Source organism: Neomonachus schauinslandi, chromosome 8 (genome assembly GCF_002201575.2).
Source record: "Neomonachus schauinslandi chromosome 8, ASM220157v2, whole genome shotgun sequence".
NCBI lineage: Eukaryota > Metazoa > Chordata > Mammalia > Carnivora > Phocidae > Neomonachus > Neomonachus schauinslandi.
The window spans coordinates 108,577,701-108,645,720 of record NC_058410.1 but is presented as its reverse complement, the minus strand read 5'-3'; the positions used below and the strand labels follow the sequence as shown (position 1 = coordinate 108,645,720).

The 68,020-nt window shown below is 46.6% G+C and overlaps 2 protein-coding genes across 2 annotated transcripts; both read left to right on the top strand.

Annotated features, from left to right (window-relative positions):
* The first annotated feature begins 12,767 nt into the window (after window positions 1-12,767).
* LOC110582122 (heterogeneous nuclear ribonucleoprotein A1-like) lies at window positions 12,768-13,727 on the top strand. Its single transcript, XM_021692073.1, has one exon. It carries the CDS (start codon window positions 12,768-12,770, stop codon window positions 13,725-13,727), a length of 960 nt encoding a protein of 319 aa, XP_021547748.1.
* Window positions 13,728-31,472: 17,745 nt separating this feature from the next.
* Window positions 31,473-38,061, top strand: NCR2 (natural cytotoxicity triggering receptor 2). The gene is made up of 5 exons (XM_021691921.1): window positions 31,473-31,563; window positions 31,712-32,053; window positions 36,893-37,022; window positions 37,140-37,250; window positions 37,878-38,061. Exons 1-5 carry the CDS (start codon window positions 31,473-31,475, stop codon window positions 38,059-38,061), a joined length of 858 nt encoding a protein of 285 aa, XP_021547596.1.
* Window positions 38,062-68,020: the final 29,959 nt, after the last annotated feature.

Here is a 68,020-nt window from a genome sequence, read left to right as displayed (position 1 = left end):
GTCTCCTACTCCTCCCCCATCTTGCTCCCCCCCCCCCCCCCCCGCTTTCTTTTAGTTAGTGTCATCAGTGCTTCAAATATATTTTTTTCTTTCTCTCTTCTTCTGGTATTTCTTTTACACACGTTGCAAATTTTGTATCTGTCCCACAGTTCTTGGACTTTTGGTTCTGGTTTTTTGTTTCAGTCTTTTTTCTCTTTGTTTTTCAGTTTTGGAAGTTTCTGTTGACATGTCCTCAAACTCAGAGATTCTTTTCTTAGCCATGTCCAGTCTACTAAGAAGTCCATCGAAGGTATTCTTCATTTCTGTTACAATATTTTTTATTTCTAGCAATTCTTTTTTATTGTTTCTTAGGATTTCCATTTCTCTGCCCACATTTCCCACCGTTCTTGCATGTTGTCTACTTTTTTCATTATAGCCCTTAGCATATTCATCACAGTTTTTAAAATTCCTGATCTGATAATTCCACCATTCCTGCCATATCTAAGTCTGGTTCTTGCTGATGCTTGCTCAGTCTCCTCAAACTGTGTGGTTTTGCCTTTTAGCATGCCTTGTAATCTTTTCTTGATAGCTGGACATGATGTACTGAGTAAAAGTAGTGTGGTAACCAGGCCTTTAGTAATGTGGTAAAGTGTGGGGAGAGCACAAGACTAATTAGAGGTCAGTCTTTTAGTGAGCTTGTGCCCCTGGGCTAAGAACTTTACATTTGATTCTCAGTTTTTGCTCCCCTTCTTAGGTGGGACAGGTTGGCTAAAGGGGGCTACAGTTGGATATTTCCCTTCTTGCACATAGGACGCTATATCACGCTGGAGTTGAGTATTTTCCTTCCCCCAGGTTAATTGGACTCTGATAAAACCCCAGCAGGTTAGGCTCTGATAAAATGGTTTCTCTTGAGAACAGAACTCAAGGAAGAACAGAATGCTCTGGCATTTTTCAAAATGATTCCTCTTCCCCTCCCCCTGCTAGGAGCACAAAGGGATTTTTCTCCAATATTCACTGCAAGAACCTGGTACAGATCCTGAAGGTAAAACTCACAAAAGTGTTGGGGCCTCCCTATTAGTGGACCCCCTCTGGAGATTTTATCTCTCAGATTTGTCCACACTGAGCCTCCAGCAATTCATCAATGACAGTTCAGGTTTTCCTACCCTGGTACTGGTCCCAAAAGAAGTTTCTGCTCTTGGGTTTTTGCTCTGGTAAGTTGTGGTTCTTTGTATCTGCCTGTACGTCTCTCCAATTAGGGGAGAGCATTTACTCTGGGACCTCACTTCTCTGACAGATCTACAAATAATTGTTGATTTTTCAGTTTGTTCAAAAATTTCACTTGTTGTTAGGATTCATGACAACTTCCAAGCTCCTTATATGCCTGATTGGATACCAGAAGTCTTATTATTTTTTTAAGTGCATTTAATTTTAAACAAGTCCCCATAATGCCTCAATGCTTCCAGAATCAGTTTCTAGCTCTTTGGTATGTCTTTCTTTCTCTGTAAAGTGACCCAACCCTTTTTCAACTTTATCACTTTTTCTTCTCTTTTACGAAAATAGCATATGATCCACAAAAGAGTGAAAGCCTGTAAAGATTTTGGAGAATGCTCCATTCATTCTGGCCTTGCAATCTCAGCATGCAAAGGTCAGCCATGCACGTTTGTCCCATTGTGTGATTCAACCCCACATGTGGAAATAGCAATAGAAGAGAATATAACATGGGAAGAGCAAAGGATATAGTAGTAATATGTGTATCTGGAAAGAGCCTCATGGATGTGTGTACACATGAATGTGCATATGTGTTTAGACCTTAACTATGTGTATGCAACTGTGCACAGTGTGTGTGTGCATGCATGAGTCAGTATGTGGTATACGTGTGAGGGTGTTTGTATATCCTTACTCTCAATGCCTTGAACATAACACTGCTTGAAGTCCACAGGGAGTGGGTTGAGTTTGCAGGGCTTTTCTGTAAAACTGAGGGAATGAAAACATGAGATCAGGATGTATGTGAGCTGCTAGAGAAGATGACTTTGGTCCTGAGTCAGGGTGGTAACCTCCGGGAGTCTGACTGACTAACAGGGAAAGCTGACAGAGGAGCTCTCAGTGATCATGAGCTCTCCTGGGGTCTGTGCCATGCTCTCTGGTCATTGGGAAGATGAACCCTTGAGAAGACCACCACTGTCTTCCAGGCTTGGCCTCCACTTTGGTGAGTTCCCACAGGGTCAGGGCATCCTCACAAGATTAAGTGTGAGTGTCCCAAGCCACATTTGAAGACTCATGGGCATTCCTTTTCCCAGGTACCTCCAGTCTTGAGAGGGGTGTGGGGACACCTTGGAGTCACATGGCTTCTGGGAGAGGCCACCCAGGTTCCCAAGAGCAGAGCAGTTTAGCTAAAGTTTTTTTTGAGAGAAAGACCACAAGTGGGGGATGGGGCAGAAGGAGAAGGAGAAGCAGATTCCCCCCCCCCCACCGAGCAGGGAACCTGATGTAGGACCCAATCCCAGGACCCCAGGATCATGACCTGAGCTGAAGGCAGACACTTAACCAGCTGAGCCACCCAGGCATCCCAGTTTAGCTAAAGTTGACCCCCTACTCCCTTCAAGATCAATTTACTTATTGAGAAGTGTTTCCGAGAAACATATTTAACAAATAGAGTGGCTTCCTACATAGTATTATGATTGTAGCTCTTCTGAAGATTTTTGCAAATACTTGGGTACTGCTTCTGTTGGGTATAACTTTAAGTAGTTCACAAGTAAATTTTGCTTCATTAGTTTTTACTGTTTTCCTACTTATACTAAGTGCTTATCCATATTTCAATATACCATATGCAAGTTATCAAACTGAACTCTTGTGAGGGTTCTAGCCTTTTTTTCTGGGTTAAATGGGTATTAAAAAGTTATTTTCTGTATGATATGTCTGTATTAAAAATAAATGAATGAAATGGGAGAAGAGTCATATATACTTCTACTGAATTTTGGTTTTCATGGCACTTAAATCACACATTCCTATTCCTCTAGAGCCCCACCATCTAGGTTTATAGTTCAACTCCGTCTTTCATGAGCCATCTGAATTAAGTTGCAAAACCTCTATAAGTCTTAGATTTTTCATCTCCAAAAATGTTTAACACCAATGACTTCTTCACAGGGTATTTCTAAGGATTATATGAATTAACCTTTTGAAGGGACTTAGAGCAGAGTCTGGTACATACTACTGGATAAATTCCAGATCCGGAAATACCACCTACCACTATATGTCAAGCACTGTTCTAGGGCTGGGGATACCAAAATAAACAAGATGAACGTAGTCCCTGTCCTCAGAGAGTTTATATTCTTTCGGAGGGATGTAGGCAAACAAATAGACCAAGTATCACATGGTGACAAGTGCTAAGGAGGAAAAAGAGAAGGATGGTGGATGTAGGGAAGGTGTACTGGTTTTATACTGTCATCAATTCAGATAAGCTGGAACTGTATTTCTCAGAAGTCATTTCCCTCAATGGCTCCAGGTTACGGCTTTCCATAAGAGCAACCCGCATGGGATTTGGAAGCAGAACTGAAGCCGCAGTCATGGTGCCCTGAAGGCTGATGTCAGTACCACTGCAGTGCAGGTGTCTTGTTGGACTCACCTGTTTGGTGTGGGGCAGCTCCTGGCTGTGATTCAACCTCCAGAGTCCTGGGCCAGAGGCCGAGGCTCCTCCTGCAGTCCGCCCTCGCCGCTGAAGTTGGAGGGCAATGAGATGCAGTGGCAGGTTCCGCTTTGCCCTCTGGGTCTCCATCTGTCCTCACTCTCCCTTCCTTCAAATCCAACTTTTCTTTCAGGCATCTGCCCCACTGACTTACAGTGACTGCAGGCCCAGGACCAGCTGCCAAGTCCACCTTACAGACTTGTTGCCCAGATCTCACCAATGTGTAAGGTCCGTACCCTATAATTCCCATAATCCCAAATGATTCAAGATGCTTCCACTTCCCCAAACACACCTTGACTGATCAGAGGGTGACGTCTGTCTGGGAGTGGGGAAATTTTATTTCATACAGCGGGGCAGAGAAGGCTTCACTGATAGGGAGACATTTAAGCAAAGGCATAAAAGCAGGGAAGGAACAATGCATCTACTGTTTTGGAAGAATAACATTAAAGTAGAGGGATAAAAAGTACATAAATCTGGAGGTGAGAGTGTGGTCAGTAAACAGCAAAGAGTTGAGGGTCCTCAGAAAAAAGTTGGAAAGGAAGAGTATTAAGGGAGGGGGTCAGGGAGAGGAACAGCCTGGATCTCAGGGGACCTTGTGGGCCATTTTATGAATTTGTCTTTCACTCTGAGAAGGGAAGCCATTGAAAGGTTTGGAGCTGATCTACAGTTTCAAAGGATTATTCCTATTGTATGGACAATGCACTGTAGGGGAGCAATGGTAAATGCAGAGAAATCAGCTGGGAAGTTATTGCAAAAATCTAGGTAAGAAATGATGGTGGCCTCGTAAAGTTGATGGCAAGTGACCATTTAAACTTGTTAAGGAGAAACAATAGGGTTCATTCATGGATTGGCCATTAAAGAATGAGAGAGGAGGGGCACCTGGGTGGCTCAGTCATTAAGCGTCTGCCTTCGGCTCAGGTCATGATCTCAGGATCCTGGGATCGAGCCCCGCATCGGGCTCCCTGCTCCGCGGGAAGTCTGCTTCTGCCTCTCTCACTCCCCCTGCCTGTGTTCCCTCTCTCGCTGTGTCTCTCTCTGTCAAATAAATAAATACAATCCTTAAAAAAAAAAAAAAAGAATGAGAGAGGAGTGTAGGGTAGCCCCAGTTATTGGCTTGATTTTTAACTATATTTTTTTTCTAGAAGGACACTAGTTAGAAAAGTTTTAGAAGAAAATTACATGAAACATGTACGTAAGCTGGTAATAAAATAGAACTTTGTTAACATGAACCGACAGTATAAAAAAATTATAAAATAAAATTACAACACAAAATAAAAAGACTAAGAAAAAAGGTCTACATGTGAACATATAATATTCAAAGGATTGTTACATGTAATATTTAAGAAGCCTTTGAAATCAACTAGAAAGATAGTTATATCCCTATATATAGAAGAGGGATCTAAGACATCAGTGAGAAATTCATGAGAGAAGAAATACAAATGGGCAAAAAGGAAATGTGAAATTGTTCAGCATACCTAGTAATCAAAAAATTGCAAATTAAAATGACAAGGGGATATATTTGTTCTACCATTAGATTGACAAAAATAAAAGGAATGATAGACACTGTGAGGACACTGACAGAAAGCCCACCCTCATTGGTTGTTGGGGTGGGGGCGGAGGTGGGGAACGTAACTGGCACCATCTTTCAGCAAACCCCAAACAGTAAGAAGGAAGAAATGAGAGAGGTGAAGGCAGGGAGGCAGAGCTGCACTGTACTCACAGAAGCCTATTTTCTTGTTTTCCCGGACGCTCAGGTAGACCCCATTTTTGCCCAGGGAATGGAGGCAGAAGCGATGTGCACTGGTCCAGATCTGTTCCAGACCTGGCTATAGACCCTCCCATGTGCCACACTTCCTTTGTGCCTGAAGCACAGGACGCTGAAGACTCAGGACAGCAGAGCCACGAGATGGAGAAAGCCTGGCTCCCTGAGCTGCCCCCGACCACCTGTTGGTTTCTGAGATGAGTAAGAAATCAACTTTTATTCTCTGCAAGTTTGGAACATATCTGTTAGAGTAGCTAAGATCATCCTAAGCAAGACAGGCAGAAGTCAATTAAATGCAGGAATGAGAGCAAGAGAGAGACGAACAATAAAATGCTTTTCTTGGAAGAAAAAAAAGAATAAGATATATAAATTTCCAGCAAGACTAACGAAGAGAAAAGTTAAGAAGTGCAAGTATAAAAGGAAGAAAGCACTCCAGCAACCCTCAGTTTGTTTTCTGAGATTAAGAGTCTCTTATGCTGGAGTGGTGGGGGGTGGGAGGGATGGGGTGGCTGGGTGATAGACATTGGGGAGGGTAGGTACTATGGTGAGCACTGTGAATTGTGTAAGACTGATGAAATCACAGACCTGTACCCCTGAAACAAATAGTACATTATATGTTAATTAAAAAAAAAGTATTATAAAAAAAAAAAAGGAAGAAAACAAATGAGAAATACCTGGAGACCCAAAAGAGATTTTTAAAATAAAAGTGTTATGAATAATCATCTGCCAATAAATTTGATAACTTAAAATGGATTTCCAGGGGTGCCTTGGTGGCTCAGTTAAACATCTGACTCTTGATTTCAACTCAGGTTGTGATCTCAGGGTTGTGAAATCAAGCCCCGCATTGGGCTCACATGCTGGGTGTGGAGTCTGCTTAAGATTCTCTCTCTCCCTCTGCCCCTCCCAACCTCTAAAAAAATGGATACATTTCTGGAAAAAACATAAAATTTTGCAATTGATCCTAAAATAATTAAAAGCTTGACTAGACCAGCAACAACCTAAAAATCAAACTCCAGGAGCCCTTGAGGGGCTCAGTTCATTAAGCATCTGACTTTGGCTCAGGTCATGATCGCAGGGTCCTGGGATTAAGCCCCACGCCCTGCTCTGCACTCAGTGGGGAGTCTGTTTGTCCCTCTCTCTCTGCCCCTCCCCCCCACTCATGCTCTCTCTCTCTCTCTCCCCCTCATAAATAAAATCTTAAAAAAAAAAAGTTCTAGACTGTGTTGTACACTTGAAACTAATATGACACTGTATGTTAACCATACTGGAATTTTTTTAAATTTAAAAATTTTAATAAATGGACCTTCTAGAAAGACAGAGAAAACAGAGGAGGAAATCATTCATGATCAAATTCAAGAAGTTTTCCAGTGAATTTCTAGATTGCAAGGGCCACTCACTGCAGGGAACAATGGTTGGAAGTAGACACACTCTGTGGCACTGGAGGGTGCGGGAACAAAGACACGCACTAGCAAAGTGGAAGCAATAGATCACTCATCACAGTTATCACAGTGGCTTCAGCCTCTTTAACCGTAGTGGAAGCCAGAAGGTAATACAGCAATGTCTTCAGAATTCTGAGGACAAATGATTTCCAACTCTGAATATTAGGTCAGTCAAACTATTAGTGTCAAGGTGAAGAAGGACTTTTTTTTAGGGTAGGGAGGGACAGAGGGAGAGGGAGAAAGAGGATCTTAAGCAAGCTCAATCTCACTACCCTGAGATCATGACCTGAGCAGAAATCAAGCATCCGATGCTTAACTGACTGAGCCAACCAGACGCCCCCCAAAAAGGACATTTTAGGTATATATGGTTCAAAATGTATTTTTCATTTCCTTCTTTCTCTGATCGTCGCTGAGGGTTGTGCTCCACCTGTACGAAGAAATAAACAAAGGTACTAGAAACAAACAATATGGCATGGGGGGAGACAAAGAGAAGCCCCTGGGTCCTGAGGGACAGAGACCCCAAATGACAGCTGTGTACCAGGTATGGAGGGTAGCGAATCTGCACGGGGGCAACAGAAGGCTCCAAGAGTGAGTTTTTAGAAGTAGGGACGCCTGGGTGGTTCAGTTGGTTAAGCGGCTGCCTTGGGCTCCAGTCATGATCCCACGGTCCTGGGATCGAGTCCCACATCGGGCTCCTTGCTCAGCGGGGAGCCTGCTTCTCCCTCTCTCTCCCTCTGCTTGTGCTCTCTGTCAAGTAAATAAAATCTTTAAAAAAAATTTTTAAAAAAGAAGAGAATCAGTAGAATACCTGATATGTCAGAATGTCTTGAGAGGAGATTACGACATGTGGCCAAGAATTTGGGGGTTGAATTATATCATAACATAAAAAATAAAAATTTTAAAAGATAATTATTTAAATTCCAGTTAAGACAAATTGTCACAGAGAAAAGGAAGTAAGAATGATTTACTGCATGGGAGGCAAGTGCAGGAAGAGCAAGCTAAACTCTTTCCTGAGATTGCCTGAAATTCACACTAAATGCTGGGACCTCTATCACCCCGGCAAGAGCTTTAGTAAAATAACCACCTCTACCCACAAGGGAATCTGGATACCACAGACTGGGCACATGACACCCCAGAATACAGACCATATTTTGCAATGATAATAAAATTAGGATTAGGTTAAAACTAACTGACAAAAATATAACTAAAAGTAGATATTTGAAAAATTAAAACCACATTTCAAAATAACTCGTGGTTGAAATTCACAGAGGCATAGACAGCTGGAGGGCTTCCTTGAAATGTGAGATTATTCTGTTTAAATTCAGGAGCTAGAGAAGCATCCTCATTTTCCTTTCCTCTAGCCATCTTTGTGCTGAAAAGCCAAGGTAATGCCTTAACACAAAAAAAAACAGAAGGCATAGGAGGGGGGCCTGGGTGGCTCAGTTGGTTGGGTGACCAACTCTTGGTTCCAGCTTGGATCATGGTCTCAGAGTCATCGGGCCCCAAGTCAGGCTCTGTGCTGGGCATAGAGCCTGCTTAAGATTCCCTCCCTCCCTGGCACCTGCGTGGCTCAGTCGGCTGGGTGGCTCAGGTCATGGTCCCAGAGTCCTGGGATTGAGCCCCACATCGGGCTCCCTGCTCAGCGGGGAGTCTGCTTCTCCCTCTGACCCTCCCCCCTCTTGTGCTCTCTCACTCTCTCTCTCTCTCAAATAAATGAATAAAATCTTAAAAAAAAAAAAGATTTCCTCCCTCCCTCTCCCTCTGCCCCTCCTACCCCCCTTCCCTGCTCACACGTGCATCTGCTCTCTCTTAAAAAAAAAAAGAAAAGAAAAACAGAAGGTATAGGGATCTGAAGCAGGTGATAAAACTCATTGTTCGCAGGTGATATGATTATCTATGTAGAAGTTCCAAAAATATATACAATAAATCATTAGAAATAATGAGAAATTATCAAGTCACCAAACATAAGATCAAAATACAAAACTCAATTATGTTTCTGTACACTAGCAACAATTACAAACATAAGTTGTGTTTATTTTTAACACAGAATTACAGCAACTATTTGAGCTAATCTTTATAGTCTGACTGCTTTCTGATTCATTCCAGATTTTTAACCACCACAGCCTCATTTTTCATTTCGTTTTTTACTTTTTACCTCAGTAAATGGAAGCAAATCTTCAATCTATGTTTTCAAAGAAAGGTACCTTAGGTTCTTTCATATGAAAACTCTTTGGGTTGTCTTTACAAAATTAGGACAATTTAATGAGGCAGAAAATTACTGGCTCAAAATATTTCCCTCTACTCTCAAAAAAGGATAATTTGTTGTCTTCTAGCATTTAGTGTAGTGGCAGAAAACTCTGAAACCAAGATTGCTATTAAGTCCTTTAGCATTAACCCTTTCTTCCTTCCAATGTTAATGCTTATAGATTTTTCTTAGTTATCACAGAAAAAAATGTTTCTGCTAGAAATGCCTAGAGGTATATGCTTCACATTACTACTATTCAGCAGTATTCAGTTTACTTTTATTTCTAGACACTTGGGAGAATCATATTTCTCAGGCCCCTTGGAACCAGACAAGGCAATATTACTTGTTTTACCCAAAGAAATGTAAATGAAATGTCACTGGGAGTGCTGAATTGCTTATCTTTCTGGCAGTTTTTCTCCTGCTGTAGAAGCACTTGTTAATTTGGAAGCGTTGAAAGATTGAAGCAGCCTGGAACACAGAGCTAACCTTGGGAGAATTGTGTCCTGAAAGTGTGCCTGGACCCTCGGGAGACATTGCACAAGAGAGAAATAATCTTTGGCTGTGGGAAGCTATTGAAGGTTAGGGGTTGTTTATTACTCCAGCATGAAGGAGCCTATCCTAAACATAAGCTACAGATCTCTTTTCATTGATTTCTTCCCCTTTGATCAACACACAGGGTTTGTTTGTTTCACTTCAAATTTCTTCTACATCTTAGATGATTTGCCCAATGGTAGGCTAATGTTAGTGTTCTGAGCACTTTTAAGATAATGCCAAGCGATGATGTTCTGTAGGTTAGGTGTATTAAATTCATTTTTTACTTACAATGTGTTTATTGTAACATAATCCCATCGTAGGTCAAGGAATATCTGTATTTTATATCATGATTACTTAACCATAGCAGCAACTATGATTCAAGAATATTGGCAGCTGGGCTTATACACTCTCCCCACCCCAAATAGGAATGTTAGAGGGATTCATTTTTAAAGGGAAATGACCAGTTTATGAGAAAAGTACTAGAGATACTGAGAGTGGGGTGTCCTTCAAAAAGAACAGAGGCTCTTGACTGATTAATGTAGATCAGTGGATCTCAACTGTAGGTGATTTTGCCCCTCCAGGAGAAATTTGCCAATGTTTAGAGAAGTGTTTGCTTGTCATAACTGAGGAGAAGGTGCTACCTATGTCTAGTGGGTAGAAGCCAGGGATGCTGCTAAACATCCTACAATGCATAGGACAGCCTCCTGAACAAAGAATTATCTGGCCCAAAATGTCAATTATGCCAAAGCTGAGAAACTCTATTCTAGAGTATAATCCAACATTCAGCAACCCACACACACACAGAATTCCCTATCACTTTTATGTTGCAGTCTTTCTTCTCTAACTTTTCATCTTTAAAAATTTGCAAATACCCAGAAAAATATAAATAATAAGAAGAAATATGTGTAATGATACATATAAGAAAGCCTCTAATATATAGCACAAAAATTTAAACATATACAAAAGAACATGAAGGAAATAGATAACACAGGGGCCTAAATTAAACAATTTAAAAGTCTTATACATCATATCTTTAAAAATAACAGAGAAGACATCCATGAAACTAGGACAGAATACTAGACAAAGAGGGTCCTCTGAGAACAAAAATAGTACCTTTTATGATTAAACATATAATAGAAATAAGAATAATTCAATAGAATAATTGGAAGATAACACTGACAAAATATTTGGGGAAGAATCAAAGGACAAAAAGAGATGAAAATTAACAGAGAAAATATGAGAAATATGAAGCACTAACCCAAGAAACCAAATAAATGAAGAGACATACTATATTCATGGATTGGAAGACTCAATACTGTTAAGGTGCCCATTCTCCTAATGATCTGTAAGTTCAACACAATGCCTGAAAAAGAATTTTCCTGTAGAAACTGATAAGCTGATTCTAAAATTTTATGAAAAAGCAAAGGACTTAGAATAACCAGGAAAAAATAGTGAAAAAAACTTGGAGGACTAGCACTACCTGATTCTAAGACTTACTATAAAGCAACAGTAATTAAAAGAGTATCATATTAGTTAAAGACAATTAAATAGATCTGTGGAACGGAATTGAGAGTCCAGAAGGAGATCTACCTTATATATTTAAGTCATTTTTATAAAGGCGCTAAAATAACTCAACGGAGAAGGGAAATCTTTTCAACAAATGGTCCTGAAACAACTGGATAGCCATATGGAAATAAATGAACCCCAATACACAAGAATAAACTAAATATTGATTATAGATCTGAACATAAAAGCTAAAGCTATAAAGCTTCTAGAAGAAAACATTTACAAATGCTATTATAACACTGGGGTGGTCAAAGATTCTTAGTCAGGACTCAGAAAGCATTAAACATTAAAGAAAGAAAGAAATTAGACTTTATCAAAATGAAAATTGTTTGTTTCTCCCAAAACACCATTAAGAAAATGAATAGGCCAGTCACAGACTAAGACAAAATATGCACAATCCAAAGACTGGGAAAAGATTTATATCCAGAATATTTGAAGGATTCCTAGAACCCAATACTAGAAAGAAAAATGATCCAATAAAAATAGGCAGATGAGGAAATGAGCACTTCCTAAGAGAAGATATGGTAGTGGCTGGTGAGCATAGGAGATATGCTGATCATCATTACTCATCAGGGAAATGCAAAGTCAAACTACAGTGAGATTTCTCTATGCATCTATTAGAATAGCCAAAATTAAAAAGACTGTCAATGCCAAATGTTGGCAAGGATATAAAGGAACCAGAAACTCTCATACAATGGTTGGTTGGAGGTGGGGTGGAGTGTAAAAATGGTACAATAACTTGGAAATTTGCCTGGCAGTTCCTCATAAAGTTAAACATATTCTTACCCTATAACCCAGCAATTCCATGTCCATGTATTTAATCCAAAGAAAGGAAAATGCATGTTATGGGCTGAATTGAGTCCCCCCTAATTCATATGTTTACATTCTAACCCCTTGTACTTCAGAGTGTGACTGTATTTGGAGTTAGGGTACTTAAAGAGACAGTTAAGTGAGGGCATCAGGGTGGACCATAACCTAATATGACTGGTATCCTTGTAAGAAGAGATGAGGACCCAGATAAGTGCAGATGAACAACCACATGAAGACACAGGGAGGAGAAGACAGCCATCTACAAACCAAGGAGAGAGTCCTCAAGAAACCAACCCTGTGCACACCTTGACCTCAGATGTCTAGCTTCCAGAACTGTGAGAAAATAAATTTCTGTTGTTGGGTGCCTGGGTGGCTCAGTTGGTTGGGCGACTGCCTTCGGCTCAGGTCATGATCCTGGAGTCACAGGATCCAGTCCCGCGTCGGGCTCCCTGCTCGGCAGGGAGTCTGCTTCTCCCTCTGACCCTCCTCCCTCTCATGCTCTCTGTCTCTCATTCTCTCTCTCTCAAATAAATGAATGGAATCTTTAAATAAATAAAAATAAACTTTAAAAAAAATTTTTTTAAATAAATAAATAAATAAATTTCTGTTGTTAAGGAACATTCTGGCAGCCCTGGCAAACTATTACAATGGATGTCCATAAAAAGACTTGTTCAAGAATGATCACAGCAGCTTTCTGCCTGTGGACGCCGCCGAGTAAGCAGCGTTAAAGTCTCCCCTCCCACCGCCGTCATGTCTAAGTCAGAGTCTCCCAAAGAGCCTGAACAGCTGCAGAAGCTCTTCATCGGAGGTTTGAGCTTTGAAACAACCGATGAGAGTCTGAGGAGCCATTTTGAGCAATGGGGAACGCTTACGGACTGTGTGGTAATGAGAGATCCAAACACCAAGCGCTCCAGAGGCTTTGGGTTTGTCACGTATGCCACTGTGGAGGAAGTGGATGCAGCCATGAACGCAAGGCCACACAAGGTGGATGGAACAGTTATGGAACCAAAGAGGGCTGTCTCAAAAGAAGATTCTCAAAGACCTGGTGCCCACTTAACTGTGAAAAAGATTTTTGTTGGTGGCATTAAAAAAGACACTGAAGAACATCACCTAAGAGATTATTTTGAACAGTATGGGAAAATTGAAGTGATCGAGATCATGACTGACTGGGGCAGTGGCAAAAAGAGAGGTTTTGCTTTTGTAACATTTGATGACCATGACTCTGTAGACAAGATTGTCATTCAAAAATACCATACTGTGAATGGCCACAACTGTGAAGTAAGGAAAGCCCAATCTAAGCAAGAGATGGCTAGTGCTTCATCCAGCCAAAGAGGTCGAAGTGGTTCTGGAAACTTTGGTGGTGGTCGTGGAGGTGGTTTTGGTGGGAATGACAACTTTGGTCGTGGAGGGAACTTCAGTGGTCGAGGTGGCTTTGGTGGCAGTCGTGGTGGTGGATATGGTGGCAGTGGGGATGGCTATAACGGATTTGGTAATGATGGAAGCAACTTTGGAGGTGGCGGAAGCTATAATGATTTTGGCAATTACAACAATCAATCCTCAAATTTTGGACCCATGAAAGGAGGAAATTTTGGAGGCAGAAGCTCTGGCCCCTATGGTGGTAGAGGCCAATACTTTGCCAAGCCACGAAATCAAGGTGGCTGTGGCAGTTCCAGCAGCAGCAGGAGCTGCGGCAGTGGCAGGAGGTTTTAATTACTGCCAGGAAACAAGGCTTAGCAGGAGAGGAGAGCCAGAGAAGTGACAGGGGAGCTACAGGTTACAACAGATTTGTGAACTCAGCCAAGCACAGTGGTGGCAGGGCTTTGCTGCTACAAAGAAGACATGTTTTAGATAATAGTCATGTGTATGGGCAAAAAAACTCGAGGACTGTATTTGTGACTAATTGTATAACAGGTTATTTTAGTTTCTGCTCTGTGGAAAGTGTAAAGCATTCCAACAAAGGGTTTTAATGTAGATTTTTTTTTTTTTGCACCCATGCTGCTGATTGCTAAATGTAATAGTCTGATCATGACGCTGAATAAATGTGTCTTTAAAAAAAAAAAGAATGATCACAGCAGCATGATTAATAACAGCCAAATAACACAAATGTCAACAGATAAATGGATGAAAAAGCCAGTATATTCATAAAGTGGACTATGACTTAGGAACAGAAAGGAATTAATGCATGCAGCAACATGCTTCTCCCTCTGCCTGCCACTCCCCTTGCTTATACTCTCTCTCTGTCAAATAAATAAAGTCTTTAAAAAAAAGAAGAAGAAGGGGGCACCTGGGTGGCTCAGTTGTTAAGCGTCTGCCTTCAGCTCAGGTCATGATCCCAGGGTCCTGGGATCGAGCCCCGCATCGGGCTCTCTGCTCAGCAGGGAGCCTGCTTCTCCCTCTCCCACTCTGCCTGCTTGTGTTCCCTCTCTCACTGTCTCTCTCTGTCAAATAAATAAATAAAATCTTTAAAAAAAAAAATAAAATAAATTAAAAAAAATAAAAAAAGAAGAAGAAGAAGAAGAAGGATAAACTCAGAAAGAGAAAGATATGAAATTCAGGAGAGAGCACATCGAACACCCAATGGAAGCCAAGGGAGTGTCCAAGAGATGGTGAGTAGAAATTGCAGGAGGCTTGTGGGTTGGGCTTATAGGGAAACCAGTGCAGTGGTAGGACAACCAGTATGTCCCGGGCATCTCAATGGAATGAATCCAATGCCTGACTTCATGTGTTTGAACTTCCCAGATGGAATTTACACTTCTGGTAGAGACTTTACAAATGAATTAATGGCAAATACATAAAAAATAAAACAAACAAAAATAAGGCAAGTTGGGGGATAATCAAAAATTATACTGAAAAGAAAACGTAATCATAATACATTCATTCCATGGCTAGGCTGAAAAACAAGTATTTACAGGGTCCCAAAATGTAAAATCTGCATATCCTTCTTATGGGCAGTTGTGATTTGACTATTGTGGTTTGGGGAGAGAGCGTGTGGGGGTGGGTAGGGAAGTGATTTGTGTGTGAAATGACCCAATTCTCATCCTCATTAATGGGAGATTAGTGGATAATATCAAAAACTAGAAAATGAACAAAGAGCAGTATAAGCTTTGTTTCTTCTCTTCCACAAATAAAGAGGTAAATATCAGAATACATAGATAAAAGATGTGGATTCCTTCAGGGGAATGGAAGCTGGGGGCTCAGAGTGGGAGAGCACGAGACTGCTTCGGACTTTCAAGTCTTGTACAATTATTTGCTTTTTTATTTTTATTATTTTTTTTTACTCAAGCATCATTGAAACACTTTTTTAAACTGACATATAGTGGACATATCATTATTTTCCTTTTTAAACAACAGCAATCACCACACATGTCAAAGTACTTAGAAAATTGTTTAGAGGGTGCCTGGGTGGCTCAGTCTTTGGGCGTCTGCCTTCGGCTCAGGTCATGATCCCAGGGTCCTGGGATCGAGCCCCGCGTCGGACTCCCTGCTCAGTGGGAAGCCTGCTTCTCCCCCTTCCACTCCCCCTGTTTGTGTTCCTGCTCTTGCTGTCTCTCTCTCTGTCAAATAAATAAATAAAATCTTTTAAAAAAATTGTTTAGAATTGCTGCTTCACAAGCCAGGTGTTTCTTTTGTTTGTTTTCCTTTTTTCTGCCTTTTTTTTTTGAATGTTTATAGCAGATTTATTCACAACAGCCAAAAAGGAGAAAGAACCCAAATGTCCATGAACAGTAGAATGGATGAATAAATTACATTTTCTGCCTTTTAATTCATCACCAAATTGCCCCTCCAGGAAGAGGCTATCAATTATGTCCTTCCAACAATTCATGAGAATCCCCTTTTCCCTACACCTCTCCAGCACAGAATATGATTACCATTGTTTTTAATCTTCTTTGAACTGATAGGCAAAGCGTGGGGTCTCACTTCATTTCTCATCTTTCTGATTATCAGCCATTTTGGACACATGTTCATACGTAGTATTTGTTCTTTATTCTGTAACAGTTAACTTGTTCCTATCCTTAGCCCTCTTTAAAATGGAAATGTTTGCCTGATTCTTATTTATTTAAAAGAAAAAGATGTTTAGGTCCTAAAGCTGTTAACCCTTTTATCTGGCATAGAGGATGGAAATATTATTCCTTCATTGTCATATACTTTTAAAACGTGTCACTTTTGAAAATATCAAATATTACATTTGTATATGGTATGAACGAAGGGTATTTCCCTTATCGGGGGGAAGAAGAACCAAAGCTGACTGCAGTGGGCATTGGTGATCGGAAGACCAGCTGAACTGTGAGCTGACAGAGAAACAGGAAATCCTGGAGTGGAGGGAGGGGCACACATTAGGGGGAGGATGCCTACCAGTTGAGTTTGGTCCACTGGGTAGGAGGGGGTGGCCTGGATGCACAGGGAGAGTCTCTCAGGTGGTGGGTCCCCGCTTTGTGGACATGGCGTTGGAGAAGGCAACATGGGGATCCTCAGCTCTGGGACGAGAGGCACTGCCATAGCGTAGATGGTGGAATCAGGTGTTGGGAGGCACCGCCATGGCATAGATGGTGGAGTTAGGTGTTGGGAGGTGTCTTCCAGAGGCACAGGAACAGCCTTGTCTTGGAGGCTCCAGATCTTAGTGGTCCTGATGGAGCAGGAGGAGGTGGGGGAACTCCAGGCTCAGTGGGGAGTGCCCAAGGGCTCTTAGGTCTTGGTGGGGCTGGGGGCAGCCATTGCTGCTACTCCCATGGTGCTGGTGGAGACCTGAGAAGTGGGGAAGGGAGCTCAGAAACACACTCACTGGCTGTTCCTCACCTCTTTCATCTGACCCACTTCCAGCCCCATCCCCTTTCCATTCCTGAAGTCTCTCCTTCTCGTCGGGTCCTCATCTTCTTCTCCCTGCGCACGCTTCCCCCTTCAGGACAGAATGAGACAAAGTCCTGGGGTGGGAGCTCTAGAGTGTGAGCTGAAGTCTCGGTGGTGGTGGGAGGGGGACCCTTAGAAGGGAATTCAGGCTGGGTAGGTGTGGTCTCTGATGGAGGGAATGAATACCTGTGCATGTCTGCATGTGTATCTGGTACCTCTGTGTGCACACCTGGGGGTCACTTAAGGAGGACGCCTGAGGCTGGCCTCAAAACTGGACAACCCAGCTGCTGTGGGTGGACATGACCCAGGGGCATGAGTTTGAATGTCCAAGAAAATGGTGGCTTATAACAACCAAATGCGTGTGCAGAGACGGGCGAGGTAAAAGAACATTTAAGTTGGTCTAACTTACAAAGGATACAATGCCCCCTGTGTGACTCCTGGCTACTTCTGTCCTGCGGTACCTCTTTCCCAGGAGAGACATATCCCCCGCTCCACTGGCCCCCAAGCCAGCCCAGGCCCCACTCACCTGGGCTCTGTAGGTCAGAAACAGGAGGAGGGCTGTCAAAGCCAAGATCTTGGTCACGAGGAATGCACACAACAGCATCACAAAAGTGCCGCCCAACAGACTATGGGAGAAGGGGGAAGAAGGAGGGGAGGATCCAGGCTGTGGAGAGCAGCCCCTGAACTCAGCATGGGGCTGGAGCCTGTTTATGGGCCAGCCCCACCCTGAACTCAGTGGGGTCAGCCACAGGGATCACCTGGAACAAAATCATGAGAACTCAGGAACCTTGGGTGGAGGGAGAGGTTGGAAAGGAGAAAAGAAATGATCAGAGTTGTCATTTCTCTGGGTGACACTATCAGGGTGTGCCACAGCTCCAATGGATAGGGAGCAGAAGAAAAAGCAGAGGGAGAGAGCTCCGAGATCTGTAATAGGCAAACCGGGGAGAGGTTTACCCAGAGGTGCCCCTGGAGAATGTCTGAACCCCACAGGAGCCCTGGACCAGGGGACAGAAGGCCTGGATCCTGGTCCTGCCACCACCCTGAAGTAGCTGAGTGACTCTGGACAGGACTCATTTCTCTTGCCTGTGAATCAGCACTAATAGAAGTTCTTGCATTCCTGGTATGTAGCTATTTCTGCTCCATCATGGGGGAAGTTTAGAGCCACTCCTTCACCCTTGCCAACCTAGCCCAGCTCTGAGCTGAGACCTTGGAGCCCCTTTTAGACCTCTATGTCCCCCTGATCTCCTGACTCAGAGTCCACACAAGTCATCAGCTTCCCAGCTCCCTCCCTTTAGGTGAGACCCCAGACCTACCAGTAATCAGAGTCACTGATGAAGGTTGAACTGGTTGTCACTAGAAAAGAAAGTGTGATTGATGACAACAGAGAAGGCCTAGAGTCCCCAGAGAAGAGGTCAGCCCCTAAAGCCTGAGAGGAGAGGGGGAGTGGCCAGAGCCAGCCCCCGGGGCCCCCCAGGCCAGGGCTGACTGGGGTCCAAGGACATGGAACTTCTCAGAGCTGGTGGAAAGAGAGAGGCAGGGGCTGAGAGAGGCCTGGACTGAGAGAGAAGCCTCATACCGGGTCCCCAAACTCCCAAGGGCAGGGAGAGTCAGGAGCATTCCTGTGCAGAGGGCACAGACCACTTGTCCCAAAGGCCTGGCCTCTTCACCATCAGAGTCTTGAGACCCTTCTAGTCTTGCCTCGGACCCAGGTCCTGAACAACCAGCATGTCCAGTCTGGGGGTGACCTAGGCCACAGGGCCCCACACAGATACCCTGTACCTCCATGGGGTGGCCAGTTCTGGGGATCGGTGGGTGAGGTTGGGTCTGAGCCATCATGTGGACTGGGGAGCTATACCCAGTGGGCCCCAGATTAGCTTATACCTGTTGGGAGAGGACACCCAAGGATGGAGGTGATGGCCCGAATATGGGAACTAGGGACCTAACTGCCCACAGTGGGATCGAGCACGGAAGTGGTAGGATTGGATGAGGAAGGCAGGGGAAGGAGGTGAGTGGCTTCATTTCCCCGGACACCCGAGGAAGGCCCTTGCCCTCCTCAAAGAACTCACTTGAAGTCACCACCAGGCTGATGTTCTTGAGAATATAGATGCTCTCCTTAGGACCTCTGTCTATTCCACACCAGTAGGTTCCTGAACTCTTCTTCGTGATTTCTGTTATGATGACAACGAAGAAGCCAGCAGAAGGGTTGTCCCAGATAAAATGTGGAGGGTTTTGAGCCATTACCTGGGGTCTGGTGCTGGTGACCAGCTTCAAACAATAACCTGGCTTGGTTTCCTTACACCAGATTTTATTCTCATACTCACCTGCCGGGGGCGTGGACGGGCATTTCACAGAGAGCACCTGCTGCTGAAGTGCCCACACCAGCTCACTCTCCTGGACTTGTGCCCAGGAGCCTAGAAAACAAGTTCTCAGGTCAGGCTAAGGAAGGAGACACAGCCACCCTCAAAGCATGACCCCAGACAGCCCTCCAGCCCTCCCTGTCCCACCCTCCCATAGTGCACTGCACCCCATACACTCACCTCCAACCTCCCTCCCTCCCTTGCCCTGTCCCCCTGGAGCCACCCTCCTCCTGAGGGCCCCTTACCCGAGGCGAACAGCAGCAGGACCAGCGGCAGGTGTAGGGCCTCCCAGGTCATACTGCCCTGTCCCCGTGCGAGGGTGCCTAGAGTGAGGGGTACAGGGTGGCTACAGAACGGAGAGACCCAGGAGCTAGGCCCGACTCTGCCCAGATGCCCCAGCACATCAAGGGCAAGATTGAGAAAAGAGAGGTCTTGACCGAGTAAGTGTGAGGCCTGCAGGGTGGGTTCTGTGGGCAGCGGGAAGGTGGGGGCCCCCTGGGGGAACCTCCAGCTGCTGGGGGCATCTCCAGCTTCAGCCTTGCTCAGCCGGTGGTCCAGGCACTGGGGCTGCTCTGGGTTCCCCAGCTCCACCCCACACCCCACCCAGCACTTACAGGGGAAAGCTAGGTGAAAATAAGAGACCACCCTATTTCTTTCAATCTTGGTTCCTTTCACGTCATCCTTTCAGAGGCCTGGCTTTTCCACCCATCTCCAAAAGCCAGGAGAGAATTGGCCCAAGGCAGGTAGGGACTCTTTGAGGCCCGAGCTGCCCTTAAGTACCTGTGGCCCCCAGGAAGAGCAGAGAGCCCCTGGTGTGGAGGGAGCACGGTTGAAATGACATAAGCACACTTACTCATAGACTCTCATAGCCCCCCAAGATGTACACTACGAGCCTGGACCCCATTGCTACCAATAGGAACCATAGTAAAACATCCCCAGGCCGTGCAATCCCAAGGCAAGCTCCCCGACTCTCCCTGCACCCCCTCACGCACCCCAATCATCAGCTCCAAGTATGGCTCAGTACTCAACACCCGAATGCCAAATCCCACATTATTTCACGTGTAGTGGTCTCTTTCGTGAGTAGGTTTATATGAAGATCACAAGGGCTCCACATGATTGTGGATACAAAGTAGATTTCCCTTCCGTACTGTCATGAACATTGACTATGGTAGTGTAGGCAAACATGAAACAAGGGCTAAAGCTACTAAGGATTTTATCTAAGTTGGACCTGGGTTGGCTGAGCCCTGCAGGTGCCTGAGCTGTCCCCCCCTGACGGTGATCCCATTGTGGGGAAGAGTGGAGATACTAGGGCCTCAGACCCGACCCTCCCCTGGACTCACGGCACCCTGCCTATTTCCCTTGGTGCAGGAGGTTTTTACTCGGGCACCTTGGACAAACTTCGTACAGGTTACCACCTGTGTCAGGGAATGTCTGAGTAGCCCGGGTTCAGATTGTGAGGGAAATCTGCGTTTTCCATTTTGAGAGGTTATACAGGAGGTATGAGAAGAGAGGGGATGGAATTTCAATTTTATGAAAACAAAGTAGGGGGAAAAGAGACTTCAGGAAAAAGAGCAAAATCAGATTTGCAACTTAGAGTTTACAAAGCCTGGTCACAGGAGTTTTTAACTCTGGAAGTCCCAAACTTGTCTGCACCTTTTAATCACCTCAGGCTTATGGAAAAAAATGTACAGGCCTAAGCCACCACCCAGACCAAAGAACCTAGCCCAGTGTAGTGAGGCTCCCCATGTGATCTCAGTGTGCAGACAAGTCTGGGAACCCCTGGTTTAACTTCACTTCCACAAAATCCTTGAGAAGCAGTGGTCACTACCCCCTTTCACCATAGGGAAACTGAGGCACAAGGAGTCTTGGTGATTCCTTTAAGGTTCCCTGGTGAATTGGTGGCATTGCAGAGCTCCTTCTGCAGCCGGTTTCGCCCTCCGGCAGGACAGGCACCCCAGCAGGAGGTGGGCTGTTGTCGCATGACTTGCATGACTCGGGTTCAGGGGACCTGTTCCTCGCCCCACAGCGGTGGGCAGGAGAGCGCTGCTGGAACGGACGGGCTGCCCTGCCCCCTGCTGGCTGGAGAGCGCCATTACCGGGTGAGACGTTCTCCTGGAGTCTTCCCTTTCCCAAGGTCACCTTCTCCCTTCCCACACTGCCCTCCCTGTGGTCCTCAGTCCTTCTAACCTGCTCTTTGCTGTGTGACAAGGAGGCCCTCCATTCGCAGCAGACAGGGAGCACTTGACGGGTGGAATCGCCATTTCTCTGCGCTTTGGGCTCCCCACCAGGGTCTGTGGGGTGAACACCCTCGGGCAGAGCCCGGGGTCCTAGATTCCCCAAGGGTACAGACGATGTGCAGCATCTGGGCCTTTAGACCGGTCAGAGCTCAGTGGCAGTGGCATCCCCGGGGATGGAAACTGCAGAGACAGGAACCCCAAATCAGTCTCTGGTCCCCAATCCTGAGAAGGGTCACCTCTTCAGAGGTTCGGCTCTCCCAGGAGGAGTCTGGGTCACAGGGCTCTGTGGGAACCGGGCTCTGGGAGATGGCCTGGAAGCGTGGGACTAGGGTTCACTATTAGGGAATGGCACCGTTGGTGGCCCTGGTAAAGGAAATAGCCCTGGGTGGCCCCTGTTACTTCTGAAATCCCACTCTGATGACCATCTAGAGAGGACCTGCCTTCTTCCTCCAAACCCAGGATTCGGGACAGGAGAAGAAACTGGGAGATCAGACCACAGCAGTCCCAGGAGGGGTAGGGAAGGGCAGTTCGACCTTCTCCTCCCTCTCAGTATGGCTGCAGGGATAGAGGGGACTCCATTTCCCTGACTGTAAAATAGGAATATTACACCTTTTTGTCCCATTGAGCCCATGAGGTCAATAGCTCTGGTAAACCTCTAATGGCCTTCCCTGCTTTTTCCCTGGGTCTTCCCACCTGGGGCTCTCTGGTCTGGGTCCCCTGCAGAGGTTTCCTGCAGCCTAGGAGAATGCTCAGGGCCAGGTGTCTCCGGCTTGAGTAGACCTGAGCTATTTCTTTCCCAACCCCTCTGACCACTCCTGGCCACACATACACACACACACACACAGGATCAGGCTGATCACTCCTCCACACTTTCAAAAGCTCTGCTTTAATTCCGTCTCCTCCAGGGGCTGGGTACAGGGCATGCAGCGTGCCCCGCAGGGGAAGACGCTGCATGCGGGGAGGTGGGGGAGGGTTCCCTGGTGGATGATTCTTGTCTTCTAAGTGGAAGGAGGAGGCAAGGATCCCAGAAACTGAAAAAGGCCTGGCGGGTTTGGTGACAAAGGAAACCATGTATTTGAAAGCTTTTTATAACTTTCCAGTTTGACACAAATTTGGGACCGACACGAAACTCTAGCACCATTAATTCAAAGGTCATGTTTATCAAAGTTTTACAATATTCTACAATAGAGGAAAATACAAGTTACCTTGAGGGATTTTTCTCAGTTATAGGATTTTTCTATTTTTTCCCATCTTGACCATGATAATGGTTCAAACACATGTGGGGAGGGGGCACCCGGAGCCATCATTTAAAGAAATGAACTTGGCCTTCCTTTGACTCTAACAAACACGCAAGTCCCTAATCAGTGAAACCATTAAGACAAGTCTGGTGCTGGCAGAATGAGGGACGGTGGTTCTGTTGTGTTTAGCTTCCTACCAGGTCAGGCTGTCCCCTCCTCTTTTCCTCCTTTTCTCCCTCAGGCTGCCATCTGCTCGGATGTGAGGTCCCCTTGGGTCCCCACTCAGGGGGCCAGTGCCCCATCTGCTGTCATCCACCTCACCCAGCCCCGAGACCCCGCCAGGCCGCTGCACAGGAAAACCCCGTCTGATGCGGGCGTGGTACCTTTTGTATATATGAATGCAGTATGCTAATGTAGTATGAATGCAGTATGCTAATATTTTGCTCAGGATACATGTGGCCATGAGGGATATTGGTTGGTCATTTTCCTGGCTTCTAATTCCTTTCTCTGCTTTTTGTACGGGTACATTCCGGGTAATTCCGGCCTTATAAAATGAGCTGGGATGTGTCGCCTATTTTATGAGTTTCAATTTGGTATTGTTTCTTTCTTAAATATTTGTGGCATTTGGTCTTGCTAAATACCCATTTCTCAGCCTCTCTTGAAGCTAGAGACCCGGATGCTCTCACTGGCAAATTCTACCAAATGTTTCTGTGTCTGAAATGATTACTGTTGTTATAATGGATGGTTATTTATTTTTAATGTTTAATTAAATATTGACTATCTTATGATTTTCCACGTAGTGCTTACTCTTACTATGACTTGATTATTGTTTACTTGCATATTAATTTCCTCTCTCCTTTCTGCCTTCCCCATCCTGCCAAACACCCTTCTCTGAACATAAGCTGCATGACTGCATGCTGTCTCAATCTATTCCCTATATCTGGAATGGTAGGATCTTAGCAAATATTTGTTGAAAGTACATGTGAATGAATGAACAAACTCTGAGAAAGGAGTCCTTGCTTGGCCAAACTTTGGTGAGGCTCCTGAACCTTCTCCTAGGCCCATCAATGCACTTCCTCATAAAGTCCAGTTTTAGCAAGAACCCTGATTTTTCCACTGTTCTATGCTCCTTCTAAAGCTCAGCATGAATTCTGTGTTCTCCAGGGCCCAGGGACAGTAGGTGCAGCCCACCTTGCAGGTGAAGACATGGATATCCTCAATATCAATATCTGATGGAGTTCCTCATCCTCCGCCATGGCCCAGTGATGTCTGGTCCCCCCAGCCTGTCCTCAGCAAAAAATCCTACTAGGTGGAGTGGGTTTAGCCAGAACCCCTCCGCCTTACTCCTGATGTTTCCTCTCAGTAATTTTCCATCCCCTAACCCCCACCTGCTTCCTGGCTATAAATCCCCACTGGCCCGTGCTGTATTCCTAATTGAGCCCAATTCTGTACTGATGTCTCCCTTTCCTGACTGCAGTAGTTCCTAAATAAAATCTCTTTTCACCGCTTTAGCTGCTGCCCGGCTTTGTTTTTTCTTTGACAACTCTCCTTTGGTTTGTATGGGGTTTCAGCAAATATCCTTGAGTTTTTCAAGTAGACAACTATACAACCAGCAAATCATGGTAATTTAGCCTATTATTTTAAGTTTATGTGTCCAATTTTATTTTCGCATGTAATTACATTTGCTGGTACTTCCAGAAACATGTTAAACAATACTTTTGACATTGAGCGTTTTTATCTTGATCTCAGCCTTTAACATGATTCTTCCTAGTGTGATGTTAGCTGATTAATTCACTAAACCATTTCTTTATTAGGAAAGCAATTTCCTGTTTATAGAACAGTAAAAAATTTGTCTAGGATGGATGTTGAATTTTACCAAATGCCTTTCTGCAATCGATCAATATCTTCATATAATTTTCTCCTTTGACTTACTGAAACAGAATCAAGCATTGACCTAACTTTGATAGCCAAACACATTGTATTCACATAATACAAGCTATTTAGTCATGAGTTTTATTATTCTTTCCGTATACTCCTGTCTTTAATTTGCTATACACTTTTTTTTTAATTTTGGCCTTTTTTTTTTTTTTTTGGTCAAGCTTTTACAAGAATTTAAGCTTTTTCTTTATCTTGTTATAACCTGCCAGGAAGCATTTCATCTTTTTGCCTCTTTTTACAGCTCAGATTTGATAAACATCATCTGTCTCTTGCAAGTATGTCGGGACTCACACCTAAATCAGCACCTAGGGTGATTTGTAGGCGGATTTTTTAACACCCATACAAGCTGATGATTTTAAATCTTGACCTAATTCTAACTCACATTTTCATTTAGAAAAAAAAAAGAAATTCATCTCTAGAAGGCAGAAGAGATGACCCCCAAAGATATAGTTACTTCCTAGTCCCCAGAACCTATGAGTATTTCCCTTCTCTATGGCAAAAGATGTGATTAAATCAAGGGTCTTGAGAAATGGCCTTTATACTGGATTCTCTTTTGGGTCCTGAATGCAATCACCTGCCTCCTTATAGGAGAGAGAGGCCAAGGCGATTAGACAGAGTCTTGCACAGAGCAAGTAACATGACTAGGAGACAGAGATGGGAATGATGGGGCCACCGGCTGACAGCCAGCAGCAGCTGAAAGAAACAAGGAAGGATCCTTCCCTAGAACCTCTGGAGGGAGAGTAGCCCTAACACCTTGATGTCAGACTTCATGTCTCCGTTTCCGTTAAGTAACCCAGTTTGTGGTCATTTGCTACGTTAGCCCTAGGAAACTAATAGGTCATCCAATCAGGATTTTTACTTTTTGTGATTATAGAATTACATTCAATCATTTGTATGTTTTCTAATACGTTTCATATTTGGTGTTTTTTAAGTTTTTTTTTTAAGATTTATTTTTAAGCAAACTCTACAACCCAATGTGGGGCTCGAACTCACAACCCCAAGATCAAGAGTCATATGCTCCACTGACTGAGCCAGCCATGAGCCCCTATACATTTCATATTTGTGATTTCAACTAATTTGTCATTCCCAAGGGAACATAAAAGTATTTCCTTTTAGGGGTGCCTGGGTGGCTCAGTCAGTTAAGCATCTGCCTTCAGCTTGGGTCATGATCTCGGGGTCCTGGGATCGAGCTCCACCCCCCCCAGTCAGGCTCCCTGCTCAGCGGGGAGTCTGCTTCTCCCTCTGCCTCTGCAGCTCCCCCTACTTGTTCTCTCTTTCTCTCTCAAATAAATAAATAAAATCTTAAAAAAAAAAAAGAAGTATTTCCTTTTAAAAATCTTTTCCCAACAGCACATTTATTCATTTCATCATATTTAAATTTTTTCACATTTCTGGATGGACAGTCTTATTTTTCACTGTATGTTTATGTTCTATGTTTTATATGTATACATACTTAAATATAAATATGTTCTTGCAAAATATTTCACGTGATATTCATGTTTTAAATTTATATTTAATTACACTGATGTAAATTTATTATTTATGTTACAATTCAATATATATAAATCATAAATGAATAATCAAATGATTAGAAATAATGGATTATTAATTTAGCCAGAAAAAAGATCTACATACAAAAATTAATTGCACATATATTCACAAAAAACAAACAATTACAAAATACGATTTTACAATGACATCATTTTTGGTCACCTTTATCACCAAGACGCAATAATTATTTAAACCTCTCTTTCTTTGGATTTATCTCAGTGCTTACCACCACCATTTGTTGGCCCTTTTAAAAAAATTAACTAGCAGTGAACTGAAGCCAATATTCAAATCATTTTAGTCCAAGAGGGATGTGGTTACTATCATGTGTAACATGGTCTGGTTGTCCCTACACAATAAGGAGACATAAGCAGGGGGAGCGGGAGAGGGAGAGGCAGACTCCCCGCTGAGCAGGGAATGCAACGCGGGGCTCGATCCCAGGACCCTGGGATCATGACCTGAGCCGAAGGCAGACACCCAACCAGTTGAGCCACCCAGGTGCCCCAGAAACCAATTTCTTGTCTTCTAAAATTTGGTGTTGCAGCAGGAAGCTCTGAAGCCAATGAGACTCATTTTTCATTCCTTTGGAAGTAACTGTCTCTTCCTTCCAGCTCTGGAGCTTGCAGTATTTTTCTTACAGAAGTGTGTGATAGGCATCACTATTGCTGACCAGTATTTGGTTCCCCTTTACCTCTGCATAAATGGAAGGCTCCTGTTTCTCAGCTCCTTGGCGACCTGCCGGGCTAGTGCAATGTGTGGGAGTGATGTGTCTCACTTCCCACAGAGCCATTGAGGAGCAAGAGCTCCACTTTCCAGCACTCACTTCCCTGTGGTGACGGCCAGAGAAGCACGTGTTGATGTGCACATCCATGAAGTCAATGTCCCTCAGATGCTGAACCCGCCTACAGCAGACTCCCGCCCTGGACAGTCGTCTGGGCACAGGGGCTTCACAGGAGCAAGAAAAGACATTATTTGTGTGAACACACTGAACTGTGGTTACTACTGTAGCAGAACCTGGCCCATGATCTAAGATAGTTTGTACCTTTTTCAGTGACTATTAATGGAAAATCACATTTGTCATCAGGCGCTTAAATTCTTTTTCCCACTCAGCCTACATTTGTTGCTTGTGTTCTCATGCTTCTGGCCTTTCCTTCAGAGACACCATCACACACTGGCTGCTTCTCTGTTCTTTGTCATCTTCCATCTCTCAAGTCAGCAAGCTTTTCCTGTCGAGGGCCACATAGTAAATATCCTGTGCTCATGGGCCAGAGAATCTCTGTCACTGTTCCTCAGCTGCCTGCGGAGCATGACAGATTCTCCAGGTAACACATAAATGAAGGAGCATGTCTGCATTTACTTTACTTACAAATTCAGGTGGTGAGTTCAATTTCGTTCAAGGGCTCTAGTTTGCCAACCCTTGCCCTAAAAGGAGAGAGCAAACAAAGAAAGAGTTAGATGTGGGGTTGAGAAAGAGAGCACTTTCAACACTGGATATGGCCAAGGGCATTCCCAAGGGCATTCCCAAGGAGAAGGCCAAGGGATATGTCAGGGAGGCAACTTTGCTGAAGGCCTAGGGGGAAGCTAGTCCAGACTGGGGCCAGAGGACATTAGACCACCTGGGGATGGACCAGAGGAACAAAGCCAACTGATGAACTGATATATTCAAATATACTAAGGTGAAATTTACATTTGGGAATAGAGTTTAGGGATGAATTGATGATGGTGGCTAGAATATAAACTTTAAAATTAAGGCAATTAGTAACTTCATGGAAAATAAAAAGCTGTACCACAGAGGAAATGTGATCATTATGAACTATATGACTGGGTTATGAAAAAGACATATACATGGTCAGGAAGAATAAAATCTAAAAATTAATTTTATCAGTAACTCTATTTGACTATTTGGAGAATAAAGGTGGAGGAAGGGACAAGCAGGGGCACGATGGGAGAGAGAGAAAACGTCATCTTCCATAGGGCACATTTCATGGATAATACATACCCCTGTCTAGTAGAGAAATATCAGTATAATAGTAAATATAAAAACTACTTAAAAGAAACTCCCTGGAGGGTGTCCCTGGGTGGCTCAGTCAGTTGAGCATCCTACTCTTGGTTTCTGCTCAGGTCATGATCTCACGGGGAGTGGGATCAAGCCCTGCAGCCAGCTTTGCTCTCAGCGGGGAGTCTGCTTGAGACTCTCTCCCTCTGCCTCTCCCCCTGCTCGTGCACATACTCACCTCTCTCTCTCAAATAAATAAATCAATCTTTAAAAAAAACAGTGACTCCCTAGCAAGAAAGGGAGCTGGGGTGTAGAGTATTGGGGCATAGAACTACTGCATTTTTATTAATATGAGTTTATAACCTACAATTTTTGGAGCTACAAGTTTTGAAGACACGTATATGCATGATTTTGATGAAATTTTAAAACGAAATAATACTGCAACAGCCACTGTACCCTTTTTCAATTCCTAGATCTAGAACTGCTGAGTCAAAGGTGATTTCTTTTTTAAAGTAGATTTGGGTTAATCTGACTACACTGTCTTTCAGAAAGGTGGTATCAATATGTTTACCCAGCAGAATATGCAACTGTCTTTTCCCTAAAAGTCCCCCAACCCTGGTTATCATCATTTCTCTTAACTCTTGTCAATCTGATGAGAAGAGTGGTTTTCCATTTATTTTAATAATATCCCCTTTGGATTTGTTTCCCTTAACATTGTTCATTTGTATTTCTTCTGTAGAAAAGTACTTGTTCATAACTTCACTCCCTTTTCCTATTGAAATATTCATTTTCTCTTATTATTTAAAAGAGTTGTTTTTCATATGAAATCAAATAACCCTTTATCTGCCAAATAGGAAGGAAACCTTAATTCACAGCTGTGATTTGCTATTAAATGTTGTTTGTCATATCTTTTTATCATGTCCAAGTATTAATCTGTATGTAGAATGACTGAGCATTTTTCCCTATATAATTTCTGGCACCAGGGACATGATTAGAAAGTTCTGCTCTAAATGACATAACTTGTATTTTTATTTCCTTTTAGAAGTTTGCTGTACTGCTATTCCATGTCTACATATATAATTAAAAGTCAAGACATGATATTGTGGATGTTGATTCTTGATGACAGATATTCACTGAAGAGATACCATGTAATGGGCATTTCTGTAAATGTTTGCAAGGGTTTACTTATTTATTCCCAGAATAATCATATTAGTGATCCATCATTATATATTAAAGGAGGAAACTCAGACTTTTTTTTTTTTAAAGATTTTATTTATTTATTTGACAGAGAGATAGAGAGCACAAATAGGCAGAGGGAGAAGCAGGCTCTCCGCTGAGCAGGGAGCCCAGCGCAGGGCTTGGTTCCAGGACCCTGGAATCATGACCTGAGCCGAAGGCAGACACTTAACCAACTGCGCCACCCAGGTGCCCCAGAAAACTCAGACTTTTAGAGGTATAGGAGTTTGCTCAAAAACTTCCTGTCCCCTGGGCACCACAGACCCAGGCTGATAGGCAGAGAACAAGTCAGAGCCAACCCCAAGCTGGGGGGACATAGAGATAGTGGACTGTGGGCAAAGAGTGATCTTGGGGAGCTGCAGGGAGGAGGCATCCCTTCCCGGTGGTCAGCAGCAACCAGACAAAGGGGAAATCGCTGAGGGAAATAGTTGCTGCACACCCTCATGCAAGGGACACACACCTACACCAGCCAGGGCCAGAAGCCCCCCCCCCCCCTCAGAAGGGTGCCCCCCACCCCCGCATTTTGTCTGTAATTAGGTTCGGAGAGGAAACACGGAGCCCAGCCCAAGGCCAGGAAACGAACTGCCTGCCGGGAGCTCGCCTCTGCAAGTGCGTGTGGTTTGGTTTCCTGCCCTGTCTGTGGGCCAGGCTTCAGCGAAAGACCCCGTCAGAAGTCAGGAAGCTGGTCTGGTTACATCTGCATGGCACCATGTGACTTTGAGCAGGTCACGGACAGATCTGAGCCTCAGTTCCCCCGTGTGGAGAGAGCACACACAAACACGCTGAGTAACCTAACTCGTGCAAGTGGGTAGTGGGTGTTGGCCCAAACTTTCCTTCTGGCTCCCCAACTCCATCCTGTTTTTCCCCAGGAGTCTCTAGGCAAGAGAGCCCACGGCCCTCCTGTGTCCCTTCTCTTCTTGTCTGTCCCTTTGCCCTTATCCTCAGTCTCTGCTCGCTCCCACTGCAAGGAGCAGGGCTCTGCACGCAGGTGGAGTGGGGAGCAGGAGTCAGGGGGCGGCAACCAATACCCTCAATTAGTTCAAAGCCCCTCTTCAGTCATGAGCTCTGTGCAGGGCTCCCTGCAGCAGCTGCTAGACTGGCAGAGCCCCTGGTGGCCGAATGTGGAGTTACATGTTAGCACAGGGCACGGTGTCCTGACCTCTCTCTCTCTCTCTCTCTCTTTTGTTTTATAGAAAATCTCTTTGTAAATTGCATCATTTTTTAAAGTGCTAACATTCACTAAAGAAAGAGATGCCGGAGTCCTGTGTCTGTTTGTGCAGCAATTACACAACTAGCGCTCTTGTACCCACAGGGGGCAGGAGTTGAAGATTTAGAGGTGATTGGGGGTCCAGGCTCCTGTGCTCTATCCCCCGCCCCTCATTGACCCATCCCTGCCACCAGCCCGGCTCTCTCTGCTCCCAGCCTCATTCTCCCCTCCTTTGCCAGGGTCCCTCCCTGCACTTTCTTACTGGTATTGAAACTCCACCTGCTCTCCTCTCCCCTCCAGCACCCATAAAACCTCCCAGGGTGGAAACACATCACTCACTCACCAGGCAGGACTGGGCATGAGGTTTCTGACCACTCCCAGGGCCAGTGGGATTTAGGGTTCTTGCTCAGACCTCTGAGTGCCCCTGAGCTCGTCACCCACCTTCAGCGTGGCTTTCCCTGGAGAGGGGGGCAAAGCCAGGGTCCTGCAAAGAAGAGGCAGTGCACAGAGAGAAGCGGATGGGCAGCCCTTTACTTGACCACAGCTTCCTCCTGGCCATCCCAGCTCCTCCCCCAAGGGCAGGCCCTGATGGGGAAGGGGCATCTGGGCACAGAGGAGAGGAGCAGCCTCTGTGGAGACCCAGGAGCTGCGCGCCAAGCAGGGCTGTTGCCTCCACGTCCAGCTTCGCACCTGCCCCTGGAGGTCCCTGCTTCCCTCTGCGTGCAGTCAGCCTTCCCCGGGTCTCCCACTCCCCAGGCTGGCCTTGGCCTTTCTCGTTTTGTCTATCTCAGAAGGACTGGAAGAGCTAAGCAGAGTGAGACGAGCTCCTGGTTCTCTCTCCCCAGTGTCCCCCATGTCTCCTGCCACCAGCCCACAGGGAAAGGGCTGGAGGGTCTGGAGAGGCTTGCTCCTGCTTCTGCTGTTGCTGCCACTGCTGATCCCAGGTGAGGGGGAAGGGAAGAGCACGGGGAAGAGAGGAGAGGGTGCTATGAGGACATCTGGGACAGTGGGATGTGGCGCTAGTGCTCTGTGCGCGGGGACAGCTGGTGGAGCTGATGCTGGTGTGACCCTGACCTGCAGCCTGCTCTCCAGGCTCGTGGGCACTACCGGAGGCTCAGCATCTTCACCGAGTGGCAGGGCAGACGCTCTCTGTGACGTGCCAGTACCCCCCCAAGGGCTGGCCCTACGAGAGGAAGGGTTGGTGTAAGGAGCTGTCGGCGTTCAAGTGCACCAGACTAGTCACCAGCTCCAGTCCCGGCAGACTGGTTCAGGCCTCTCGATTCTCAATCTGGGACAACCCTAGCGCTGGCATCTTCACTGTCACCATGACTGGTCTGAAGGAGGAAGACTCAGGACACTACTGGTGTAGAATCTACCACGCTTCCAGCAACTCTGTCTCTAAGTCCATAAGATTCTATCTGGCAGTGTCTCCAGGTAAGCCCCTTCCTGGGGGGTCCCCTTGCTCCCTCCTGGTGCCTCCTTGTTTCCTAGTCCCCCCATCCAGTTCTCCTGGGAAAGCTGTTGGGAACAAGTGCACACACACACACACACACTTCATTCGCTGTCCATCTTGATGATTTACAAGCCTCCTAAAAGATGCTCAAACAGATCATTTGAGCATGCTGACCAGCCTGAGCTCCTATGACCTGGCCACAGGGGAGCCCAAGACTGCTTGGCATTTTTAGAGAAGGCGCTTGTACCTGGCACATAGTAGGTGCTCAGTAAATGTCTGGCCACTGGCCACAAACCGCCCCCACCATGTTGGTAGTATGTTGGGCTGTCCATTCCTCCTGGCCCAGATCAGCAGTCAGCAAACAGGTCTGAAAACCAAGGATGGTTTTTAGATGGTTGGGATACAAGTAAAAGAAAAATAAGATTTTGTGACACATGAGAATTCTAGGAAATTCAAATTTCAGTGTCCAGAAATAAAGGTTTTTTTGGGAACACAGCCATGCCCATTTGTTTATCTATGATCTGAGGCCATTTTCATGCTACAGGAGTGAAGTTGAATAGTTCCAACAGAGACCATATGGTCCACAAGGCTAAAAGTTCAGTTATAAAAACGGACCACGTTGTTCATTGCATGTATGCATGTAGGTGATGGATGTAGTTGCTGAACATTCTAGCGGTAACGTTGTTGTGCCTCAGTCATAACTGAGCAAAAACTTAGAAGTGAAATAGCAATTTCCCATATTAAATGTCACCCACACTTTGAACAAACATTGAAGGATTTTAATGTGACAAAAGAGCATTATTTTTGCTTGTTAACTTACCTAATCTGAATGATACTAGGACACCATAACTCTTCAGAGAAAACACATTCAAAATTGTTTAAATGCTTGGTTTTAATACACTTATAATAGAAAGCCGGTCTCACAGAGTTATGTTGACAGAAATCCAGGAATTTTAAATCAATTTCCACAAACTTAATATTTTTATTTTTAATTTTTACAAAAGGGAGCAAGTGATGTTATATTTTCAAAATGCATCCTCAATCCTTCATCAGTAGCTAATTCCAAAATTTATCTTACAAAGTTATGTTTATATTTAAAATGTCTTTTGATGAAAAAATGGATTCTGGATCTATGAACTTCCTATCACATGTCTTCTTTGAGCAGAAAATAACATTGAAAACATTGTATCAAATTATTAAGGTTTTTCCATGAGTACTTTTGCAGATATGCAATATCAAAATCATCTCCTGTTCTGTTGATAACTGTTACCAAATTAAGAACATGCTGTAAGAACTCATAGAAACTTCTTCTAAGCCTCCAACTTTTGTTTTTGCCCTGAGATTTTGTTTGCCACTGAAAAATATGTTGTGTTCTTCCCTTGCTAGAATAACCTCAAAGCCCTAAAATAAACAAGGCTGACTGTGTGATTCACATCGATTTCAATCTTGCCAAAACATTAGAAGCCTTTTCATAGATCAAACATTCTCAAGAGAACTCTCCCCCTCGGTAATCACTGTGACCTTGGCATGCAATAACAACCATGCAGGGTTTCCACATTATCACATCATAAAGAGAACGATTTCAAATTCAACTCATTCATCTTTATGTAATTCACAATTTTTACCACTTTGGGAAGCACACGGTGCAGGTCAGCTGGTACTTTTTCATAGCAAGTCTCCTTAATCTGAATGACCGCCCCAGAATGTCCTCCTGCCCAAGCAGCTACAACCATCAGAACATAGTCCTACGTGAAACCCCTGAGCCCCAAACCCCTGGTCAATAATACAACCCTTCAGAGCTCTCTTTAGCTCAGGGTTAGGTGTGTTTCTGACAATGAAACAAAACGAGACAGAGGAAAACCTCTCATCCTGTTCAAAATTGCACATAAAATAAAAAGAATAGCTACATTTGCAGTATGTGTGCATTTTTCAAGTTGCCACGAAAAATACTTTGCTAGCTTGACTTGTTCCAGGAGCTGATCTTCCTTCTCGATTGCCAATTCCTGATGATGTGGAGCTAATGTGTCAATAGAAAGGGATGTTTAAGCTCCCTTCCTTGCCACGGACTAGCAAAACACAGAGGAGCAAATACCTCTCGTACAGTCTTGTGATAAGGTTTGATAACTGTAGATAGATACTCTGTCTTCGCAACACAAAGCTGCTACTTTACAAGAAGCCCACAGCACACTAGAGTTTGTATGTGAAATACTGACTGCTTTTAAGAACTTTGTAATTCAATCCTCTTTTTTTAAAAAAAAAGTTTATTTTGAATTTGTGGTTTTATGTTTTCCATGTAAAGTCACTTGTTTTCATGATGTATTTGTTCATTAGCTAGTATATCTCAGCAGCTAACTCGCTGGGTTTTAGTACTTCATTCATTGTAACTACAAAACTCATACTATAGATGAGTGTCATCATTTCCCAGGGCTGTCAGCACAAATCCCCACAAAGGTAGTGGCTTAAAACCGCACAGATTTATGATTTTACAGTTCTACAGATCAGAAGTCTGGAAGGGGTCTGCAGGCTCTGCTCCTTCCTGAAGGCTGTTAGATAGAATCCACTTCTTGCTCATTCAGGTCTTGGGCAGAATTTTGTTCCTTGTAGCTATAGGACCGAGGTCCTGTTTTCTTGCAGACTATGGACTTTTCAGCTTTCACAGCTTCTAGAGGCTGCCACATCCCTTGGCTTGTGGCCCCCTTCCTCCGTCCTCAAAGCCAGAGGCCCTTTCCCACCTGCATTTCTCTCTTACTACAACTGGGAAACACTCTGCTTTTTTTTTTTTAAAAACTTCATCCATTTATATGACAGAGAGAGAGAGCATATGCAGGGGGAGCAGCAGAGGGAGAGAGAGAAGCAGGGTCTCCACCGAGCGGGAAGTCAGACTCGGGGCTCGATCCCAGGACCCTGGGATCACGACCCGAGCCGAAGGCAGACACTTGACCAACTGAGCCACCAACTGAGCCACTGAGGCGCTGCCACTCTCTGTTTTTAAATACTAATCTTTAGATGGGGCCCACCCGGAATATCTCTCCACCTCAAGATCTTTAACTTTAATGGCATCTGAGAAGTCCCTTTGGCCATGTAGGGTGACATTCACAGGTTCCTGGGATTAGGTAGGACATGGACATTGTTCTGCCTACCACAGTGAAGGATTACATTTTCAAATAAAACCAATGCAAACCCTTTGGAATAACTTCAGAAGGGAAAGTACCTTTAGAATTAATTCCACTATCACCGTTTGGTTTATTATTACTGAGACATTCAGAAAACAGATGGCTTTTCTAGATAAAAAGCTCAGTGACTTTGTCTTGCTGTTAAGTAGTCCTTGAATGAGCTAATCACTATTCTGTCTTACCTAATCATGTTAAACTCTAAATTTTTTTAAAAGGATAGATTGAAAATCTCAATGATTATAAGAATAACAAATTATAAAAATAATTTTTTCAGGTGTTTATACACTTTTGGGTTAGAGTCGACCAACTAATGTTCAAGTGTCATGGTCCTGCTTCTGCTGTCATGTAACTTGCCCCATATGGAGCCCTCCATGACAGGGTGTCAACACCCAAACTGGTCTATATCCTGTTCAACTGGACCAGTTTACCAATCACATGCTTGGACCCTGAGGCAATGTCAAACTGATGTAAAAATTTCAAGATCCTTACTCCCGATTTTTATATTTACCTTGTGCAGGCAGGTCATAAACAATTTGTGGACCAGGACCAGCCCATAGATCACACACTGTAGCTCAGGACTAGAATTTTCCCTGAGGGTCCTGAGGACCTCCTCCAGTTTGGACGTAGGGGTTGCTCCTGGTCATCACTCCAGGCAGCCTCAGAGAGAGTGCCCTTGTGGGATAGGATCATGTCCACATGTCCGTTGGCCTGGGACTCTCTCCAGGGAAGTCTCCAGCCATGAGGTTTCCCAGCATCAAGTACTCTCTCTTCCATGCCTCCTCGGCCCCTGCCTCTCTCTTTTCCCCAGCTTGGGGGAGACTGCTCCCCTCTTGGGCCCTGGGTGGGTGTGCAGACCTAGCTGAGGACACTGAGAGACCACAGTTCCTGTCACAAGGTTGGGGCTGACACCATCTATTTCCCTTCTGGGCCTCACCCACCCCCGATACTCATTGTCCTCTCTGTCTCCTTCATAGCCCCATCACCTTTCCAGAGGTGACCTTCCACCAGCCTCCATCAAGAGCTCTTAGCGTTGGTAGGTCTGGGGTCTTTCTGGGAAGGCAAGGCAGTGGGGATGGGGGGCAAGTAGCTCACAAAGTTTCAGAATTAAGAGGGGGCCCCAGAAAAGGTATTTATACAGGCCATTGAGGCAGTGGGGCCTGCAGAGGGGCTTAAGGTTCTGTTGCCAAACCAGGAAGGACAGGGGTGGGAAAGCAGCCTTAAAGTTCCCCATAAGGGGCCCCCTTCCCCTAATAGCCCCAGAAGTGTGCGAAAAGGAACGGATGCCAGAGATGAGAGCTGCTTAAGGACAGTGACTCTGTCTACACTCAGGGAGGCTGAGAGCTAGAGATTGCCCTTCCAGACGCGTACAAATGCTTGGAGGGAAGCCCAGGCATCCTGACTCCTCTTCCAGGGCCCTTCCCCGATCCAGGAATAACCCCACAGGCACTGGATAGAGCCTGAGCTGCAACTCTATCTAGTGTTGAGCCACAGGACTTCACAGCCCAGTTCCACCGCCATGAATTGGTTTTTTCCAGGGTTGATGGGCTGTTCCCAGTCCAGCCCAGGCCCCTGTCCCATCTTTCCCACCAGCCAGAACAGACACGCTGTCCCAACAGCTAACGAGGGCTCTTTCTCTCTCGCTGACAGCTCGTGCCTCCACACAGGCCGTCCGGGCTTCAGGTGAGCTGGTCTCATCACCGACCCAGAGCTCTGTGCCCCCCACTGGAAGAGCCAGGGAGGCCCCTGGGGCTTCCTCTGCCCTCACCGCCCCTTCACAGTGAGTTCAGGGTGGGACCCTCTGGGACCCTCTGCCAGACGGCCCTGGCTCAGGGGCCCGCAGGTGAGAGCTGCCCCCCAAGACGCTCCTCTCCCCTTCTTGTCCCCTGTCCTCCAGGCAACAAAACTCCACCCTCCAGTCTCACCCTGCAGCCCCCAGCGCTCTGGTCCCCATGCTCTGTGCACTGCTTGTGGCCAAGAGCCTGGTGCTATCCGCTCTGCTTGTCCGGTGAGTGGGTTTGCTTGGGCTTGGGGGGAAATGGAGCAGGGAACGGCTTCCGTCCCTCGACCCAGGGTCAGACAGGGAATCAGCCGGCAAACACAGAGGCAGGAAAAATTATACCCAACAGGGCTGTCCAGAGGAATCCCTCACAGACTCCATCCATCGTGCGTGCTCACTAGCGGCTCCCCTGTGTCTCTCTCGAACTCGAGTGCCTTGTCCACATTTCTCGGTCTGTTTTTCCCTCGCCTCTTCTCCTTCTCCTCTTTTCCTTCCCCTGCCCCTCTCCCACTCTGATTCATCCCTCCTCCTGTACCACTGGCCTGTATACAACCTCCCACCGCCCGCCCTTCCTGGAAGGTCTACCCACAGCCACCAACCCAGGGCACCTCACAGGGCACAGCCCCTTCCCAAGTGGTGAGGGACAGAGGCTGTGCACTGGACGGAGAACCGTGCCCTGGGGAGCGGGGAACGCAGGAGGGGGAAGGTAGGTGGGGCTAGGGGAAAGGCAAGACAAAGAGTCCCTGGTGGCAGGCTTGCTGAAGGAGGGACGGGCTGTGGGGACAGAGCAACAAGGTCCTAGAGTGGATGTGACTCACTTTCTGTATTTCTACCCCCCTCCCCACCCCGTCTCAGAGCCTTAAGGAGTCCTCGCGTGCAACATAGAGGGAGGTGTCTGATGTGCCCAGCTCGGCCCAGACCCCAGGACTCGGGGTCCAAGAAGAATGGCCATTCTCCCCCAGGCCCCCAGGGAGCTCCTGACTGGCCTCTGAACCCTTCGCTCACTGCAAAGAAAAGGCAGAAGTCCCCCAGAACTTGATCCAAGACCCTTGACTACACCCCTCACTCCAGGGCTGAGGATTTCCCAGCCCGGCCTCCTCCCAAGATCCAGGCCTGCTAGTGGCTCACAGGCAGTTGGCATCTGGGCCAGCACCATCCAGGGATGGGAGCCAAAGGCCAGTGCAGCAGCTGTCCACCAAACCCGAGCCAGCACTGTGGGCGACTCCGACTCCTCTCCCCACTGCCTCCTCCCGTAGCCCTCCTCCTCATGCCCCTGCTCCCGTCCTCCTGCTCCCCTCTCCGTCTTCCCTCTCCCCCTCCTCCTCTCCTTCCCCTCCTCCTTATACCCCTTCTTCCCTCCCCCTGCCCCTCCTGTCTGCAGCCCTACAGCTCAGTCAAGATCCCAGGTCACTAACATTTCCCTCCCCATCTCCATTTGCTCAGCCACACTCTGCCAAGACCCTCTGTTCTGCTTCTCTCTGTTGTTTCCACCTCTCCCTCCTCTTCCTCCCACTTTGCAAATCCCCACCACCGGGCACTTGTACTCGGCCAGTCTGTCAATCACCTAACTGGTGTCCTGCCTTTGGTCCCTACCTCCTGGACAGTTCCTCCTTATCCATTCCTTCTCAACAACACCCCTGTGCATTTTTACTGCATGGGGGTGGAGTCCAGTGTCATGACTGGGGCCTCATGCTCTGCCAAGTTCGGCCACCCTTGTCATCATGTCACTGTGCACCCCCCGTGCTGCCCTCACTGCCACCAAGATGGCTGCAGGCTCTAGAGAGGAGTGACCTTCCTTTTTCCTGCACGAGCTGAGCAGGAGGCTCCACAACGGAAACCAGCCTGGTCTGACCCCAGGCTCTGCCCCTCGTAGGGCTATTGTCTCTCTGGCACTTACCCTCTCAATGTCAGACTTTCCAGACTGAGCCTCTTTCTTTTCCCTCCTGTTCTTCATCTATTTTTCTTTATTCCTCTTTCTGGGAAAGTTCCTCAAGGTTACGTTCCAGCTCTTCTATTCGAAGATTTACTATTTATGCTACCACATCTTAACATTTCTAAATGGTCCATTTGTTCTCTGAATGTTCCTCTACAGCGTGCATGTTTTCTTTGGGGATGCCATTTTTTTCTCAGGCAATATTAAAGTTTTCACTTTTGAGGGGTTTTTTTTTTTTTTAAGCCTTGTGTATCTGCCGTTTCCTCCAAATACCTTTTTGTATCTTCTGTTTTCTCCTTTCCTTGACCTCTGTCTTTCCTCAGAACTTTCTGGAAACCCCTGCTGCTTCTTGGCAGCCCATCAGGAGTTAAAAGCTTGGATGCTCCGTGTGTATTACAGAGCTTTATGGACTCTACATTGATTTAGCAAGGGCATTGTTATGGACTGTTATGTACCCCCTCTCCATTTATATGTTGAAATCCTAAACACCCCCCAGATGATGGTATTTGTAGGGGGGCCTTGAAGGTGGCTAGCTCATGAGGGAGGAGCCCTCATGAATGGAATTGGTGCCCTTATAAAAGAGGCCCCACAGCATTCTCTGGCTCTTTCTACTGTGTGAGGACACAGCAAGTAGACAGCCCTGTATGAAGCAGGAAGGTCTCGCCAGACATGGAATCCACCGCCAACTTGGTCTTGGAATTCCCAGCCTCTGAAACTGTGAGAAATAAATGTTTTGTAAGCCACCGAGTCGATGGTATTTTTGTTACGGCAGCCCAAGTGGACTAAGACAAGCCTGGCTGCATTTTTTTTCTCTTTGACAGCTCAGTTTCTCCAAAAAGGCTCCTGGGGGTGGAAGCCTGGTTCTAGGCACCAACTGTAGCAAAGCAAAGGGGCCTCTCTGCCCAGCATCTGTTTTCACTCATTCGGGCACCAAGGGAATACACTTTCCCTCTCCGCGGTGCCTGGTGCCCTGAGCAGGCGTCTCTGTGACTCAGCCCTCGTTAGAGACTAACCTGAAGGTTGTCAGCGGGGCTTAAAGAGTGGAAGGAGAAAGGATGTGGGCAGTTGACCCACTCGCTCTGTCTCGGGGGAGGCAGAGAAGCTACTAGTCCTACTGCTTCTCAACCCCAGGCCCCCACTTGTAGTCTGCAACCTGAACTACCCACGCCTCCAATTTCTAGGGCTTTCTGGGCTCCTCAGGTAAAAATGACTCACTTCTTATTTCTCCTACCCCCACCTTTCTCTGGTTCACTAAAGTCATCTAATTGTTACCCAGCTTTAAGACGTCCATGGAGCTCCCATTCTTGAAGAGGGACTTATATAATTTTTACCCATTTACCACCACTTCCCTCACACAGCTTCCACACCTCCTTAGCAGAAGCAGAGGGGACCAAGATTTTCCATCAAACCACCCCTCCCCACTCCCAACACCATGGGCAGGACTGAGCAAGACCCCAGATCTCCATTTGCTCCTGTAAAGACTCCTGGCCCCTTCTCCACCCCGCCCCCCTACAGCCAGTGCTGGAACCCCTAGACTTGTGGTTTCATTCCTTTCTCCCTATTCATCCCAATCCCAAGAGACCAGGGCTCCTTGGTCCTCCCTCATCACCCAGGATCGCACTGCAATAAGACCTTGTGAATTCATCAAGTGAGTCCCATTTCCCACTCTTCCCCAAATCCATCAATCTTTTCTCTCTGCCCTCTGAAACATGAGCACTCGTGGTCTCAACTTCTCTGTAGGTCACCTTCCTATGTTCATTAAAATCTGCTTCTCTTCTGAGAACACTGCTCTCTCTGTAGTTGGGGGCATTTCACTTTCCTTCACCACGAGGCCTGAAGTGGGAGGGGGTGTCTTCTTCACTCCTCATTGCCACTTCCTTTCTTCTTACCCTCCCTAAAGCAGCTCCACGATTTGATTTCCTGCCATCAGACTATACCATAGACCTCATTATTATCACATCTCCTATACAATCTGGAGTCTCCCTCTTTCTTCTCATTGGCCTTAACCCCTGGCTCACGGTCACTCCCATGGCTCTTGTCATCATCCTTGGTGAGCTGGGGCCCACTTGGACTCATAGATGATCTTTCCAAATCCCTGGCCTCCCAGTTCCTGACCTCCTCTCCCACAATGATCACATCCCTTTCCCTGCCTTGGCCACCCATTCAGATGGTCAGCAGGAATAGCAGCTCCCCTCCTTGGTCTCAACTTGGAGCACCCACCTTCCAGCCACCACCTGTCTCTCTAACTCAAGCCTACTGACCTGAACACAGTGCCTTTTCAACACCACTGGGATCCCTGATCCACTAGTCCTGCCATTTTGTTCCCCTCCCTCAACTCAATTATGCTTTCCTTTCCCTTGGATTCCATGGCCCATCCTTACAATCACTCTTTGGCACACAGTTTCAGTTCCTTTTCCCCCTCTGCTTTCATTGAACTCCCCTGGCACAACTCCAGCCCTGGTTGTACCCAGCTTTCCATTGCTCCATCCTGCATCTTGTCCTAAAGCTGAACATGTCTAAGAACCTATCGTGCGAAGTGTCTCCCTGTACACAAGTGGTCTCCATTCTAGACCTCTAGTTCACACCGCCCTCTGGGCCCTCAAACTCCAGTGTCCTCTCTTCACCCTCAGCTGGTGCCCTTGCATCTGAACTCACTGAGAACAACAAGGCCTATTTGGTCCCACTGCACCCATCAATCACCCCCCTTGTGTACCCCAAGTGCACTCTCTTCTCCCTTTTCCCATCACAGGCCAAACTCTCCACATAGGACCCATCCCATCTTCTCTTGTCCTATATAAGAGAATTGCTCCAGAAGTTTGCCCCCCTCTCATGTGTCATGACAACCAGAATATAAATGGGCTATGATGTATTAAAAACTCTCTCTTGACCCCACAGCACCTCCACCTACTGCTCCACATTTTATTGCCCTTTATGACAAAACCCATAAAAGGAGTTTTTCTCAGCCCCCAATATCTTTCTTTTTGTTGTCTTTTGAACCCACTCCAATCAGGCCTTTGTTTGTACCACTCCCTGAAACATCTTCCCCCAGTCTCCAGTGACTAACTCCAGAGGTCAGTCCTCAAAACTCATCATATTGGAAAGATGAGCAGCATTGGATATGACTCACCACTCCTCCCTTCTTGAAATGCTTTTTTTCCCTTGGCTTACAACAATAACAACAAAATCTTGTCATGTTCCTCCCAACCCATTTGATGCTGTGTAATAAGTTACCTGAAAAGTTAGTAGCATAAAACAACAAATGACATATTTATTATCTCAAAGATAGGTCTGGAGGGGGGAGTCAGAAATTTGGGAACATCTTAACTGGTGTTCATGATTCAGAATCTCTCATGCATTGCAGTCAGGATGTCAGCAAGAAATGGGTCATCAGAAAGCTTGACAACCAGACCACTTCCAAGATGGTTTACCCACATGGTTGCCAGGACGAGGTCTCAGTTTCTCACTATGTGGACTTTACTTCATGATGTGGGAGCTAACTTCCCCAGAGTGACTGATCCAAGAGAGACTGAGGAGGAAGTCACAGTGCCTTTCATAACCTAGTCTCCAAAGTCACACACACTTCATCAGAAGCTGGTCGCTGGAGCCAGCCCATACTCAAAGGGAGAGGGATGGGGCTCCATCTCTTGAAGGAAGAGATATGGAACCCCCGCAGTACCTCCTCTGGCCACAAATTATTGAGGTTTCTCCCACATTCAAAATACACTCATCCAAAATACACTCACGGGTGAAGGGAGTCAAAAGGTAAAAATGAAAGATAAAGAAATGGAGAGAAGAAAGATACACACAATCCCCTCCAAAAGCCTCCGCAAATCTCACTTGAATATGGCATCGGCAAATTGGTCCAGAAGTTTGTCGCTTAAAGGTCCAAAAGATTGTTGCTTAAATCAGGCCCAGGTATGGATGAGGCTCCTTCGGTGCAGTTCCTTACATACAGCTCCTCGTGTGCAGTTAGTTCTCATATGAAGACCTGTGGGCGGAAGAGATGAGTTATCTGCCAGATACAAACCCAACACACAATGGTGATACAGGCCTGGGATAGCACGAGAGATATCCCTGGGAAGCCAACAGAGCACTGATCCATGGAAAAACTGGAGCTCTGCTGGACAGATGTTGGAAATTCCTTGATTCGGACTCTGTCCTGCTTCTACCTGGGGATGATTCATCGTGGCTCTTGGCCCCTCACGCTGGGCTCCTAGGTCTGCACTCTGAGGCATCCTTCACTTTCCATGAAAGGCAGCCTGTATGTACATCTTCACAGTGTTCTCAACCTGATTCCTTCCAGTAGACTTGGGAGGATACAAAGGCCTTTTTTAAATTTTATACTCTGTTCCTTTCAGTCCAAGCTGTCTTGTGAATATCGCTCTCTAAAAAATGTGTGGGTCTCCTGTGAATCTTATTGAAATCCATTAAGCCATACTCACAAATCTCTTCAAGATAAGGTCTCTTCCCTATGTTGGGCTTCTGCTGAGAAGCTGAGGGGTCATATCTTTTAGCATCATAGAAGCTCTTGAGTTTCATTGAAGGAATCCATGAGGCACACACCCTCAAGCTCCTTAGGGGGCTTTTGTCTAAAGCATTACCTTTATCTTTCTCAGGTCCTAACAAGGGATTCCACAGCCACCCTTGGTTTCATCTTTAGACCATATTTTCCTGAAAACATCCTGGGTTTCACTTCAGCATCATTCACTGTGTGGAGATCCTGAGAATTTTCAAAGCCATCAGGATCCAGCTCCTTTGAGTTGAATAGTCCTGCCTATAGTTTACTTCCCTGCACTCACAGTTTCCAATAAGCCACAAGAGGAAACCAGGCAGCATCCTCAACACTTCATCCGGAGACCTTAGCTATACCACCCAGTTCATTACGTATTTTTTCTACTTTCCACATTACTGCAAGTGGCAATATTGCTAAACCTTCTGCAAGTACACAGCAAGGATTCCTTCTCCTTCTCCCCTACTGGCTCAGTGAATTTGGAGAATGTTCTTCAGGTCTCTATGCCCAAGTTCCTCAGCAGTAAAGGGAGAACTGATAATAGCCAAGCTATTTGGATTACTAAGTAGGATGATATATATTGGATTACTAAGTAGCATAAGATATATGGAGGACACAATGAACAAATGCTGAGCTTTAAGAGGGAATGAAGTGTAGTAGGAAGAGGACTCACCTGTTCCACAGCAGGGGCAACTCAGAGCTAATCTCAGCTGAAGGCACAGAGAGCCTACAGGGAGTTGGCTCCTCTTCTTGGAGGACAGCAAAGGGGAACACAGGAGAGAATCAGGGTGAAGAAACTGACCAACCTAGGCCCAAAACACATGCATATTCACTGACAACTCTCTTCAGGCCAGCAGTGGCCAGGGGTAGCCTTCTTCCTTGCTGGGAGGCTGTGGTGACCAAACCAGTGTAATGGGATGGGAAAGGGGTTGCCTCTGCATCTGGGTGCTGTTCTGACACAGTGCCTGACCTCTCCCTCCTGGATTCCTGCTCTGATTGCAGGTGGAACATGCAGTGGAAAACCCTGATGGAACTCAGGAGCCCAGATGCCAGTAAAGCCACCTGCCACTTTCAGTAGGTCATTGACCTTCTCCAGACTGGTTTCCTCGCCTGTAGGGAGATAAATATTACCACCACACTATTGGGAGGACTTAGATAAACAATGCAAATGGACAAGCCTTGCAAATTATAAAATTATGTGATTATATATTGTTTCCTAAGTTTTCTTCAAATTCTTTTTTGTTTGTTTTATTTTGTGTCTTAAAGTTTTATTTATTTAAGTAATCTCTACACCCAACATGGGGCTCGAACTCACGATCCTGAGACCAAGAATCACATGCTCCTCCACCTGAGCCAGCCTAAGTTTTCTTCAAATTCTAAAACTGTCCTGCATTCCCACATTTGATCTCCAGGGAACCAACTTCTTCACTTTGCTCTATTTTCTCCATCATCTCCCTTTTTATGCTCAGTTCTCCCATTGGCCCCTGGATGCCCAGAAACCCCCGTCGGTGCTGTTCTAAGCAGGGAAGGGCACTGCACATAAGCCCAGTGAGCAGAGAGGCACAGGGTGAGCAAGGCTTGGAAATAAGACCCCAATTAATTGTCTCAGCTCAGCCCTGTGTAAGCTTAGGCAGGTCATTGCCCCTCTCTGAACTTCTGTTTTTCTCTAGAAAACAAAGGGGATGAAGACAAATTCTAAAGCCCCTTCCACAGGATTCTAAGCCGATGGGAATGAGATGAACTTTCTTGCACCTGGCTGGGTTGCTAGGGACAGAGCACCATGAGATACAAACAGACAGAAGGAGCCAGCAGCCCTTGAACTCAGGGTCTATAGGTGGAGGTCCCCTCTAGAAGATTCCAGTGCGGACAGAGGGAAGAAGCAATGGTGTGGGAACAAAGTTGGATGGGAGGTGGCTGGGGAGGGGATGGGAGAAGCGGGACGCTGGTGGGCACCGGAGAGTGGCAGAAGGAGCCCAGCAAGGATGAGTGTGATATTGCAATTTATAATACATGTTTTTTGTGGTCTTCATCCACGGTTCCTGCTCACAGCTGCTAAAATCCTTGGAATCTCCTGAGCGATCAAAGCCTCTTTTAAAAAAAAAAAAAAGTAGGCTCCACACCCAGCATGGAGCCCAACATGGGGCCTGAACTCAGGACCCCAAGAAGACCTGAGCTGAGATCAAGAGTCGGACACTTAACCGACTGAGCCACCCGGGTGCCCCAATCAAAGCCTCTTTTGCTCCTGAGATGGAAGCATCTTTTTTCATATTTGGTCTCTATCTCCAGTTCCCAAAATGGCTTCAGAGCCATAAAGGTGACATGGGTGACTTGTTTATTCATAACAAGCCCCTTGCCACCACCTCTGAGTTTATGTTAATGTGCTGACGTTTGGAAACCCCCTAAGGATGGGGGCTCGTTGCCAGGGGAACCACTGTGGTTAGAGGGTTGGAACTTCTAATCCCATCCCCTGATTTCCCAGGAGGGGAGAGGGGCTGAAAGTTTAATCAATCACCAATGACCAGTGATTTAATCAATGGTGCTTATGTAAGGGAGCCTCCAAAAAATCCAAGGAAGGACGGGGCTTGCAGCGCATCCACACTGGGGAACCAGAATGCTTCCACGTACCCCTGTACCAGGCCCCAAGCAACCCTGGGACGGAAGCTCCTGCACTCTGAAACTCGCCTTATGCATTGCTTCCTCTGACTGTTGCCTCATACCCTTTAATATCCTTTGTAATAAACCAGTAATCTAGTGAGTCAACAAGTTTTCTGAGTTCTGTGAGCCACTCTACAAATGAGTGGAGCCCGAGGAAGGGGTCGTGGGAACCCCCGATTTGTAGCCGGTTAGAAGCACAGGTGAGAACCTGGGACTTGTGGCTGGGGTCTGTAGTGGGAGCAGTCTTTTGGGACCTAGCCCTCAACCTGCGGGATCTGGTGCTGACCCCAGGTCAATAGTGTCAGAACGAAGTTCCATTTGTGGAACACCCAGTCAGTGTCCGTGAAGAATTGCATTAATTGCTTGGTGGTATGGAAAAAACACGCATCTTAATGAGGAGCTTTGCTATGGAATCACATTAGTCTTTGGAGTAGCCAAAACCTCATGGGCTCCCTAGCGAGGACACAAGGTCCCAGGAAGGGGCTGAAGCCCCTGTCCCATCTCCACTCACCCCTAAGAGTCTGGCAGCATGCTGGTACCCAGGGACAATTCAGGCTCCCAGGCTTGGGATCTTTTCCTCAGAAATCCGCCTCCTTTTTTTTGTAGTCCTCAGCCTCCCTTCTGGGCTCCTTCGAGAACCAGGCTCCACACCAGGCCCAAGGAGAGGCATTCTGGGGAAAGCGGCGGTCTCGCTTGCACACACCAGAATTTCTGCTCATATGGACTGGGTAGTACAGTCTATTAAATGGTTTTTAATTGCATTGGTTATGATAATGTTAATTTGCTATGTAGCAAGAAGCTCTTTTTTTTTTCAGAGCTGCATACTGAATTATTTAAGAGTGAAATGTCAGGATATCTGCAATTTATTTTAAAATACTTCCTCATTAAGAATACAGTGAGTTAAAAATAAAGAAGTGGAGTGGAGTACCTGGACTCCGAGCTCCAGTGACCGTGTCTGCCGCAGGCACATCCTGCTCCTCTCTGGAAATTAGACAAATGCCTCCTCCCCGCACCCCGCCCCCCACCAGACACCATTCCCATGGAGAGATTACAATAAAGCACTCTCTGAGGCCCACTGATGAGAAAAATGCAACCCTTTCCAAGCGCTGACTTACCCCCACTGGGCCCCCCCCCTCAGCGGCCCCGATGACTGATACACCCAAGGGTTCCACCTGGGTGTCATCAGATGCAAATGAAGCCACCATCGAATCCACAGTCTCAGCAACGCGCTCAGGTCTCTATGAGGCCCTGGACTTGACACCGGTCGGCGGATCTCTGCAAGGGCTGCGTCTAGAATCTCACAAATATCACACCAGGTTTCTTGGGGTTTTGTTCTCTTTCCTTTGTAAATTATGTATAAACATCAACATTTTCCTGATTCTAAAACCTCTGAAATTCACTAAAGGAAAATCTGTTAGATTCTTTCATCTACTTATTTTTTCAAGTGACATGTCACAAGCCTCAGGAGGTTGGGCCACAGAGGGAACTAAGTTACGGGCATGGGGTGGAGGGGTGCAGTACTGAGGTTGCTTCTGCCCACCTGAGCCAGCCCCTTCCTCTCCCACCAGCCCCTCTGAGGACCCCAGCCTGGCACACTCTCCTCCCTCTGCTCTCAGCTCTCCTCTCCCCACCTTTGCCCGAGACCCTCCCTGCACCTCCCATCTTCCTTCACCTCCAGCAGCCACAAAACCTCCCAGGGTGGACACACATCCCTGGCCCACCACTTAGACCTGGATGCAAGGCCTATGGGGCCAAATGGGACTTAGGACTGTGGTCAGGACCCAAATGACCCTCTGACTCTGTCATCTGTCTTTAGCCCATCCTTCTGGGGAAGAAGGGTAAAACCAACACCCAGGAAATGACAGTTTGCAGAGAGACAGTGTGCAGAGAGAGAGAAGAAAGAGTGGGACAGTGCTTAGTTGACCACAGTTTCCTCCAGGGACTTTTCGGCTCCTCCCCTGCCCACCCAGCGCTCCTGCCCCTCCCAAATGGGGAGGTGAAAGCTGGGACTAGGGGAGCCTAGAGCATCTCAGTTTCCTGTGACTGCTGTGGGCGGTGGGGGGAGAGGGGCGGGGAAGGTGATGCCTCTCAGGACCCAGAGACCATCCATGTCCCTTAGGGGAGAGGTTCTCCTGGCTCCTCTTCGCTCCTTCCCTATTCCAATAGAGCCCATTACCCCGTGCTTCCCACTTCCCCAAAGGAGGCCTTTGCCCTTGACAGGAGATGAGGGGTTGGGGAAAAGGGCAGGATAGAATGTTGGGGATGGGAGAGGTGGGGCAAGGAGAAGTAGCTCTGCAACCAGAGGGCCAACCAGGAGGCATGTTCCGGCTGTGGGCACACAGCTGGTTGCTCCCTTCCCCCCCGCCCTGCAGGGCCCCTGACCTGAGGCCTTGTATTCCAGGCTGCTGGGGAGAGAGACTGGACCCTGAAGCAAAGTGGCGGGTGCCAGCCCCAAGAAGAAGCACAAAGGAGGGAGTCTCAGCAAATCTCTGTGATATTCCAGTCACTGGCACAAGGCAAGACTCAGCCCAGGACAACAGGTCTGGCTTCACCCTCACCCTAGCTGGGCTCCAACAGGCAAGCTCAGGCCTGCTGATGGGAAACACAGTGCTCCCTGCAACTGTTGGTATTTTCACAGACGAAACCTTCCCTGAGGAAATGGGTCTTCACAGGCTTCAGTCTTCTGCTCACCCACCCTTTCCCCAGAGGACTGCACCCCCCTCCCCACAACAGCTGCCCCCCCCACCCCGCTGCCACAGAAGCCAGGAAGAAAAACACTGACAGATTTCTTACTTAAAAAAACCATTTTTGTTGTTAAAACAGAAACAACAGATCCAAAATGGAGTCACTGTGCTAAGCCCCATCAGCAAACCAAGACTTAATACCTAACCCAACTGCAGCTTCCGCCCCTCCTGGGAACCAGTCAATATGGAGTTACTTGGTCAGGGCTGGTGAACACTACTTGATAGAACCCTGCCTTCCACTAGTAAAAGGTGACCTTGCCTGAAACACTCCTTGCTAAACACTTCTTATTTCTGCCCCTTTCTGCCTATAAAAGCATTTTGTACATTTTGTACAGCTCCTTGGAACACCTTTCCAGCTACTAGATGGGATGCTGCCCGATTCATGAATCACTGAATAAAGCCAATATCTTTAAATACACTCAGTTGAATTTCATTTTTTTAACAATATGTATGATAAAGAATACCACAAACAATATTTTTTAAGTGACAAGATAGAGAAAATAATACGTTATACAAAGATTAATATCCGGGATGTATACAGAACATAAAATTAATAAGAAAAGGACAATGCTCAATGGAAGAAACAGAAAAGGTAGAAACTACAATCCAAAGAAACACCCAGAGAAAATTCATATGTACAAGACAGGATTCATTTTATCAGTAAATGGGAAAATGCAAATTAAAACAATGGGGGGAGGATCATTTTTCACCCATTAAGTTAATAAAAATTTCAAAGATTGGTCATTTCCAGTGGTGATAAGGTTGTGAGAAAATTGATAGGAATATAAATGAGTGCATTCCTTTAGGAAATCAATTTGTCCGGATTTATCAAAATATTAAATGTCCTTCCCTTTCTTGCAAGCAAGTTAATCATTTCTAGGGTTTGTGTGAGAGAAGAGAATCATGCGCGCACAAAGCCGTATATAAAAGGTTGTTTGTCACAATGTTTTATGTAACAGTGAAACTTCAAAATAAATTAAACTAGCCATTAATAAGAAAGGAAGAAAATAAATGATGTCTCATCTCTCGTACTGTGTGGCAGGTTACAAAGAATGAAGCAGATCAGAATGCATGGATCAGATTGCCAAGCCGTGTTTAGGCCCCCCAGAAATCAAGCTACTGAGTGACACATCATAGTACCTCATTATTATAAGTTAAAAAGATACAAGATAAAGCCATATCCATAGATACTGGGTGTGTGTGTGTGTGTGTGTGTGTGTGTGTGTGTGTGTGTGTGTATAAAAACAGGAAAAAATGTGGGTAAGGATCACATGCTCACAGGAGCCAAGTCTGGGTAGGGGATGTGTGACAGGGATGTGAAGGGGGACTTTCACATTTTACTGAGTATCCTGTATTTGAATATTTTTACAATAAAGTGTACTTGGATAAGATAAGATGGAAATTTGTTCATGACTGTTGAAGCAAATGGACAATGAGGAAGTCAGAGGTCACAGCAGATTTGTGCCACCAGCCTTTGCCCCCAGGAGGGCAGTGGAGGGATGTGTGCATCCTGTTGACCATGTCCCGCGGTGACAGGATAGTCTCAATGTCCTCTCTGGAGGCTCATCTTCCACGTGGTGCATGCTCTTGTGAGTTGCCTAACCCTTTAATTGCACATTTGTTCTGTCCCCTCCACCATCCAGTGAGCTCAATACCACCGGCTGAAGCCCTACTCCATGTCCCACCCCTGACTTCTCACTAACTCTACAAACAGCAAGCATTCTTTGTGTACTTTATATTCACACAAAGACCCAGACACAAATGCTCATAATGCCCTTATTCGTAATTGCCAAAAATCGGAAACAACCCAAAGGTCCTTCCACTAGCAAACTGTAGTACTTTCTTTTTTTTTTTAAGATTTTATTTATTTATTTGAGAGAGAGAGAGTGTGTGAGCAGTGGGGAGGGGCTGAGGGAGAGGGAGAGAAAGAGGAAGAGAAGCAGACTCTGTGCTGAACATGGATCCTGACACATGGCCCAGTCCCATGACCCTGAGATCATGACCTGAGCCAAAATCAAGAGAGAGAGATCCAGAGAGATCTTTGGATCATGAGATTGAGCCCTGCAGCGAGCTCCACACTCAGCAGTCGATCCTTAACCGACTGAACTGCCCAGGCACCCCTGTAGTATTTTCATGCAATGGAATACTAACCAACAGTACAAAGGAACAAACTACCAATTAACGGACAAAAAAAAATTGATAAATCCCCAGTGCACCTTGAAAAAGGCCAGGTTCAAAAAGCTAATTATGCCTCTATTTAAAAAAAAAGGCAACATAGTGCATGATTCCATATATCTGACATCCTGGAACAGACAAAACTATTGGGACAGAAATCACTGATTGAGGGAATTTGGGTGGGTGGGGAGATAAGCCTGTCTATATCTGGGTTGTGTTGATGGTTCCATGACTATGATTTGTCAGACTCCTAGAACTGTACACTATGTATGTAAACCATACCCCCAACATAAATAATAAAACAGAGGCATTTGTCTCATGCCAAAGAGCCTGCTCACTGCAGCCTCTTCTGCCCGATCCATGCACATGGAGCACATCTAAGCGGGGCTTTTCTTTCCTTCCATTCCCATCTTTATTCCTTTTCTTCCCCCTCTTCTTCCTCTCTTTTTTCTCTACTACCTGAAAGCTCCCACCAAATGTAACCCTACATGCACCCCTGTACAGACACCCATTGGAGTGATGTGGTTCTTGATGAAGAAGGGTAAGTGCCCTCTCTCAACAGAAGTTTGTCCCTATGTCTTCCTTCTGCAGATGGAGAAAGTGAGGCCTGCAAGAGGAAAGGGAGCTCCCCTATTGCATCCATGCCCTGTGCTCCCAACCTTCCTACCATGTGGCCTTCAGAGACCATTCCAGGGGGCACTGAGAGGGGCTGTCATGGTGAACAGCTTACCTTAACTGTTCTAGAGTCTTCCAACTGCAGTTCGACCAGGAGGTAACAAAACAGAAAGAGATTATGGGAAAAACATGTCCTTTCCAACAACCTCTCCACTATGCCCTTGTCCCAACCTTCTTATCAGAAGAGGTCTACGTGTCCGGGAAGAGAGACTGGTTTTTCAGACTGACCCCAAGCTTTGCCATGATGTAAACACAACCTTAACCAGCTTCATCTGTCAGCCTCTTGAGCAACATCTCAGCGAGAAAGTGTCTCTCAGGACTTCAGGAATTCAGAAATTCCACTTCTGGAAGGTATCCCACAGATACACATATGTGAAATGACATATCACAGCACCATGTGTAGTTCCAAAAGATGGACAACCATCTAAATGTCCAAGCTATTATACATCATTCAGTGAAATTCTCTGCACTTCTGCAGGATGAGGAATTTCCCTATGTACCAATAAAGTGTGATCTGCAAGATACTTTGCATTTGGTTAGTTTCAAAATTCTTTTGTGTTTTTAAAAATGTGGAAATTAAGGATTTATACTTACATTTGTTTAGAAAACTCTTGAGGAAAACAATAAACCAGGGTGCCTGGGTGGTTAAGCATCTGCCTTTGGCTCAGGTCATAATCCCAGGGTCCTGGGATCAAACCCCACATGGGGGTCCCTGATCAGCAGGGAGTCTGCTTCTCCCTCTCCTTCTCCTGCTCCCCCTGCTTGTGCTCTCTCACTCTCTCTGTCAGATAAATAAATCTTTTTTAAAAAAGAAAACAATAAACCAATAATAATGGTTTTGGGGTAGGATAGAAGTAAGTGATGGGGGACAGTGTGGAATGGAGATTTTTCACTTTTTAGATAAATTTTTATTTATTTTTTGAACCACTGAAGTTTTTCAAACTTAAATTTTGAAAAATGATTGTACAAAACTTCCGTGTCTGGGAAGATGGAGTGGATATACTTTTCTCTCTTCTTCCCTCTAAGTAGAACACAAACTCCTGGACATTGTTGTATATAAAACAAACACATGACTGCAAGGTGGAGGGAAGGAAGCATCAGGACTTAAGGAGCAGCACTGCAGCCAGTTCCCTGCGTTCCTTTTTACCTCTCGCATCCCACACTGGGTACTGGAAAAACGGCAACTCAGAAGGGCCACCCATCAAAAGAAAAAAAAAAAGCCCTAAAAAATGCCTGCTTTCTCTGACCAGAGGACCAGGAAAGGGCAGTCTACTTTTAGGCACCAACCGTTTTATCCCAGCCAAACCCCATCCCAGCAAAGCCTGAGAAGGGAGCCTAGACCCCACTCTCCACAGCCAGGCTGTAGGAAGGCACCCCCACCTCCCAGCGGTGGAGCGAGGGAAGGCCAAGTAGGAAGCCAGGACCTTCCACTTCTGGGGGTAAAATCAGTGGAGACCATGTGGGGAGACTGGACTTCCCCTCCACCACTCCTCTGACAAAGTCCTGTAGTGATGAGGCACCTCTCCCCCTTCCTCCGGGGTGATGTCCAAGGACTAGTGGAGTCCAGGAGGCCAAGAGGAGAACCTAGACTTCCACCCCCACCTGGCAGTAATAAGGGGACACCCACCTTCACCCAGTGTCAGAGAAGGCCTGCTAAAACATAAGATTTAAATAAGATCTGGTGTCTTGGGGCACCTGGGTGGCTCAGCCGGTTGAGCATCTGCCTTTGCTCAAGTCCTGATCCCAGGGTTCCGGGATTGAGCCCTACATCTGGCTCCCTGCTCAGCGCAAAGCCTGCTTCTCCCTCTGCGCCTCTCTCTCTCTTTTTCTCTCTCTCTCAAATAAATAAAATCTTTAAAAAAAATCTGGTGTCTTATAATATAACACCCAAAATGCCCATGTTTCAATCGAAAATTATTCATCACTCCAAACACCAGAAAGATCTCAAACTGAATGAGAAAAGATAATCAAAAGACACTAACACTGAGATGCATAGATGTTAGAATGTGTTTGTTAGCAATTAGGTAATTATTGATTAATTAGGCTTAAGTTGGCCATTATATATATATATATATATATGTAAAAAAATCTTTTAAAATATTAGCAGATAGAATTCAGCAATATATAAAAATACTTATATACCATGACCAAGTGAAGCTTATTCCAGGGATGCAAACCTGATCCAATATTTGAAAATCAGGGTAATTCACCATATTAACAGGCTAAAGGAAAAAAATCACATGATTATATCAACTGAGGTACAAAAAACACTTGAAATTCAACATCCATTCATGACACTCTTAGAAAACTAGAAATAAAGGGGAACTTCCTCAAGCTGATAAAGAACATGTCCTTTCCAACAACCTCTCCACTATGCCCTTGTCCCAACCTTCTTATTGGAAGAGGTTTAAAAAAACCTACAGCTGACATACTAAATGGTGAAAGACTGCATGTTTCTCCCTAAGATCAGGAACAAGGCAAGAACGTCCATTCTCACCACTGCTATTCATATAGTACTGGAAGTTCTAGACAATGCAGTAAGACAAGAAAAGGAAATAAAAGGCATACATATCAGAAAGAAGAAATAAAATGTCCCCATTTGCAGATGACATAATGATCTATGTAAAAAAAAGTCCCAAGGAATCTACAAAAAAAAAAAATTCTAGAACTAATCAGCAAATTCAGCAAGTCACAAGATACAAGAATTAATTGTATTTCCATCTATTAGCAATAAACATGTGAACATCATCATTAACAATCCAACACCATTTACAATCACTCACAAAAGGTAAAATACTCAGATATAAATCTAACAAAACATGTGCAGGAATTATATGCTGAGAGCTCAAATGAAAGAAGTCAAAGAAGATCTAAATAAATGGAATGTTCATGGATTGCAAGACTTAATATAGTAAGAATGTCAGTTCCTCCAAAATTGATATAGAGATTTAATGTAATTTCTATTAAAATCCCAGAAAGACATAGACAGATTCTTCTAAAACTTGTGTGGGAGGGCCAAGGAACTAAAGAGCCAAAACAACTCTGAAGAAGAAGAATAGAGTGGGAGGAATCATTCTATCCAGTTTCAAGGCTTAAATTACAGTGCTGCAGTAATAAAACTGGGGGGTACTGGCAGAGGGATCAGTAGAAGAGAACAGAGAACCCAGAAATAGACCCACATATGATTACCAGCTGATTTTTTATTTGAAATATTCTTAACTGAAATACATTTGACATATAACATTGTATATATTTAAGATGTACAACAGACTGATTTGATACATTTATATACTGTAGCAAGACTGCCATTGTGGCGATAGCACCTCTATCACATCTCATAATTATCATTTCTTTTTTATGGTGGAAATAACTAAGATCTAGTCTCTTTACAAGTTTGATGATTATAATACAGTATTGTTGTCTATATACATCAGATCTCCAGGACTTGCTTATCTACTAGGTATGCACCCTTAAACACCATCTCTCATATGCCCCCAGCCGCCAGCCCCTGTAACCACCATTTTACTCTTTTATGAGTTTGGCTTTTTTAGATTCCACATATTATTGATATACAGTATTTGTCTTTCTCTGTCTGACTTATCTCACTTAGTATAATGTCTTCAAGACCCATCCATGTTGTCATAAATAGCCAAATGACTTTTTACAAACATATAAAAACAATTCAATGGAGGAAGAATGGTCTTTTAAACGAATGACGCTAGAGCAATTGGATATCTAAAAGCAAAAAACAAAGAAGATATTTGATCTAAACTCACACTTTATACAAAAATTCACTCAAAATGGAACACAGGGTTAAATGTAAGACATAAAACTATAAAAATTTAGAAGATGACATAGAAGAAAATTTTGGAGACTTAGGGCTTAGTGAAGAGTTCTTAGATGTAACACTGAAAGCATGATTCAATCCATAAAAGAAAAAAATCCACAAATGGACTTCATCAAAATTAAAAACTTTTGCTCCACAAAAGACCCTGTTATGACAATGTTAAGACAATCTACAGACTAGGAAAAAATATTTGCCAATCACACATCTGACAAAGGACTCCTATCTCAATATATCAAGAACTCTCAAAACTCAACAGTAAAAATAAATAAATAAATAAATAAATAAACAATCACATTAGAAAATGGTCAAAAGACATGAGCAGACATTTCACCAAAGGCAAATAAGCACATGAAAAGATGTTCAACATCATTAGCCATTAGCAAATGCAAATTGAGACCATGATGAGATATTACCATGAACCTCTTAGAATAGCTAAAATTAAAAATAGTGACATTACCAACTGCTGGCAAGGATGCAGAGAAACTGGATCTCTCATAGATTGCCAGTGGGAATGTAAATGGTAAGCTACTCTGGAAAATAATTTGGCAGTTTCTTCTAAAAGCTAAACATACACTTAACATAAGAAACAGCAATTGCAGGTGCCTGGGTGGCTCAGTCAGTTGAGCAGGCAACTCTTTTTTTTTTTTTTTTTTTTTTTGTAATTTATCCCAGTGGTTTTTAGTTGTTTTTTTTTTTTTTTAAGATTTTATTTATTTATTTGACAGAGATACAGTGAGAGAGGGAACACAAGCAGGGGGAGTGGGAGAGGGAGAAGCAGGAGAGGGAGAAGCAGGCTTCCCGCAGAGCAGGGAGCCCGACACGGGGCTCGATCCCAGGACCCTGGGATCATGACCTGAGCCGAAGGCAGACGCCTAACGACTGAGCCACCCAGGCGCCCCGGTTTTTAGTTTTTTGATTAACAGACCTGGAACATATAAGAATCTTGTTCCAATTCCTGAAAAAGTTATCATACATATGTACATAAATTTTTTTTCTTTTCTTTTTTTTTAATTTTATTATGTTATGTTAGTCACCATACAATACATCATTAGTTCTTGATGTAGTGGTCCACGATCCACTGTTTTCGTATAACACCCAGTACTCCATGCAGTATGTGCCCTCCTTAATACCCATCAACGGGCTAACCAATCCCCCCTCCCCTCTCCCCTCTAAAACTCTGTTTCTCAGGTCCATAGTCTCTCATGGTTCATCTCTCCCTTCAATTCCCCCTGCCCATTTTTCCCTTCCTTCTCCTAATGTCCTCCATGTTATTCCTTATGTTCCACAAATAAGTGAAACCATATGATAATTGACTTTCTCTGCTTGACTTATTTCACTTAGCATAATCTCCTCCAGTCCCATCCATGTTGATGTAAAAGTTGGGTATTCATCTTTTCTGATGGCTGAGTAATATTCCATTGTACATATGGACCACATCTTCTTTATCCATTCATCTGTTGAAGGGCATCTCGGCTCTTTCCACAGTTTGGCTATTGCGGACATTGCTGCTATGAACATTGGGGTGCATATGGCCCTATTTTCACTACATCTGTGTCTTTGGGGTAAATACTCAGGAGTGCAATTGCTGGGTCATAGGGTAGCTCTATTTTTAAATTTTTGAGGCACCTCCACACTGTTTTCCAAAGTGAGCAGCCAACTCTTAATTTTGGCTCAGCTCATGATCTCAGGGTGGTGGGATGGGCTCTGTGCTCAGCAGGGAGTCTGCTTGGGATTCTCCCTCTCTCCCTCAGCCCCTCCCCCTGCCTGTGCTCCCTCTGTCTCTAAAATAAATAAATAACTCTTAAAAAAAAAAAAAGAAAGAAACAGCAATTGCACTTTTAGGTAATTTATTCTAGAGAAATAAAAATTTATGTCTCCATAAAAACCTGTACATGACTTCATAGCAGCTTCATTTTGATAGCCAAAAACTAAAAACAACCCAGATGCTCCTCAGCAGATGAACAGTAATACATCCATGGAATATTCAGCAATAAAAAGGAATCACAGGGAATCAAACTACTGATACATGCAACAACTTGGATGGATCTCAATATTTTTTTCTGAGTGAATTTAAAACAGTTTCAAAAGGCCACATACTGTATGATTCCATTGTATAAAATTCTGGAAATGACAACATTGTAGAGATGGAAAACATTAAAGGTTGTCAATGGTTAAGAATACTAGTGGAGGGAGGGATGGGTGTATGTATAAAGGGGTAGCACCAGGGAGATCTTAGTGGTGCTGGAATAGTTCTCTATCTTGATATCTTGATTGCAGTGGTGGTTTCAAGAATCCACACAGGCAGGGCATGGGTATCCAAGACCTCTCTGTACTATCTTTGAACTTTTTATTCATCTATAATTATTTAAAAATTTAATAAGCTTCTTAAAAAATGATTGTAGGAGTCATTTTATGTCTGTCTTCTCCATTAAACTGTGAGCTCTTCAAGCCCAAGTCTTGAAGAAGGGGAGGGGCGGGCTGGGGGAGGACTTCCTCTTGACTCCCCACACGGCCAAGTGCATGGCAGGCCCTTACTAAATGTTTGTTGAGGGTAATAATCCTGGTGTTAGGCGGACACAGCTCTGGGATGTTCTGCAGCCAGACCCTTCCATGTCTGTTTGGTCTCTCGGAAGAAACCTTTGTCCAAGGAAGGCAAGAAGGTAGGAAGGAAGATGCGGCCGGCGGCAGCCATATCCTACCACACTAGGGGGCAGCAGAGGATGGAGAACGATTCCCAGCTCGGCGCTGAGACTGGCAGCATCTCCCGGGAAGGGCACAGGCTCTGCCCACCCAGACAGCTGCAGGTGCAAAACCAGCTTGAGCAGTCCCAGGGCCTGATAAAGAGGGAGCCCCAATGCCAAGCCAAAGCAGGGGTCTCCCGACGTTGGGATTAAAGTTGGGGAAAGCGCACAGAGTGGGCTCAGTGTGGTCATTCCCAGCGTCCCCTTCTTTCGTGCCATCTGAGGTTCAGGAGCTCCCCACACAGAGCACCTTGCTGTTCGCCGTCAAGGACGAGTTTGCTCAACCAGTCTGAATCTCAGAGAGGAGACAGAGACCTCTGACACCCCCCGCCCCCAGGCATGCAACATGCAGTACAGAATTGTGCTGCTGTCCCTGAACCGGTCTCCAGCTGCAGACCCATTTGAAACGCGCTCAACGGGAGCAGGTCAAAGGACCTTGAAACACTTCCAGAGACGGACTTGGAAGCTTAGGGCACCAGCTAAAGACATTTTCTAGATGATTCTTCAGGGCCAAAGGGAGGGAGAGCTTTCTAGGATGGAGGTCAGTATTTCCCTCTTAACACACTCTATGTGGGCAAGAGAGAGTGAAAATGGGTAAATCACTCTGCCACTTACTAGCTGTATGTTTTTAAACAAAGTACTTTGCCTCTCTTGGCCCCAATTTCCTTGTCTGTATAGTGAATGAAATCGTAGTTCTCTCTCCGGGAGTTACTCTGATGGTTAAATAAAGTAACTGAAGCGCCTCTCACGGCACCTGGCACCTGGCACGCCATCGCTTAAACCTGTTCCTGCGCCCCTTGCGGTCTCTGGTACGTTCTGCATCCTGTACCGACTCCGGCTGCAGTATCGTCCTTGGCCACCGGGCGGCGGTGCGGGACCACAGTGCCGGTCTGCGCACAACCAGACTCGCTCTGGGGAAAGAATCCCGCAGCCTGAAAAGCGGCGAATTGGAGCGTCGGGGAGACTAGGTTTTACCCTCCTGTGCCAGAGTTGCCCTCGATCCGACTCTCCAGAGTCTCCACAGCCGGTAAAGGCCCAGGTAGGCTGGGCAAAGGCAGCAGGTGGGGTGGGGAATCCGGAAGTGAAAACGCCAGAGATCCTCAGGTTGGGGATCTTCGCCCACAGCCCAGACTCCCGAGCTGGCAGATTTAGAGACCCTACCCATTGTCCCATTCCGGAACCTTCCTAAAAGTATGGGTGGGAGGGACAGAGTACCCTTCACGACATCTCCTGGGCCCCTTCTGGAGCGATCTTGCCTAGGCTTGTCTATTTGCTATTTTGGACGGGGACACATTTAGAGATCTGGGTTAAGACACTCACAGACCTGGAAACCATGGACAACTTAGTTAAATTCTCTTTGTTTATCATTTTTAAAAACACAAACCAAGTTGTTTCAGTCCCTGTTTAAAAATTCTCCAGTGGCCCTGCGATCACACCTGGTATATAATCCCAAACTCCCCACCATGACCTACAAACCCGGGCCTGACCTTCCATTTCACCTCCTTCCTCTCTCCTCCCTGCCAGGCTGTACCCCAGGCTTCCCACGTCTCCACCACTGCACCGCCAGCTCCCTTTGCCTGGGACTCTGTCCCTCCAGCAGTCTGCATGGCTCATTCCCTTACTTCATTCAGGCCTCTGCCTCCTTCCCAGGGAGGCTTCTCCAACCCAGTATAATCTTTCATTCCCCGCACAGAGGACTGCCCTGCCTAACATCATATGATGTGTCTGAGTTTATCTGTTTCCTGTCTTTCTGTGCCAGGAGAATGTAAGTGCCCAGAGGGCCAGGCTCTTGGCATCCCCTTTCTCTGTCAGTGGGAGCTCACTAAATATTTGTTGAATAAATTCATGACTTAATGAATTAATCTACAAAATGTGGAAGCTCAGGAAGAGTCGTGGCGGTGACAGCTCTTTGTACATTTCATTCGCTACATTAGTGCACCTATTTTGTGCCTCCTGTACGTCGTTGTTCTTACTCACTGTCACAAAGAGAATGGGGTGGGAAATAAATCTGATCTGGGCCCAAAGTGCAGACCCTGGGCTCAGTCCATCCTCTTCCCTGCTCTCTTCCCATTTTTGGAGGTAGCCATTGTGCCAGCGGAGAGCAAAGCCTCTGGGCGCTACAGAGGTTCCAAGGGGAGGCGGGAGTCTCTGCACCGTCCCCTGCCCCCATTCAGCCCTCTGGCCCTGAAGTCTCAAAGATGCAAGAGAGAGGTAAGAGATGCCCCTCTCCCTCTCTCTCCTCCATCCCGGATTGTTGCACGCTCGTCCCCTTCCCCTGAGAGCCAGGTCGCCCGGGATTTGTGCCTCGGTTCCGGCCCAGGGCGGCCCGAGCCTCCGGAGGTTCCCGGCTAGGGTCACAGGATAAGCGCCGGGCAACGCCGGCCTGGAGCACCGCGCTCTCCCGGCGGCGGGCGGAGGGCGAAGAGCAAGAGGGGCCCGCGCGCGGCCGTAGTGGGTGTTGGCCAGACCCGGGAGACAAACCGCGTGGAAAGAGGGCGCGGCGGGAGGATAGCGGAGAGCAGCCGGCTCCGGAACGTTTGACTGCGAGCCCCGGCGGTTGTGCGCGCGAGTAACAAGTGTGCAATTTTGTGTGCAACTGGCGTGTGCACGTAGGCGCCTACAAGCTCCTGAGGAGGCTGGGTGCACGGAGCTTCAGCGTTCACACAAAGAGCGATTAGACGAGGAACATTTAAATGGGGGAGGGGGGACAGGAAAAGTCCCTGGGAACCTGGGAAGGAGGATGAGGGATTACAAGCGCGATCTCGGCTGGGTTCGGGGCGCCGCTGCTCCGCGAAGGGACCCGCCGCCCGGGAGGGAAGCGCGGGGAGGGAGATTGCCTGGGCCAGCTTCTCGCCTATCTCCGCAGAACTTTTTCCTCCTCCCTCTTCCCTCGCGCCGCCTCTCTCGGGGCGGTCTCCAGGGACTGTCTCTCACATCCATTCTCCTTTCCTCCTTGATTTATGCTGCAGAGTGGAACGACCTTCCCTGACCTCATTTTCATGACGGCGCGAGCACACCCGGAGCCGGCTACGCACATTCCGAAGCAGGCGTGCGCCGACACTCACACACTCACACGGGCACACACACACCCGAGGCCTGGGCTGCAGGACCCTGCCCGTGCTTGAGTTCACACCAGCTCCGCCACTGTTCTGGGCACTGCCGGGGCTGTGGACGCTCAAAGAATAGATCCTCATTAGCATCTTGCTTTGAATATCATTTGCATTTTATTCATTTCATGTCAAAACGCTCAGAACTCTCCCCAGCCCGCATCTCTCCCCAGAGCTTGAGGGTCGTGGGCCTCCAGCTCTAGCCCCTTCCCTGTGGGCCGAGCACTTGCTGGCTGCATCCTCGCGTGGCCAGAGCACCACAAACACCCACAGCCCCCGCAAGAGGGGCTAACCTCTCCTGAGCTCTTGGCAAGTTCCAGGCCCTGCGCTGAGGGTTTAGGTGAATGATCTCATTCAGTCCTTGCAACAACCCGAAGAGCTAAGCACTACGTTGTACCCATTTGAGAAAAGAGGAAACTGAGGCACAAAGACGCCTTGCTCAAGATCAAGGAGCTAAAACTGGAGGAAGCGGAACCGAAATCCAAGGCGGCCGGACGCCAAAGCCGGAAAGCTTAACCGCTTCGCCGCCCTGCCTCGCGCAAGGTCAAAGCTAAGGTAACCGCGACAGAAGAAAGTATGTTTTCCTACGTAGAGGAAAGTCATTCTCCGCCCCACCGCGACCCTTCCCCCACCCTGGCCGCGAGGGGACCGGGCGCATTCCCCCGGCGGGGGCTCGCAGCGCCCTCTCGTCGGGCCGCCCCTTGTCCTGACCCCTTTCCCAGCGAGGGTTCGGCCGAATCCGGCCGCCGTGCTCTCGAGGTCGCCTGTCGGCGCTGGCTAGTTAAGAAAAATAAACAACGTTCCAAATGGAGGCGATTCCTTTCAACCCAAGCCCCGCCGCCTGCCAGAGAAATGCAAACAGCGGGGGACGGCCCGAGTCCGCCCGGGCCCCCGCGCCCGAGCTGCGGGTGGGAGGGCCGGGCCGCGGTAACCCGAGCCGCCGCGCCGGCTCCCCGCGCGCTGCCCTCCGCCTGCCCCTTCGCCCCTGACCCCGACGGCGGCGCGCCCGGCCCGCGCCCGCCTTCGCCGGCGCCCCCCACCGGGCCAGGCCCCCGCCCCCAGAGCGCCACCCGGGGAGCCCCAGCCAAGTCCCGCGCCCTCGCGTCCACATGGCTCCTGTCGGCATCGCTCCCCTGCTGCGGCCGCGCGCCAGGCCTCAGTCCTGGGATCATTAAACACCAAGACGAAATGGCAAGGGGTGTCAGAAACCCGCCTGGCAAACTACTGCCTAGTGAGTGGATTGGGTGGGGGGCCGCTACTTCCAGATGTGTCCCCTTCCCGTCCTGTGGTGCGCGGCCGGGAAGCTAGGGGCGCCACCGCACAGTAAGGCCACCGCGGGCCCGACGAAGCCGAAGGGGTAGTGTGCTGGGGCGCGCGGGGTGCTCTGCCCGGCCCAACCAGGTGAGCATCGCTTCTCTCCCGAGGCCTGGTCCTCCCCAGGTCTTCTGCGGCGGGGAAAACTTGCGTCCCGGGCCGCCAGGGGGAGCCGACGGGCGAGTGAGGATGACCCTGCTCCTGTCTAACCCCACTTCGAGGATACGCCGCTGGGTGTACCGTACACGCAGGACGTACGACAGCGCCAACCTCGTTTTTACTGCTGCGCGAATGACTCTGGGGAGTCGCCGTGGCTGCATGTGCGTGCAAACAGTCCCCTGCCCCAGGCGCGGGGATCTGAGGGGATCCCGGGACCCGGGCTCCGTAGCCTCATCAACTTGAGAAGGGGTCGCTGCGTCCGGTGGCCTAGCGGCCCCGCCGATCAGAACGGCCCAGAGATTCACCCGGGCCTCACCGCTGGCGGGCAACCGTTCGAGGGGCCTGGAGCTTGGGGGTTGGAGTGTTGGGGAGGGGTAGTGGCGCACCCGCTTCCTCCGAATTCCTTCACTGCGAAGGTGGGCGGTGCAGAGAACGGCCGGGAATGCCCAGAGCAAAGCTCCCATCAGTTTCGCGAGAATCGGGGACAAGCGAAGGCGGGGACCCCAATGGCCTCCGGCCCCCTTTAACCACGGCTCCTTTTCTCGGGACAGGCGTGTCGGTCTGTCGGTCTGTCGGTCTGTCTGTAGTGCGTCCCTGCCTCCGCTTTTCAGCTCCGACTATTGACTGCGTTGGGAGCCGAGCGTTCTCCTGGGAGCCTACTCATACATGTACGCACTCACGCGCGCGCACACTCGCCACACTTGCAAGTCGGCGTCCTGGGTTCCTGGGCGCCGCTGCGCCCGCAGTTCCATGGCTGCCGCGGCTCAAACACCTCTGGAGCTCCTGGCCTTGACTTTACCCCAAGTCTCTCGACCTGAACGGCAATCAACACTCTTTTTTAAAAGAGTGCGGGATCGTTCGCTTGCCTCCACCCGCCTCCCCAAACACACACGTATACACTGCATCGGAGATTTCCTTTCTCGAACTTTCGTGAAGGGGCGAGATAAAAAACCAAGAAAAGTCCCCTTTCCTTGAGGATTTCCTATCTGGGCTCCAAATGGGTATTTTTCTCCCATTGAAGTAAAGAGAGGAAAAAAGTTTGCTTAGAGTGTAGGGGGGGATTAAAGTGGACATGAACGGCATCACCCCCATCTCTCCCCTGATTCGATCCCTTTCCATCAGCTGAAACCGAGCAATTCGGCCAGGAAGGATTCCGTTCCTTTGAGGTCCTTCAAAAAGGCCCACTTCGGAGCTGGGCGATCAATGTGCGCTGCCTGAATCCCTCCCCACCCCCAATCATCGCTCCTCCCGGAGCCTGCGGTGCAGACGTGACCTTAAAGAGCCCCCGAGGGAGCGGGTTGGAAAGCCCAGCTCCCGGTTCCCCGGGCAGCGTTTGACGTGTCAGCCCCTCGCTCTCCTCCTTTCCCCCTCCCCTCAGTTCGGTCCCCCTCTCTCACCCCACCCAGACTCTCGCGTGGGACGCCGACACCGATCCAGGGGCGAAGACGCGACTGACAGTTAAATTGCAATGTAGGCCGAGGGGGGAAAAGGGACCGTGTTTCTTTAACGGACCCTGCAGACAAAGCGTCTCCCCTCGGAACGAGCGGAGTCGGGCGCAGCCGCGCGCAGACCTGTCAGCGCGTCTCCCGCGCTTGGGAGAGAGTTTGCAAAGTCATAATTATATCTCTTAACCTGTCTTGCTCTCTGCAGAAGAAGGTCCCATTATATTGAAATGAGATTATTAGCCATCAAATACTTTCTTTCTCGGGAGTTGTTTTTTTTTTTTTTTTTTTTTTTAATTCAAATACCTTAACGACTTGGCAATTGCATTTTGATCAGATTTAGTTGGCTCCCCAGCCCGGTGCGGGAGCCGGGGCGGGAAGGCAGATGGTTGGGGAGGGAAGGAAGGGGGGTGCCAAAAGAGTTTGCAAAGAGAAGCAACCCTTCTTTCATCCTTGCCTTATGTTTCAACTATCCGGTGGGGACCTGTCGGTCTGGGGAGGGAGTGTGAGGTAAGGGAATTTGGCGCAAGGTGGTGGGACGTTTTCTATCCCTTCCAGATTGTCTGCTTAAAACCGCTTCTTTGAAAATGGAACGGGAGTTTCAGGTGGGGCGGGGGCCAGGCTAAGTAAGTTTCAGGGCTGCAGGAATAGGGGTGGGTCTGAGGCACCAGGTAAGGATTGAGACTGGAGCTGGCGGTCGTGCGGGCTTAGCTGTTTCCGCGCAGGTTGGTTCAGGGCTCCCGCCAGGTTCCTACTGGATGAAATTTCAGTATGTAATAAATGGGTTTTGCTCTACGCCCAAGGTCTGTCTGGTTTTACCCAAGATTGTGAGCCCCTTGAGGGGGAAGCCCATCTTGTTTCCAGACTCTGGAACCCCTGTCCCTACTGCCAACAGAGCCCTCCCCCCAGTCCTCTCCCTGGATTGGGGGTGGGGGTGCAGGGAGGAGGCTGTGAAGTGGAAGATTTTCCAGACTCTAATTGTAAAGCCCCTCACTTTGACTTCCCCTGGTGAGAGGAGCAGCCAGGCTTCTGTTTTCCTTGGCTTCAGCCCAGACTCAAGGAAAATATAGGAAGCAAGATAGCTCACAAGTCCCACCTCCCCCACATGCTTCACATACAATTCTGGTGGGTCCAATTGTGCATCTAGTTCCACTCCATCACCTGCCAGATGACCATCTCTCTTCAGGTACTCAAAAAACAAAATGGCATCCAGAATCCAGAAACTTAGCTTCTAGACCAGGCTAGAACCATGCCACTCACCTTGGACCAGGCAACCCCTGTCTCTGAGCCTCAGTTTCTCCCTGTGCATAAGGAGAGTCTTGGACTTGGGATCCGTACCATCCCTTTCATCTCTGACATTATTTTCCTATAAAGAAGGTTCTGAGTAAAGTGGTCATCTAGAAGATTCCAGAAAAGCCATACCACTTCTCTCCTCCCATCTCTTCAGGAAAGCAAGGGAGTGGGGGGGGGGGGTAAGTATGGCTCTAAAAGTCTCCAGATGCAAAAACTTTGGGAAAATTTCAGTGTCTACTGAAGCTGAAGCATGCATACCTATGAGCCAGCAATTCTATAGGTAGGCATTCCTCCAACAGAAATGTATAGTGTGTTCACCAAAGGACATATACAATAATGTTCACAGCAGCGCCCTTCACAATAGCCCCAAAGTGGAAACTACCAAGTCCACTATCAATAGAATGAATAAATCAATTGATACAGGCACACAACAGAATACTACAGAGAAAAGAAAGAACTATTGCTATATGCAACATGGATGATTCTCACAGACATTATTGGGCAAAAGAACCAGACACGAAGGAGTACACACCACATGTTTCCATTTATTAAGAGTTCAAGAAGAGGCAAAAGGAATCTATGCTATCAGAAAGCACGATGGTAGTTACTTCAAGAGAGGATGAGGAGAAGGGAGTATGAGGTAAGCTTCTGGGCTGATGGTGATCTGATTTTTTAAAAATTTTATTTATTTATTTATTTATTTATTTATTTATTTATTTATTTATTTGAGAAAGGGAGCATGCGCACACACAGAGGGAGAGGGAAAAGCAGAACTCCCCTCCATCATGGGAGCTGGATCCCAGGACCCAGAGATCATGACCCAAGCTGAAGGCAGACGCTTAACACTTAACCACCTGAGCCACCAAGGCGGCCCTGGTGATCTGATTCTTGATCAGGTTATACAAGTGTGTTCAGTTTGTGAAAGTTCACTGAGATGTGCACCTATGCTAAATGCATTTTGTGAATATATATTTAAGCCTCAAATTGAGATTTTTCTTCCCCTCAATCCTCAGTTTCACCCATACACACGCTTGTTCTAATGTCTCAAACCCCATAATAGCAGGAAGTCAATCACTAACGTCATACTGGACCCTTCTGCCCTATACTCAGCACTGTGGAGCATCCACAAATGCCCTCAAAGGGTTTTTGGTCCAGTCTGGAAGTAGACGAACATAAGTGAAACAATTGAGGAAATATCCAGTGGTATAGAGTGAATAGTTTATGATCCTGTGAGCCAACAGCCTGGATTTGAATTCCCAATCCACCCCTTACCAACTGTGTGACCTTGGACAAGTGACTTTACCTCTCTGGATAGTATCTGAAACATGGAGAGGACCATACATCTACTTACTCACAAGGCTGTTGTAAGGATTACATCAGATAATTTGTGCAACAGCAACAGGTGCTCTGTAAATGCTGGACGCTATTCTTACCGGGCATGGTGGCAGCTCTGGTTCAGGCTGACTCAGAGTTCAGAGGAGGGAGGATGAGTATAAGCTGGGGAGGAAAGGATGGCCGAGGAACAGACAGCTTGAGCTGGGGAGAGGTTGATGAAAAGGGGGCTTCAGAAGGATCATCTGGAGCAGTGGTTCTCAACCAGGGACAGTTTTGTCTTCCGGGGGCCATTTAGCATTGTCTGAAGACATTTTTGGTTATCATAACTCCGAGTGCACTATCATAACTACAAGCACCTAGTAGCTAGAGGTCAGGGATGTTGCTAAACATCCTACAATGCACAGGGCAGCCCCCATAACAAAGAATTATCTGGTGCAAAATGTCAATGGTGCCAAGGTTGAGAATTCTTGATCTAGGGGATAAAAGGGATTGGGTGGCAAAGGAAAGGCATTCTAGGACAGAGAAGGGTGTGTTCTGGAAGACCTGATATGAACTGAAGGGAGGTGGCATTAGGGAGTGCTCAGAGGTGTCCCCGTTCTGGTCTTCATCCCTCAGGCTACAAGTTCCTCATTCACCTCCCTGATTTCAGAACTTGCTGGGGGTCTAGAAGGTTCATCCTAGACCTGGTTTCTTTGCTGTTCTCAGGAGAGACTTCGATAAAGCAAAGCAGATTCCTCCAAGATTTGCAAGACCACAAGCATCCCATCTGCACTGGAACCACAACTGAAGGAAATCTCTAAGGTCTAAGAGACTCGTGGGGAGGGACTTGTCCACTGCCCTGCAGTGCATCTGGGAAGGCTGGGACTCAACCCTCAAGTTCTATCATGGATGTATAGCAAGTTAGGGAGGAAGAGATTGCAGATATTGATTAAGTAACCTAGAAGGAGGGATGCCTGGGTGGCTCAGTTGGTTAAGCGTCTGCCTTCGGCTCAGGTCATGATCCCAGGATCCTGGGATGGAGTCCTACATTGAGCTCTTTGCTCAGCGGAGAGCCTGCTTCTCCCTCTG

Excerpts from the sequence above, each read along its gene's own strand:
- LOC110582122 (XM_021692073.1), top strand. The coding sequence starts at position 12,768 with ATGTCTAAGTCAGAGTCTCCCAAAGAGCCTGAACAGCTGCAGAAGCTC.
- NCR2 (XM_021691921.1), top strand. The coding sequence starts at position 31,473 with ATGTCTCCTGCCACCAGCCCACAGGGAAAGGGCTGGAGGGTCTGGAGA. Across the intron at positions 31,564-31,711 it reads GCTGCCACTGCTGATCCCAG|GCTCGTGGGCACTACCGGAG; the intron begins GTGAGGGGGAAG and ends CCTGCTCTCCAG. Across the intron at positions 37,251-37,877 it reads CTATCCGCTCTGCTTGTCCG|AGCCTTAAGGAGTCCTCGCG; the intron begins GTGAGTGGGTTT and ends ACCCCGTCTCAG.